The following is a 72,089-nucleotide window of genomic DNA, read 5'->3' on the forward strand; positions in this document are numbered from 1 at the left end:
TCAAAAGAATTTTTTTTTTTTTTTTTTAAGGTAAAACTGTACAATAATAATTTTTAATGAACTTTGAGCCAGTGCTCAGGGCAGAGCAGTTTGTTTTGAAGAGCTGAAAGAGGCTCTCGCTCTTCTTTCCCGAGGCGCCTCCTGCCCATCGCGCTCCGGGGAAAACCCTTCCTCCTGCGCGGGGCTCCGCGCCGGCTCCGCGCCCCGCGCAGCGCTCCCGCGGGCGGGCAGCGCCCCCTGCCGGCCTCAGGCCCCGGCCCCTTTGAGGAAAAAAACGTTTTCCAGCTATTTTTTTCTCTTTTTCTTTTTTTTTTTTTTTTTTCCTGGCTGGGCTGAGTCAGGCTTGCAAACTTTTTTTCATCATCACCAAAACATGAGGATGAAATGAAACAAAACCTAAACAAAGATGAAATTGTAATGAATTAAACATTCTATTTCTCAAATGTTCCACTAAACCTGTAATCCCATCCTGCCTTTACGCCTGAAAGCATGGCTTGTATTTAACGTGCTTTCCAGGGCACGGAGTTCTGTAACACAACAATTAATACAGGGCGCAATTTTGAAATATTCAAGCAAGTCCAGCAGGGCGAGGGGGGGGATTCTCCCCCTCTGCTCCGCTCTGTGAGACCCCCCTGCAGGGCTGGGTCCAGCTCTGGGGCACCAACATCAGGACACGGACCTGCTCCAGCGGGGCCAGAGGAGGCCACGAAGATGCTCAGGGGCTGGAGCCCCCCCTGTGAGGACAGGCTGGGAGAGTTGGGGGGTTCAGCTGGAGAAGAGAAGGTTAGACTCCTTTTGAGTTTGAAACTTTTCTATAACGTCAGACAAAATATGGAAACCTGAGATGAAAGGTTACATGCATTCCAGAAACATTTCCACTGAAATCAAAAGGAATTCTTACAGTATTCCCAAGAAAAGTGCAAACTCTTCATTTACGCAATTTTAATATGGTGGAAATGAAGAAGTACAAGATATTAAATTTGTTTTAAAGCTTAAGAAGCAGTTTAAAATGAAATAACGTACATGTTGCTAGTGAATAACTACAGTGAAAAGTGTGTAGTTACATGTTAATTAAATTCTCTCCTTATTATATCTGCAGTGCCTCAAAATAATGTTTTCTCTCTATGTATTCTCCTTCTAGCAAAATTTCCTGGGGGGGGGAAAAAAAAAGGTGTAAAGCAGAAACTGTTAAATATTTCACAACTGGAAAAAGGAAAGAGAATGAAACTACAGCGACTCTTTTTCTTCCTTTTTTTTTTTTTTTTTTTTAAACTGGGATTTCTATTCAGAAATAAACTGTACTTCAACATGTTTTAATTACACATCCTTCTGTTTATAATTTAGTCCTAACTAAATAACAACACTGGCAGAGCACAGTAAATTTGAGGAACTGGGATGAACTATTTCCAGGTAAATGTTAACAGAACCATTTTCCTTTATACAAAAATAATTACGTTCAGGCAGGGAGCCAGTCTTCTGTGCGTGCCATCCCCTACCGTCCAATTTCTGTAAAGTTCAACATCACCTTTCTTATCTGGCTATTTTGGACTTTTAAATTTTTCTGTTCTCAAAGTATAAGCTTCTTCTTGCATTTGCAGCTTTTCATTTATCTCCGCCTGTAAAGAAAATCAGAAGGAAAAAAGTGGTTATGACGGAGCTATCTTAGGCTGCACATTGTCTTTGTGGTTTTGACACACTGTAGTGCAGTAAGACAGACATTATCCTACACACCTTCCTGTTTTGCAGACATAACCGTGTTTCAGCCTGTACTTACGTGATAACACTTTATCATATTACTGTGCACAATTCCGAGGTATGGTACGACTGCCGTGAACGGGAAGTGATCTGGGACAGCCATTCCTCATGTAAACTTGTCTTGGGAGATAGGCTAATTTGCCTGTATTCTCAGACAGCCTTTACCAATAAACACCAAATCAGAAAAATTGCTTTGGGATTTGGTCATTGCCACTGTTTTCCTTTGCTGCAGATGTTTGTTCTCTAGTGTAATCCATTTTATTGAAACATTGCTGGAATTAGAAAGCATTACTGAAAATGAACAATAAAAAACCATATTTCTGTGATGTTGCTTGTCTGTCTTAATTACAAACACAATTATGAATGTGTATCTCATTCTGGAAATCCAGACTGCAGTAGGCACTGAGTGTTTAATTTGCAGCGTAACATTCGTGGGGAAGGCACGGAGGTTGTGACGTAGCGAAATCTTTGACAGTGATAACGTGTAGCTACCTTTAATTCTATGGCATTTGGAAATGTGGGATCACTGAAAAAAGGCCACAAATGCTGGGGGTTTACGGGGAATTTACGTCTATTTCTCAGTATCAGCATTTATGGGGAATTTACGTGTATTTTTCAACATCATCAAAAATACATGAGAAATGGAAGGGGTACAATGACAGACTTTCCAAGAGATGCAGAGTTTTGTTCAAAGAGCTGGAACAGGCTCAAAGGTGCTTTACAGACGCCACATAAACAGTTCCAAAACTTAGAGTTACGTTCTTAATGGACTTCATGTAACTTTGACAAAGGGAATGGATTTGACCCAGGAGGACTTGCAGTAACTTGCCATTTTAGGGACTTTTTGTTTTGCCAGTCCTAGAAATCCCTGTTAGTGCCATACTGCAACCTCTCGATGGATAACCACAGCTAAAATGTTTCCAAAGTTCTCAGTAGCTCAGATTAGCATCAAAACGCTGGAATTTCTATCTTTGGAGGTGGCCTTCGCCATATTCAATCCATCCTCAAGTATCCACAAATCTCTCCCTACCCCTTCACACTATATGTATAATTAGTTGCTTTATAATTATACACTGATCCTCCACGCTAATCCTCTCCCAGCTGCCTTTTCTTCTCCAGTTTTTACATCCCTCTGCCTCCAATTCTAACTTCAGTGAAAATCAGCTGCCACCATACTTCACTATGCCTGCTGCTGTGATCACTGAGTGTCAGCACTGTGATTTCAGGCTAAAAAATATTTTCTAGACTCATCTACAGCAACAGCTGCCCTATGTTCCCTGGAGACATAATGTATATCGTGAAATCTCAGCTCACACTTAACAACAAAATGGTATGAGTCTGACCGTGTATCAGGTAAAAAATCTAATGATAAAATTACCTCAGAGGTCAAGAAACTGAGAAATCGGGTGAAAAAGATACATTGGTGGAAGACTTTTAAAAACTAAAAGGAAATTATTTTCTTTGTATATAACCGAAGTTGCAAAAGAAGGGGAAAAAATAATTTTAGTCATCTCTGCAGTTTTTGTAAAGAAAAAAAAGTTCTTAGCCCTGATCCTAAAGAAATTAAGGTCAAGTGAAAACCAGGAATTTCACTTTTTCTCAAGGTAGGGACACGAATAAGAGAACATAGGCCTGGTTCCCTCCTGTTCCTAAAGACATGTCGAAATGGAATATGAAATCAAATAGGTAGATCTAATGATAGCATCATTATTCTAATTTATTATTCATACATAATTCATATAAAGCAATTTATCAATATCACACTAATTTCGGATAATATTAGATATTTAATAAACTGCTGCTCGGTCAGCAGTGTCCATCGTGCTGTATCTAAAGTGCCTAATGTCACCTGGTTGTCACAAATAAGTCCAAATTACACCAGCTCCTTGGTGGAGCTGAGTTCTAGCTGGTTTGCTTTCAATAATTTCATATGCTTGAGGGAGCAGTTTACAAAATAACAATGATCTACTCTGCTGGCTTTCCACATGTTTCAATTTACAGACCTCCCTGTGGAGAAGCAGATCGCCCTACAACAAAATTTAAGTCAACTGACAACAGCTTCCTTCCCTTTCAAGAACGCTGTAGAAAGAACTCGTGTATTCTAAGCTCAGAGTCTGCAGATCACACACTGAAACCTGATCTGTTCCATTAAGGCAGCTCTCGTATACTTATGCACCTACCAAATGAAGCCTAGAATTGGCATAAACGTGTTATTTCTTACACAGATTGAAGGATGTGTAACATAGATGCATCTAACAATCTATATTAAGCACGCGTTGCATATGCTCCATCACAGCAGCTGATCCTGAACCCCTGAAAAGGGATTTTATCACTGACATCACCGAGAGCAGGATTTGGCCCATGTTTCTTAACACGTAGTAATGCTGAAAATATATGTTGTTATATTGCTGAATATTTTTTATCTTATCACATGTAAGCTGACTAAACTAGGAGTTATTTATAGAGGCTAATTCACATTTTTACAGCATATGGATGTGCTTTTTGCCAGCTTTAGCATGAATACAGTTTATATTCATTAAGGCTGAGCTAGCTAATTAACCATAGACAGAATTAGTGAATAGCTTTCTAGTAATAGTACCTCAAGGTTGCCAATAATTTCATTTGGGATTTCACCCACTGCGGGCTTCTGATCTTCAGCAGTGACACCAGGCACAGCATCTGCCTGGAAGGACTCTGCTTCTGGATGGGAGTCCTCCAGGTAACCCTCTTGATCAGACCCCTAGCAGCAACCAACCACAGGAAAGGTATGAGTTAGAACATCCTCCTGCTCTCTACAAGATCAAACAGCATCAGTCCACGGACACGCGACAAGACACGAAGCCTGCTCTTGAGAACTTCTGCTCTGACAGAGACCACCAGCATCTGCCTTTCACTGCCCAGGCCTGGCAGATCCTGAGGTTATGAAGTTGCATGGGGTGAGAGCCCAGAGGTGCTGACTCAAATAAATGTCCTCTGCTGACTGATTAATGCGTTAAAAGTAATTTAATTCAACCTTAGAAGAGAATGCAGGCTAGATTCTGGAGAACAAATGTCATTAGTGGCTGGGCTCCAGTGGGAATAAATGAGGTAGAGGGCTCATAGAAAAATAGCCTTTTTTTTTTAAAAAAAAAAAAAGGTACAAAATTCTTTACCTTCGATTCTGTCTCTGCAGCTGTTAGTGATGCTATGAATGGCGAATCGGTATCCAAAGGTATGCCTTCCTCCAGCAGAGCAGGGAAGGGGGGAACTGCAGGTTGGGCAAGTTCAATCACATTCTGGCAGTATTAGGAAAAAAAAAAAAAAGAAGAAAATAAAAAATAAGAAAAAAAAAAGTAATTCAGGTTTAATTATTGCTCAGAGGTTTACTGCAGATTTTTTAAAATTGAAATGAAATGGCTGGCAAACAACAAAAACCAATACCTTTTTTGTTACTATCCAGGTGCTCAGAACTGGAAAGCACGCTGAAAATGATTATAGATCAGCTTTAATTTCTAGCTGTATCTCCAGAGGCCCTCTTTATAATACTTGGAAAGAACAGATGATTTTCATAATTTCGTAACACTACAACTTTTTACTCATGCGGATAATTAAGTTTAGAAAACACAGTGCAGTCTTCCCAATGCACATTTGTCACTCCTGAACAGAAATCTTGTTGTATTTTGGAATGAAAGGGCCCAGCTGACCACTAAGGTATCCTATCAAAGGAGTCAGCTAGTGACACTGCATCAAATAAGGTCCTAAGAAAACCACTTCTATATGTGACTATAATTTAAGAGTTGCAACGGTCCAAGTCTGGCTGCTTCATCAGCTTGCTCCTATTTCTCTTTCCTGTGAAAATGGGAACGTCACTGGTTTTGTGAACTGCAGCTCCAGGGATGCTCTGACAAGGAAATGGCTTTTCCCCCCAGGAGCAGCTGGTTGCAGCATTTAGCCCATGCTCAGGCTCTTCCCATCAATGCAGAAGGTGGCCCTGCGTCCTCTAAAGGGACAAGGTTTGTGTAATTTTTTTTTTTAAAAATGGATGATGGAAAACATACATGCCAAATGGGGTGACATAAGGCGTTTTTGAACAAGCAGGGAACAGGGTATAATACTAAAGTGGTATGTCTGGGGCCTCTACAAGGGGAAGTGCCCACTGAGAATACCAGGCAGATGTTCCAGTTCTGAGTCAGCTATTACAAGCATGATTTTGCTTGGATGGTGTAAGTCAACGACATTAATTTACATCAGGGTAATTGCAGCTCCCATAAATTAATTTCCTCATACTTTTGAAATCATAGCGAGGTTGATATTTGATTTATTTAGTTACTTGCTACAGTTAAACATGCTGAAAATATTAAAGGTTCTATACCTTTGCAAAAGTGATAGAAAAAATTGAAAATAAACAGTGAGACCTAGCCATTGTACTTTATTGCATTAAAAATCTCTTTCATAGTCCTAAAAGCTTTTCAGAAGTTATGTTTGGACTCTGCCATTATCTTCAAAGATTCCATGTCATGTGTAAGCTCACTAAAAAAGGTAGACAGTATTAGCCCACGTTTATAAGAACCCAAAAGGCTGACAGAAAGATTTCCGGAATTTAAGTGAGGAGAAAACCAGATTTTATAGAAGCATTTTCCTGTATCACTTGTGACTCAAATTTTACAGCACTGTGCTAGTGCCTACAGACTCACAAAAGGAATAGTCCGAAAGTTTAGCTTCACATCAAAATGAAAAAGCCTTGAGCTGAGCTAAATGTTATTCTTTCTAAAATAAAAAGAAGCTTTGTTCTCAATTTTTTTTTTTTTTTTTAAATAGAGCTCTTTTGATTTAGCAAATAGTTCCATGTTCTCTGATTTCTTACCTTATGCTTTCTTCTTAAAAAATATTAGCTGAATTGGATGAGAATTTACAATTACTTTCTGCTTCCTTAAAATAACATTTTTTGGTTAGTTAGTTAACTATTCACTCAAAATATTTCCTTTATTTAGATTAAATCATTATTTCATTTATTCCCTCCAGTCTAAATTTCAGAAAATGAAATAATGTAAAAAACCAGCCTGGGTTTTTAAAATCAATTCCTGATTGATCAAATAAATTTCTGTAGCACGGATAAGATTTTCAGAGGTTCTGTTTTAGAATAATATTTTTACTTCGCTGCGTCCTTTTAAAGACAGCCATTCTTTACTCATCTGTTCCGTGTCTAATAATAACACTTGGATCATTAAGAAATAACTAAATTATAGCAGAACTAGTCTCTTTAATGAGCCATAATAGTCTCAACATTCAGCCAAAAGGTTTTTTTTTTAAAAGACTGTGAAACTTCAACGTAGAATATGAAGTATTTTGTTTAGTAATAATAAGTTTATGAGTAGTACTACAGTTTACAGCCAAAATATAGTGACCTAAAAATGCCATTCTGCATCGCTCCTGCCTATACATTGTGTCCTTAACAAGTCCAGGGGAAAATTAGAACGAATGAATTGTGGTGAGAGCCTGAAGCCAACAAACGTATTTAAATTAATCCTTCTGATGCAATACTTTCCTTTAAAAAATACAATTAAGTCTTTGTATTTCCTTTGAACAAAACCTCATGTTTAATAGCACCAATGGCTCTGTAGTAAAATCTATTTAAAAACAGAGGAGACACAGTAAGTTTTATACAGTCACAGCGGCTTTAAAAATGTTGCTAGTTTCTGAAGTCTGAGCAAATTTATGGTGAATTACTTCCACTGACCTACATTAAAAAATTCATCCTCCTTTTTTTTAATTCCTGAAGATTTGTCATTATGTGAGCATTATTCACTATGACAAAGATGTATTACTCAAAGTGTCCTCTTGAATCAATGTAACTATTGAAATGTGAGAAAGTTTGGCAAGATGATAATGCCTTAAAATTAATTGGCAATATTTTCCTGCACACTGCGGTCCAATGGGTCCATGAGAATTCAAACATAAAGAAATCACAAGGCAGTTGCACAAATGTAGATGGCATATCAGTGTCAGCTGCGGATAAAAGGATGTGCCGAAAGAGACTGGAGGGAGCAGAAGTTAAATGCAATATTCTTATTAATTCCTAGGTGTGGTGGGGTGCCAAAAGGCCACTTAAATCTGGACAAGTTAGAACAGGCTAGAAGCTGCTCTAACATTCAGCAGAAGTTCATGTGGGAAATATCATTCAGCGTCACCTTTACTTTCCCACCCCAGTTGCATCAAGCCTCTGTAGTCACAGCTGAGGGCTGGAGCTGGTGTTCAAACATCGCTCTCAACGTACAGCCCCATGCCACAGTTTTTCTCTGGAATTCTGTCCAGTAAAAGTGTGCGTAAAGAGAGGTAAGAATAAAAAGTGTCATGTAACATGTACCTAAACCTACACACTCTTCTTGTTGTTGAGAGCTAGCAAATTACCTTTTTTACAAATGGAGGCAGAGCAAAGACAATAAAATAGTACACCGGAAAATTTCTAAAACAGAATAATGGCAGGGAAGAAGATTGGTAAAGTGTTCTAATAAATGAGTTCCACAGATGTGGTAGTTATTATAAAATTAGCTTTGCATAACTTACCAATATACCATTACATTTTCCCCCAGATGTTATCTGTTACTTAAATTAATTTTGCTTAAGTTACTATTATTGCAGATTTTATCCACACTGTATTTTATTATTTAAGTTTCTGTGGCATAAAACAAGCCCTGGCTGATAGCATTACTTTTAATAATATATGTAAGAGGTTTTAGTATTATACAAATGGCTGTTGGGTATATCTTAATAGTCATAGCACAGAACGTCTGCTCTCAAAATATTATGTAGATTAAAACCAGCTATTTACTTACACTCTAATTCAAGTCATTGGAAAGGTTTGCAGTATTTATGTATGTGGTATGAAGGGAAACAATCTACTCTGGGAATAAATATCAGAGTTTGGAAATTAGCAAAGCTAAGGTCAAGGTCAGTTTGGATTTACTAACATACTTGGTGAAAATTAGAATTTATAGTTTATGCTTGCTTATTTCATAAATGAGAAAAGAGACTGAGGGAGTGGTGTATTTGCCTCTTTGATACAAGGCTCTTGCACCACAGAAATATTTTAAAGCCACCTTTTTAGCTCAATAGTAACTGAAATTCAGTACTCCTCTCCACAGAGTCTTAACATAAATTCTTTGTAGCTCATCTTACCAAACAGAGGAAATAATTATTTATAAGAATTGAAAAAAAAATATCCCACGTTCAGCATGGACCATTTCTAAAGCCTCGTAACATCATGGATATGGATTTGATTTTCTATGAATGACATGCATTTAAAAAGGGTGCTCTTTGTGTGCTACTCCCTGTATTTATATCATCCGTGTGGTTTCCAATTGTATGCCATAGGACCTTATGCTACCAGAGACTTGCACAGACTTCTCTCATATATACGTGAGATTTGCTGTGAAACAAAATATTTAATACAGGATTTACATTAGTTTGCCATTCATGCTGAGCATGCCCAGCTGCACACCTACAAATGTGTTGAATTTGAGCTGCTGGAATAACAGGCATTTGCAAGATATGGTTTGTGAGTTGCCTGTATTTCATGTGGTTGAATTTGAATTAATAACTAATGGATGGAGATACACAGTCTCACACTGATTTTTTCCCCCCCCCCACCTCCTTAACCTGCCAGCATAGGCAGACACAAGAAATCCACCCCACCACCTGCCTTCGGAGGCATCACCCCACCCGTGTTCCCACAGGAGTTTTCTGGGAGGCTGCTGATAGCTCTACAAAGAAGTTTGCCCTCCTATTTTGCAGCAGTGCTATCCACAAGGTCCAAAGGACCAAAGGATATTATGAAGCGCTCAAAAACTTAATCCAGATGTACGACCTGTGCAGCGTGACTAAGATGGCAGAGCGTCCTTCTGAACGCCTTCGTTGTACGCATTTGTATTCATATTTACAGTAGAATTAAGATCAATGAGGGACTAAACTTGGCCTCTGAAGTATGTTCCCCAGTTGCTAATGATGCACATGGAAATTCTGTGTGCATGTTCCTGGGCAGGAGTTTTCAAACCACTATTCCTTGAGACAAAAGTTCAGTAAGTCTGTAAAGTACACTTTATGCTCTTTTTCCTGCATTTCAGAATTCAAGTTAATACATTTTAAAGAGAATTTTCCATGTTTCTGAACTGAGATGTGAATCAACTTTGTTGACAATACATCAGCAATTAATCTAGTCCAAAATAGCTATCTGAAGCAATTCGGTGCCTACACTGACAAAACAGGATCTACTCCTCCCCCCCCAGGAAGCTGTAAATCAGTCAGTGACATCTGGCCTCAAGGACATCAGAGTCATCTGAAATGTGGTAATTTATATTAATGAACATCAATATTAATTTTTAAATAACAAGAATTTGCTACTGCCATTATGTTTACATACGGAATATTATTTATAGCTTGTGTTCCTCCTTTCCTACATTTTGCCCATAAATTACTGTAAGGAAACACACTGTCACAATTATAAATATTTTTCCTTGGAGTTAAAGCTTTTACATATCCTCTTACTGTTTTCAGTAACTATATGAGGGCAACAACCAGGATTTTCTTGCTACTTCAGGAACTGCTGCCAATTTTAATGCTTGACTGAGTAGAAAAGGGTGCTTCTACAAAAACAACCAAAGCCTTCGTCTCTAGAGATATCTTAATGCAGAATGCCCTTAATACCTAGATTCTGTAAGAATATCCTAAGATACCAGAAAAAAAAAAAAAACTCAACTGACTTTACTGTGCTGCAAGCATCTACTTCTGCTTTCACCAAGCTTCCAATTATTACTGCCAATTCACAGATTATTTATAAAGACAAAATAAGAGACATCCAAAAAAAAAAAAATCCCCAGTTGGCTTTCATGCTGAGGACACATCACTAAATGATTCACCTTGGAATGGTCACTCTAAATTCACATTGTGTTTAGCATTGCCAAATCTCCTAGAGTTATGGATTACAAGAGAATCTCAGCTTTCATTTAAAAATAAAGTCAGTGTCTAGCTCTTATGGTTGCCGAGGAAAGATTGAAAACATAAATCTTGAAAGCTCAAAAACGAGGCTGCAAGCAAAAGGAACCGAACAACAATTATTTTTAAGCAACTCTCGTGTTTTTTTGTGGTCTTTCTCACCACTTTAAATGCTTAAGGTTAACAAAACCCATTTAAAAACAATGCATACAGATTTTGAGGAAGGGTGAAGGACTTTTTTTTAGTACCTGAAAGTGCAACTCTTACATGTCAGGAGTCTTCAAAGTACCAATCCCCCCTTTCCATTTCAAGGGCACCCGTCAAACAAGCAAGGAGCAGGCAGCTCCTATTCTGGCTGTACAGTTATACTCAACGGGGATCTATAGCCATTATAAAAAGAAAAAACAAAACACAAGAACTTTCCCCACAGTAATCCCCTAGCTGGACCTACAAATATTTTAAAAAAGGTAAGGCTGGTTTTATTAGTCATGTGATCACATTAAAAACCCATAAAAGGAGGTTCTGTTGAACTCAACGCACCACAGGCAGTCTAGTATTTCGGTGGCACACACCTTATCAGGCCAGAGCTTTACATTTCCTTCTTGTACATCTCTTTTTCCAAACCACTTAATCAGGAAAGATCTGATATGAATGCTGAAAACATTATGATAAAAATATGGAAGCATACTTGGCCAGGTGCATTTTGGTACCTCGTTCTGCGAGGCGGCGTCATACATTTTATAAAGACTTACTGCAGTTTCATACTCTAAGAAAAATCAATTTGCATGAGAGCCTGTGCCTTTGGCAACAAAATGGCCCATAAGAATTAAATTGCTTAGAGGGATGGTATTCATCACACCTGCTTTAGGGGCTCTGTCAACCCCCTAAATCCCTCCTTGTAGTAAGCGCAAGGAAGACCACATCTCCTAAGAGACAGCCAGAGAAACTAAGATAAATTAAGAACCTAACAATTGCTTAATATACTTGCCCTGGATCACAGCAAGACAGCCCGTTACCTCTCCCACTGACTGTACAGGGAGCCTAGGAAAGCCAAGGTCCTCACTCAGGCTTCCCGCTTTGCCTGGTGCTGGGAAATAGGAAATATTCCCTTTTTTAACTCAATGGACCACTATACAAACTCAGCACGGATTAACGGCACCACACACTCCTCCTGCAGCCCTGAGCATGTACAGGGAGAGTTGGCACTATCCTCGGCTGTTTTTTCCAGGTGTTACATTCGAGAGGCTGCAATGTTTCACCAACTACTACTGTTCCACAGGGCTATAGGTCAGCCCTGAGACTGTCAAAAAAATGCTAATGTAGACGTGCCTACCTGCAGCATCAGTGTCTGGTCTGATGCTGTGTACACACCAGTTAGAGCAGGCCTGTGCCTAGGGAGCTGTGTGTTACCCCACCAGATTGCTCTTACTTCAATAATTAGTGTCTTCAGGCTTTATCCACGCAGGAGTATGATGTACGTGAAAGAAAGGCACCAAGAAGTTTCCCCAAAACCTCGAAAAATTTTAATATAGAAACTTTTGAAACAAAAAGGATTCAAGAAGTGATTAGGAGCTCCTGCTGAGAAAGTCCAACAGCAGAAAAATAATCTTTTGCTGTTGATATAGTAATGTGTAATCACTGCCTTAGGTTGGACAGAGGTCCCACCTCCTGCCGTTCTCTGCCACCACTCTTGAACAGCTTTCCCTTCCTATTCATTTTCTCTGCAACCAGCATTTTCTCCATGCAAATCTGGTCATGGACAAGCCCCTCGCACAACTGCCCTCTGTACATTCCCACACCACCGAGTGACAGAGGAACAAGATCTCTCTGAAGCCCTCTCAGCCATCAGGTGCATTAGATGTGAATAGGCTTCTCTGTATCGATTCACCCCTAGCTGATGCTACGGAACAAAAGCTGCTCTAACATTTAAAAGGTTGCATTAAAAAAAACCCAAAAACCAACACAAACAACCTAAAGAATATTGATTCTGATCTAAGAGGAAAAAAAAAAAATTGCTCACACAATTTAAAAACTACAATATAGATTTTTTTTTTTTTAAATATGCTACATTAGAAAACTTTTCAGGATATACGGTCACATAAAAATGGGGAGCTTGTGTTCTTTGTTATTAGACCTAAAACATAAAGTCTTTGCCTGAGTGTGTAAGTTTCTGTTAAAACAACAATTTGTCCTGTGGACTGTAAATTCAATTACTGTTTTTATTGGAATCACATTTTGCTTTGGAAACAATCATGCAGAAAAACAACCAGTAACTTAGACATCTTAAAAACATCTCAAAACAGGCATGGCTCTGAGAACAAATCAGTTATGGTAATTCTTCCACTGTGAACTGCAATGTTCTTTAAATCCATTTCCATATTTTTAATTAACACCTAGTTCAAAAAAAAAAAAAAAATCTTACTGTAGGTCATTTTAATCACAAATAGGAAAACAAATTTATTTTATCAGAAAATTGACTCGACGCTATTTTAGGGACTTATTTTTCATGTTTTTATCATCAAAATTAAGTTATTAACATACATTTCCCAATTTGGGAATGCAAAAGTAAGCCAATATTTCTCTCAAATTTCAGAGTTATAGTTTTCAGTCACCTCTCTATGTGAAACTGGTCTATTTTACCAGCGGAATATTTGATCAGCACACAAAAAAACCCCACATAAGATATCAGTACTTCTTTACAACTGCATTTCCATAGAATTTGAATCTGCAGTATTCTAACCGTACCCTGTTAGTCAAAAGAAACCACCACTTCCTTATATGACACTTGAATTTCATGCCCATTGTAAACAGGTTCTCCTTATTACAGTACGCGTTCATAAATCAGTTTATACTGGATCTCAGCTTGAATGCTGGGCTTAGTTTTTAACTCTATCTTATAATACCGTCATTCACGTTCCACAAAACGCAGTCGTGAATAGGGGCAGGGTTAGTCTGGTGAATGCAAGAGTTAAACAAAGCTTTGTTTCAGCAGAGCTTGGCTTGGTGGGTGATTTGAAATCTAGTAGGTTTCCTCTTGGTAAACTGCCAAAGCCAACCACACCTTGGATGATGTGAGGTTGTTTTTGAGAAGGTAACATCTCCTTACAGATTATCTCCTCCCACTTTGACTTGGAAGGTTTCTGAGAAGAGTCATTTCCATTTCTGTTGGGACATGAAATGGTTTCTGGTGAAAAAGCACATAAATCTCATTCTGCTTTAACTTGTTAAGAAGCTCATGACAAATCGTATAATTCAATGTGGATTATTTCAAATATTTGTTTAAATAAAGCATGAGAAGAAACAAGCATTTCTACTGAATCATTTCTCCCCAAATAATAAAAAAAAAGAACCAACCCAACAACAAACCAACACTCACTTAAACTCCTTATTGCTTATAAACTCTTAACTTCATTTTTTAGAAATTCACCACACACACAAGTAACAAAACCAACAAAAATCTGACATTTGTTCAAAGAAGGTTTCCACAATCATACAGAATTTTAATGGAAGTCAGGGTTAAGAGCAAATGCTTCAAACTTTGAAGTGAAAATCCTGAGCTGGCTACAGAATAGGTGAGTATTGGGTGGAATTGCATACTACAGGCTTTCCTCTCCTCCCCATTTTTTGTCTTTTTGAGAAACTCAGTTCTACAAGAATAGGCAGACAATGTGATCATAAAATTTGCATACTGTTTGCCTGATGAGATAAAGACAACGTGTCAGATTTTGATGGAACAAAATGAAGCAATGATGTCAAAGGAATTTATCTGCTTATTCCTTTTAGCAGCACCTTTTCCCAGGCAGCTTTCCTAAATAGTATCATAAGTACCTAGAGGGAGCAAACACCTTCTCTTAAGAATGCACAGCTATACCCAGAAACATGATATACTCTGAAGTTGCTGTCTTTCGATCTAACCCTCAGAAGAAAACACCTATGAGGAACATCAAACGTGTCTGGATTGCCAAGCAGAGAAGTTGAGGAGAGGGTAGAAAAATCTCTAAAGCATAGCTGGCGATAGAGAGAAAGGCAGGGTGGATGGGGACACCGGAATTAAATTGGTCCTGAGGAAGGGAAGACTTATTCAGCAGCTCAGGGAAAGCCACGGGTCAACACGCAGAGGAAGAGAGTGGGAGGGATGGGAGGTAGATAACAACGGAGGCAAACTGTCTCACACACGGAGGGGAGGCAGCGAGGCTCGACAGATCCATCTTCACCACTGGTAGCAATGCGCAGTGCTGAACTGTACACTTATTATTCCAGTCTCAAACTCCCCTTTGGCCCCAAGTGCCATGCACGCCAGGCTGCATGAAGCAGCTGAATGTCTAGGGTGGCTCCAACAGTGTCTCTTGTCACCAAACCGAGATTTTAACGTCCTTTTCCAATAGATTCATAACCTGAAGATCATATCGAAGATGGCACTCTAAAGACTTCTGGAGTGGGCCCTATTCACTTATCTACGTCAAGCTATTTCCCTCCAATAATCCCCTGCTCCATCTAGAGCAATTGTCACACATCCTAAGTCCTCCTGTCATAAAACTCTTTATTTCGATTTTAGCATTTGGCAGAATGTGAAGCAACTCCCACGACTACCACTGGGTTTGTGTTTTAACGTTGGCCAGAAATACTCACCTATGCACCAAAACACGTTCTTTCTCCAGCTGACACAATCCAGATACATGCACACACACGCATATATATATATATATATATGTGTAACTTCTAATTGTTGTTTAAACCTAGAAGGATTAAAAAATCCAAACCAAAAAATGTCTTTTAAAGAAGGAATTGATACCAAGAGCTGCAAAGAGAAAAGACAGTACTGGAGACCGTAAAGACAAAAGACCTCACCAAATATAACAGACAAATTTTCAGTATAGTCCCTCCGCACACACTGTCTTCACATTTATGGACTGACTGGTTTAAGTGTTCTTTGCAGGTGTTCATGATATCATGTGTACACCCTAATAAATCATACGGAATGCACAGCTCCGCGTGGAAGAAATAAAACCTTTGAAAGACTTGGCCCCCAAACCAAAGTCAGGTTGTTTCTCCATGACAACAAGTAACTTAACAGATATATTTGTCTCTCAATGGTAAATTAGTCTCAAAGCAACATCCTCCATCAGAGCAAGATCTTACGGTGTTCTTATAACACAAGCAATAGCCCATTTGAGCACTTCAACTGGATTTTTTTACGGCCCTACAATTATTACTATTGTGAACTTTAAATAATTATATTTCAACCAGTGTTTTACTAGTTCTCTTCCTACCTTCTCTGATTTTAATTTTCTCACTTGTCATCATGTCTTGGCAATGAGAACAAGAAAGACCTCAAAACCTTTGCTGATTGCTTTCCATGCAATCTGATTTCTATAAATTAGAAGTTGCTGATGGGGAAGCAGACAGCAGTACCCTTTGATCAAGATACACATCTTGATCTCTTTTTATCATTTTTTTAAAAAAACAATAATATTACAACAAAAAAAAAATCATCATACAAGCTTTTCGATCAAAGTGTGTCACTGTCTGCTTCCCAGTCAACATACTGCCAGTAAATTGGCAAGGTGCCTGGAAAGAGCAGGCAGCAGCTGGTGGGTTTGATTACCATCTGTATATCCACTAATGTATAAAATATTTTGTCTCCATCTAGTGGGCAACTGCATTTAACAGGAAATTTGAAAATGGGTTGGAGCCTACTTCCGTGGATGGCACAAGGAGCTTCGCTACATTCCCCTCATGAGCAGAACTGGGCTCTAAAGCTGTGATACATCCCGTTGTACATAGATACATCACAAAGCTTTTTTAAACAAGAAATGATTTGAGGCCCCACTGATGGTTCCATCCCTGTGCTGGCACTTGCCCTTGAAATCATGTTTTCTCCAGAAGCATTCATTGAATATCTATTTCTGTGCTTTCCCAACAAAGCAGCTCTTTCTAACACTCTGCAGCACCCTGGAAGGCTTAATGGCCAAAATTTGAAGATTTAGAAGAGGTAACAGGAAAAGGAAGGTGAGAGCAAGGATGCCATTAATGCCCAGAGCTCCTGAGATAAATAAGGAATGAGGTGAATATACCAAGATAATGTCTTCCTTTACGAAGAATTAAAGTGCAACATATGAAAGCATTAACCCACTGACTACGTCAGGACATGCAAAATACTACATTAACTTTCTCGTGTGGTTTCAGCTAACATCCTTGACTGATTAGTTAACAGGGGTCACATGAGATACACAAATCTATTTTTCAGGAAAGTGCCACAGAAACGGTTCCCTGGGCACAGAGTTTAGAATCCACGTGACCACCCAAAAGAGAAACTGAGGCACAGGCCAGTGCTGTAACAGCTCTCTCACGACAGACACGGGACTAGAACAAATAATTAATAAGTTAATAAAAGATGAATTCTACCACATTCATTACACCGCCCTCCCTTTCATCGATTACCATCCTTTTTGACAACAACTCCGCTAGCAATGTACTGACTGGACATATTCCATGCACAGCCATCCCGTGTGAAAACTGCATCCTAATGAAGAACTATCAGTACAGCAAAATGAAATAAAAAACAACAACAAGATCATACTATTGATTTTTTCCATCCACATACGGACTAGACCTAAATTCCCTTAGCTTGAGAAATCTGTTGAGATAACTCTCCAACATAGCATGATTACATTTAATTTAATCACTTCTCTGGATGCATGATAGGTCCTAAAATAGCTCTTTTTTTTTTTTTTTTTTCTCAATATCTTTTAATATAGTTGTTTGATATGCATTTTGATTTGACACACCTAAACTGGTTACAGTAAAGCATTTTCTACTTTTATCATATACTCCATTGCTTTAGAAGTGAGTTTATTACTCTATAAATAATTCATTCAAAGGAACTTCAGTTTAACAGCACCTAATAGACACAATCACTTAAGGTAGCATGCTGGCAAATTTCAGCTTTAAATCAGAAGCTGATCTGTCTTCATAGAAAAAAAATCAACTTATCAGAAGAAAGCATCATTTTTAAGAAACTCAGACATGAGCACTTAAAAATGAAGTCAATACATGCCAACAACTTTCATGCTAATTTATTATATTGCTTGTTTGTGCAGGAAGGGGATGAGATTTGTTTCAATCTAATCTAATTCCCTTTATTTCAACAGAAACTACAAGAACTAGAAATGAATGTTGTTCCCTCAACAATTTGCTGCGATAGAAGCTTTATTTTTCAGGTCAGCACTCTCTCTGTTTTTGATTGCTCAATGGGAGCGCCACAACGGCTAAAAAAAGAAGGCTCTGAAACGTTAAGAAATAGAAACTGCTGACTACCTGGTAAAGGAATAATGATTTATAATATATGAATAGGGGCAATAATTGGATAGCAGGCTGTACTCAAAAAAGCCTTAATTCACAGATCTGACATCAGAAAGTCATAATCCATCGATCTAGCATCAGGATGATGGATTATGACTTTTTAAGAACATGTAGACATGTCAGCTTCATGAGCATTCCGGGAATCGTAGTCCAAATTGTTTTACTGAGGTCATTTGAACAATTTCAGCTTTTTCCAATAAAGCTGATGCACTAATATTTTGAAATGTAAAAGTTCTGTCGGATCTATTTTTTTTTTTCTTTCAAACCCTAAAAATCCTCCTACCAAATATCACAAGTTGCCATAACATGTGATTGAAGGATTTGGGGTTTTTTTAAATTACTTCAAGTCTGTGTCATTTTCTTACAGAGATGTCAACAATTTTAAATCCTAATTGTTTTTTTTAAGTCAAAAAAGTTTCATATTCAAATTTGGAGGCAAAAAACCCCAAGGTGCAAAGTGAGGGATTAATCCTAATTTTTTTCTTTCAGGAAGAGTATTGACATATACTATGCACACTTCCCACTGGACTACTGCAAAAATACCTTATTTCTGAACTCTGACTCCTTCCTTTTTCAACCCTGATTAGGTTTAAAACTGTCATGGCCAAAAATAAAGCTATGATGTGAATTTAGATGGAATCTTTTATGGAAAGAAATAATACTCTTGCGATGTGCGAATACCTAGAGGTTAAAATGTATTTCTTGTAAAGAAGCTTTTGACATATTAACTCAAAAAGACATCTAGCTTCTTCAGTGAAATACTTGGAACTTCACTTTCCTCATAAAAACAAACATGGGTTAAGGTTATTGAGTGAAAATTTCAGGAAAGTTCCAGCGAGACGTTCATTGAGCATCACATACTTATTTACTACTAAACCCACAATTTCATTCATAAAATTATATTACAAAATCTTCCGGCAGCCTTTCCCCATTACAATTAAGTGAAACCACCTATAAATTAACACCTATAAATCAAGCTATATTAGACTAATTCAATGGCTCAGACGAGTAAGAGTTCAAAAAAACCTTTCTGCCCCAGACAAGTGTTGAGAATAAAAAGAAAATCCCACACTGAATATAAAAAATGACTAAATATTTTCAATGTATACACATATTAAAACCATAAAACCCCTGTGACTAAAACATCTTCCAAAGGTATAAAAACTTTAAGTATACAAGTAACAAGGGCTAAAGGGCAAAAAGAAACAAAGCAAACCAAGCCAGGGTTGCATATCTATTTTCCCTGCAAACTCTTTTGTATCTCCCCTTGTCTGGAAGGCTGAGTTTCTTCTCTTACCTTTCTCACCTTATTTCTCTTCTTATTTGTAAAATGTTTTCAAGAGATCTTATTAATAAAGTAACTACTTATGTGACGCTTTTTTAAATTTTTAACTTTTGTATATGTTCATAGCTAAAGCCACTGCGGAAAGAAGAAGTTATAGGGTTCTTTTACAATGGTTGAAATAATTTATTTTGCTAAATCCATGTACATTGATCAAAGGCATGATGGGTCCAGTCTCAGCCCAGATTTCAAAACAATCAACGACAACACCACCACCAAAGGAAGAGAAAAGGCAGCTGCAGAACAGTACCCTTTAAAATCTCAGTGGTTTATAGAACAAAAGGGAAAAATAATGCACTTTTTACAACAGTAGACAGAAGCAATTTACTTCATTTTGACAACTAAATATAAAATGCCTAATAAAAATCACTGCCATGCTATACACACTCCTTCCTCTAAACACACCTAATTTTAGAGGTTTCACATAAAGGGATCACATCACTGAAAAGCAGCTACTTTAACAAAGCCTTAAACAACAACAACATTGCGCAACTGATCAAAAGAGAGAGAGTACCCCATTTGATTAACTTTACTGGATAATTAACATTGGCAGGCTGTAATTGCTCACTTGGAAGGCAGTCATGAGGACACCATGGCCCACAGTTTTCTCCTCGTGATTTATATGCTTGAGGTAACGACAAGTGGTCAGGATATCAGTTCTGCTGCTTCCTTCAAAGAGCCTGTTGTGCGGTGCCCTAGCATCAACCAGGTTCACTATTACTTCACCATCAAACGTCCCCTACCTGATTTTTCCTTGGATCCTTTCCGACCTAGTATTTACCCAGCTCAACTCAATTAAGCTTACGACATCAAACGAGACCAAGTAGGGTGGCTACAACCTTTCTAACCTTTCCAGACTGAAGAATGAATACAGCCCTTAGGACTGCACACAGGGGAAGACAGGAGCCTGGTAAATTGGGTATCTTCTGATTCCTCCTCTTTTTTTTTGGACCTGTGCATTAGTCCTACCTCTTGTTATTAAACTGGTTGTATCCTTTCCTTGTCTCCACTGACACCACTAACTCATTTCGTGTATATTATGAAGCAGCAGTCAGATGTTAACTTTCTGTCTTTAATGATGTGTGCTTGAACCAATGACCTTGAAGTGAAAGGCTCTGTAGATCTTTTAGCATTCCCTCGATACTCCGGGCCCCTTTATTCATCTAGTTTATAAGCAAAACCTGTGTGCAAAAGGAACGCTTACTCACAATTACTATTATGATCGTTCTGCTGTGGCAGTACATTGCACTGAAGAAAATATGAATTATAAAGTGCATGGGTTAGTAAAATTTAAATCAAGCAAATGTTTAATATTAAGCCATTTCATCTTTTTCCAAAGTTCGGCAAATTTATTACAAAGCACTGAAATTGCACTTCAAGCCCTTAGGCTTGTAGTGTTGGAGCCTGCCTGATTACTGTAATTAAAAGAATAGCATAACTCAAAATTTATTAAAAATTAAATATATGTGGCCTTATTGTTTATTTCCAACTGATAGCATGATTTCTAGCTGAAAATTCGCACTGCTTAATACCTGACAAGTTGTTAAAGCACATCCCCTTTCTCCTGCTGTGCATATGATTAAAAGAGCAGAGGTTAAACACGGCAATAAAAAAAATTGGGGAATTCTATTTTTGGTCACAGTGATGCTTAGTTCTCCCTTCTCACTTTTACACTAAACAGGTGCTGCTGAAGAGGTGGAAAGTCTCGTGGCAGGAGGGCATCAAACTGGATAAGGGGAGGAAAAATGCTTCCTTGGACAGAACCTTCCTCCCTTCTGCAGTTACTAAGTGTCTTGTATTGCATTGTTCTCTCAGCCAAAATCCATCTTGCAGGAGGAGCCAAGCTATATGAATTAGATTACTAGGCATACATAGCTTGCAAGGCCTGATCCAGAGTAACGTTCAGTGAGTGCCAAGCTGGCAAGTTTACGTGGCATAAAAACACTCTCTTACACAGTGCTTGTGAGACACTTGCAAGTGCATGGCCAGCAAATGCTGGCTAGCAGACTGAGGGATCCCAGAGGTCTAAGAGGCAGGATCTATAGGATGGAAACCTAATTTTCATCACTCTGAAACCACAGTAAAAAAAAAAAGCTTACTTTTTCTTCAAACGTTGCCTGCATATCTCCTTTTTCTCCTGCAACAATTCTGCATTTTCCTTCAGCCAGTGTACTGATCAGCAGCCCCTCCCAGTACGTGAGGTGGAAAGCGAACGAAAAAAATTAAAACAAGTTGGCAAATGTACCTATATATACATATTTCATGTTAGCACAGTTATGCTTTAGAAATTATGGCAACAGCAATAGAATTCTGCTGCTGTGATCATGGATAATCAAAGCAAGTGAAAAAAAAAAAAAAAAAAGCCAGCGCTGAAATATTTTCAAAGGTATGAAAGTCTTTACTGTTGTGTAATTTAAATTTACTTGCCATTACTTGAAATTTCCTTTCGTCTGCGTGATTAGAATTTAAATGCTTCCAAAGTGTATTAACAAATATAATTCCTGTTATATTAGAGAAATACTGCAGCAACCTTCTCTTAATGTTGAAAACTAACAAGGCTCCTTAATTTACTACAGAAAATACAAAGCAAAATTAGTTAAAATGTTTTGAATAGAGTCTTATTTGGGAATGAGCCACAAAATGAACTGATACAGCACTTCCTACTCATACATACACACACATCACAAAGCAGTATTTTATACACCTGTAAATACGGGATGTCTACATTTTCGCAAGTATAGCTTTGAATTTAAAATTTTTCAGTTTGAGGCCAAATTTTGCTGCCATTACACACCATGGTAACGTAGTGGCTATTTTACATACAATCCTAGCAGATCTCCTGAAATTACTTGGGGTATCAGGGATTGAGGATACCTGAATTGGATTGTTAATCCTAACCACACACTCAAAATTTACACCTCACAGCAGTAGAAGAAGCACAGACTGAAAGCTTTCTCGTGGCTTATCCCATGATGAATTTGCCCAAAAGCCTCCGTCTCAACAACTTGTTTAATTCTGAAATTCAAGAGGTGATGGATTACTAGAAATTACTGTTCCCTGAAGAGAGATTTCAATAGAATCTTAGTGTCACACTGAAGATTTTAAGCAGTCCAAGTAAATCAGATCTTAACAGGGAACTAGACAGAGCCTAACTGACCCCCAGGTAAAAATGAAGCTGCAATACCCTGCTGCACCACCACTGGTTATTGTAGTATTGAGCAAGTTTAGTGTATTCTTAACGAGGACCTTTATCTATTCCCCCTGCCATACTGATTTTACCGGACTTGACACACAGAATTGTGTTAAAGTGGCACAAATCTATAAAAACGGCCTTTTATAGAACTGAATTCCACAGAGCAGGGTTTAGTTTTTAACAGTCATTCTATCTTTTCTTTACTCTTTATCCATTCTCCAACTGATTTGGCGGAAAAAGGGAAAATAAAAATAAATTCTATGTTTACGTATAGGTTGGCGTTATGGACACCTATCTGATTAAGCAATTAATTTTACTTCTAAAATTGGTAGTACATTAACAGGTAAGGGCTAGGGAAGATAGCAGCTTGTCTTTTTAACTGTATTTGTTCACTACAAAGTGGAACAAGAATATTTCATGTTATAGTCTGCAAAGTGGTAAATGTATTAAAACGGCAATCGAGCACTGAAAACCTTTAGTATCTAGTTCCTAATTCCCAGAGGAACCCACAGTCCCCTGTTTAATATACCACGTCCTGTTGGCCCTTTAATGCAGAGTCTTGAAACTCTCCTGTTTCCTAAATAAGCTCCCTTACTGCAGATTTCTACATTTTATTCTAATGCATATGGTTTGCTGCTTATTAGTTTGTGTAATTTTCCTGCTACTATGAAAGAAAAAAAAAAAATCCACAAGACATGTTCTTATTTTATCTTGCACTTGTCAAATATTAAGATTCTCCTAGTCTGTCAGACTTCTAAGCTTGTCTAATGTCTGTCATTTGTATCCAAAATTAATAAAGTCTATCCATGCTCTATGATTTTTCAGTTGCTCTGATTCTGATTATACACAATAATTTGTAATTTAAATTCACAAAAAAAATGTGCCAATGTAGCAATGTGTTTGCATTGTCAGTTTTAAAAGCTTGGCCTTTATGACTCTGATACCAAAGCCCTGTTCTTTCCGCTCATTAAAAGGTTCCAGTAATGCTTGGACTGACCAATTACTTCTGGTAATTTGATTATGTACCCTCTTTCTTTCTTTATTTACCCATTTAACTGAGGATTGATCAGAACAAAGAGAGACAATTAAATACACTGCAATAAAACCAGTAAGAATAACAAGAGTAGGAACTGAAGTCAAACCAGCAGTAGTAAGGAAACACAGAGATAAGACTGAAATCCTGTCTTTAACTTCTATTGTGTTTTGCTGTGCCAGGGTTGCAGAGAAAAGGATATTATTTTATATTCAGTAATTCAGGGAGCTATATTTGCAAGTGCAGCAAGGAGGGAGAGACAGAAGATAAAATCTCTGTCATGGCAAAATGAGTAACGTTTGGCTCCTTATTTCCATCTTGACAGTTTCTAGATTTCTCAAACAAAATGTGATTATTAAACAGAAATGAATGGTTCAGTATCGAGTTATATACCAGCACGCACGCACATATCAATAGACTCAAGGTGTCATTCTCAAAATGGACAAAAATGTAACGACAGTTTTAGAAACCCCACTGGGGGACAACACAATGCACTACTCATAGGGTTTTAAAGGAAAAAAAAAAAAAGGTCAGCAATGTAGCCCTCGCTTTCTTTTAATCTGCGTCTGTGGGGACAACAGTAATGCTAAAAATTGAAAACAGTTTCCTGCAACAAGCCTAAGTGAGGGTAAAACCTTTAAATACTTCATTTGAAATAGGATCATTATAGGTAATTTAACATTTGTCCAAATGTAAATCTTCAACTACATCCTAATTCCTGAAGAATACAAAAAGCTGGCAAAGTCTCCTCCTTAGAACTAAGGAAAATCATTAAGAGTCCTAAATGTGTAACAGACAGAGATGAAAATGATAAATGGGTGTCATGAATACAAAATGAATGCTAAGAAAAACTCTGAGAGACTGTTAGGTAGATATTCAAAGTAGAGTGAGTTCTAAGGAACACCCTTATCACTCCTCCATTTTATTAGAGTACTACCCACATTGTCAGTGGCTGCAATGTATTGCACAACACACAACGCCCAGTGATTCGAAAGATACAGATCTGAATTCCAGCCTGCTAGTGCCTGCAACTTGCCCACAGCCTTGATCAATCCAAAATTCAAGACTTCTCAAGCACGGGATGTTTTCACAACTCTGAGACCATATTTGGATGGCCTTGCTATAAATGAAGCACGCAACGTTCATCTTTATCACTCGGAATCTATGCCATTTCCTTAGACTCTGTTCACAAGCCAAATTTGATATGCACAGTCAAAATAAACCAAAGAGCAACTGCACAGAAGATATTGTTCCTTGTTCAGCGTTATTTGAACAGAGTCAACAAAACTTTTACCAAGCACACGAATTCCAACACTAAAAAAATAGAGCATTACATGTATTAGCATGCAGTTCATGCAAAACATTCTGTGTTGTGAGAGCAGTAATGATATTTTTTACAATATTGTTGGATTCTTGTAGAACCAACCAAAAAGATCAGAAGGATCACTCATCTTAAAAAGTAGAGAGCAAATGTTAATGTATTTCAGCTGAAAACACCCATGTTTGTTTGGGTTTTATCATGGACACAGCACCATCTGCAGTGTAACTCTGCAGAATTTATGCGGCCTCTGGCATAAACTTTGCAATCTGAGATGAAGACAAAATTTGAAGGTGAAATCAGTCTGGGAAGAAAAAAAAAAAAAAGGCAAATAAAGTTCGGACAAATACTCACCACCTTAGCATCTTAGGGTCAGCCAAAGATTCTGCCCACTCTTACAAGTAAAAAAAAGCAAACATTAAGTATAAACAATTAAGTATTCCTCCTCAGCTGTTTTAAGCTGGTCGAGAGGAGACTCAGGATGACTTCACTACCAAATTTTCAACAGTGCAATGGCAAGCCAAACCATAAAATACTTCAGATAATAGTCTTAATCATGAAGCACTCTAAAAGGCTCCAGCTGCTGTCTTCTCAAGCCCACCCTGAGGAGATACAATAGAGCCCACCTATTCAGTGTTGGTTTGCTGAGTTCAATAGCTGGAAATACATAACGAAGTCTTGGCTTCTATAAGCCGTGCAGTGGATTTGAGGGAGACTCACAAAGTGTGGTTAGTTAAAACTGATGAAAGCTACAGATAGGAACCTATTTCCCAAGACAGAACTACAAGAGATAGTGAAGCTCAGAGGGCTTGAGGTGGTGGGAAGTGGCAATCAGACCACACTGAGAAAAGGGATTGGAAGTACAAAATTTGCCCCTCTGCTCTGTCGCTAACAATCTGTAAATGAGTCTTGCTTCAGCATCAAATGGTGAAAGAAACGGTAGAGTAACCTGGTCATGGTCCCTTTTTCTCTTATCTGCTTAGCTGCACATGGGCTACCTCGGCTTGTTCTCTTTAGGGGTTCACTAAGTACAGGGAAAGAAAGACAAAGAGCGCACTAAGCCCAAGTATACGGCTCTCCTTCCAGTACCATGTGGCAACTCCTTCCCATACTTCTGGTGCCTCATAATATTGTTGCAGTGTATTCGGACTCTCACGAACAACTCAAGCATTATGTTTTGGATAAAGTCCACCCCTTTGCCAAATGTTTTCCCCATTTAAGCCCTAATAAAAACATTTCGAAGGATTACACTGAACGTAAACAGCGTTCAACTCTTCCAAAAGTCTAGCAAGCTACAAAGAACAAATAATACAAACGCTGAAGAAAACAGTTGTTTTGTTAATATTCTATTTACACAGCTGGGATCTTAGGAATTTTATCCATCTGTATATGTAGTAAGCAAAGCAAATTAATGCAAAAAATCGCCTTTTCCTAAGTGAAAAAAAAACCCTCAAAAAAATATAAAATTGAACAAAAGCTCTCCCCAATCTGTCTTTCTCTGCTCCATTCCAGATAGACACGCACACCTCCCCCGTAGCCATGAACCACCAAGTAACTGGAGAGGATTCTTCACAGACAGATGTAATTTATAACAAAGACAGGAAAAGGCAACTCTAACTCAGAGCTTGCTGCCCTTCCTATAAAGTTCACCTCCTCACCAAGAAAAAGCAGAGAATAATTTGTTTGCTTTCTGTACTCAACTCCTTTTTCTTTTATTGTGAAAAGTTTCCATTGTCCTTTTATGTTTTGATTATTGAGTAAGTTTAAAGACTTGCCAAATAGCCCTAGATTGTTAACAGACCACCACTATTTAACTTTGAATGCTTTAACAAAATAAAGGCACAGTTCACATTAATATTCTATGCCCTCATTTTATTTATTATCTTTTCTTTGAAATTTAAACAATTTTCCTAGCTAAGGTTTATTAAATGTAAGCCTAAGTAGCAATATAAGTTACCTCACATACCAGCCAGACATCCTATAAACCTCAGCTTTCTAATTAGTAACACTGCATTTTGCTGAGCTAGCGTATTTATAGGAAATCAAAATAATGTTTTATGAATTAAATATTCAAATACATCAGATTCAATGTTCAGTAAAAATACTTTATGTTGTATCTTATGACAAGCTGTAAAATTCAAGGTGAAATTAGAAAACATACAAACTTTCTGGTGCATTTTAAAAAGGGACTTTAAAGGATTGCAAAACTTGTGTATTATTTGGGCTTTGAAGACACTTGTCCTCATAACACCAACTAAAAGGATAAAAATTTTAAAAAATGTATATTGATTATAAATCATCACAGTAAAGAAATGTCACGCTGTTTATTGATATGAATAAGGTCAACATGTTATTCATAAGGTCACAAGATGTATGAATTTGATACATAAATATTCACCCATGGGAATACCTTCCCATGCAGTATCACATCACTTGTCCATTCCTCAGATACTTTTATGAATACAATTTAATCTTCGAGATGATGAAAAGCTGCAGATCAAGGTAGAGAGTACAAAACCAGTTGCCCACTGTAGTATGAGTTCATGTCTGCCAATTAACAAAAATGATGCTGGAAATTTTAGAAATACAGCAATTGCTCTGGCAAACCAGTCTCCTGTAAGTCACACTGGACCAGAAAGTACCAAAATGGTGACTGCTGGCAAACATTTTAAAGGAAAAAAAAAAATAAAAATAGCGCAGCTAAATTTGAACCAGCAAAATATAAATGAAACACAGCACCTTCTTGAATAACTCATTGATTCACGCTGTGTTACACGGAAGAGTTTAACACTGAAAGTAGTATCATTCTGCAGTGGACATAATGCATTGGGTTAATTCAAATTTTTTTTTGGCAGATTCTTTACAAACGTTGTTCTTTGAACTATCTAAAAAATTAGGATGGACTTTGCATAAATTCCTTTCCACTAATGTGCCAGCAGCAGCCTACCTGGCTCTCACCAGCTTACGTACAGAGCTCGCTCAGCACAGTTTGCCTGACCTAGCAACCTGCCTTCTGGATTCCTGGCTCCCCAACAATACACCTTACGGACAGCTGAGGGCACATCGTAGACCCCAGAATCAGGTGGGCTTGCTCCAGCAGAGCCAACTACTCTGGAAGGTGCCAGGACAGAACCTGGGCTCTGAAATGGTCTTCAAGAGCACTGCTTTGGTGTGAAGGAGTTTAAACAGAGACATGTAAGAATAGCAATTCTGTTAAAAAGTGTTTGTTTTTTTTTTTTTTTTAAAAATGGAATTAAATCAAACTGCAAAACTCTCAGAATTTTCCGTGAAAGGAAACTACTGATCTTTGCTAAGGTCTAATTATTTTGTTTTATGCTGGTCAAATAAAACAAGAACTCCCAAAGGGCATCAACAGAGTAAGCTATTCAGGAATACTAGAAAAGTAAACCAAAACTCATATCTTAATAGTCTACCTTCAGGTCCTTTGCTTAACCACTTAAAAATTTCCCCAAGTCAATACATTTCTGCCAATCTCATTGTCTTCCATTAAAATTTACATATTGATTGATAAATATTTTTAAACGTGTGCTATAGCTTTCTGATATAGCACTTAGTCATTTGGATCTTACAACATTGTGATGAACAGCAGAAACATGCTGTCATTAATTCACAGTCTGTCCTTCCAGTCAAAGCCTACAATTCCTAGCTGACCCGCATTCCAACAAATAAGTAAGCCATTACTGCTGTTATCAGAACTATGTATGTTTACACACACACGCAGAAATCAAGCCACTTTCTAAATAAATAAACTCACAAGAGCACATCTGTGTATATATTAATTCCTGCACAGTTCCAGAAATGTTTTACTGCCAATTCGAGTTGGTTTTTTTTTTTCCCTCTCTCTCTCTTATTTAACATCATACAGTCAAAAAATGTGGTGCTTTGTGAACTGTACAACTGAAATAAAAAGTTATGATGAGCTTCAAAACTTTTTTTTTTGCTCGAGTGTCTTTAGCTTTTCATCCTCCAGGGTGCTAAGCAATATGACCCGAGTCACTTCTCAGTTTAACTCTGTGTATGTGAATAGGTCCATTGAAATAAAAGTTCCCAAGTTCTGAAAAAGAGGCACTTGTTTAAACGCTGGCCTGGTCAGAACCATAGTGCTCAGCATACTGAAGGCAGTATGAAGGCCTATGTCAGCTATTTGGCATTTTTTTCTGACTGAATTTTTACTTTCACGACTTCACACATGTTACTGTATTAAAAAGCAGGTTCGGTTTGTATTTGATGTTTCCTAAGAAAATAATTTTTTTAAAAAAATGTTGTCAGTGATTCTCTAAAGCAATATTTGTAAAAGTACTCAGCACCAGCTTATGAATTCCACGAACTCTGGAGCTTTCAGGGCAGCACAGTTCAGCTACCAAAACTCAGGAATGTTAAAATTGCTGTAGAAGGCCACCAGCGTGTGACCTACACAGAAACGTAACTGTTAAAGGTCAATATATCTTCACTACTGGCAACTGAATATACCAAAGACAATCTTTGAAAAACAAGGGCCGTTTCTACTGCACAAGATGCGCTTGAAATATTTCATGTAATTCTGTATACAGTTCCAGAAGGCTCCGTTTTTCATTCAGACTAATCGCAAGACCCTCGAGATGTCTCTGGTTATAGCCATAGCAAGCTGTGGCTGAGAATCTGTGATTTTTGTCACAAAACCCACCGGCCCTCCAGCCGCTTTCTTCAGTAATCCTGTCTTGAGTACGACACACTTTTCTAATGGACATCAAAAATTGCCCCTCAGACATCAAAAGACCAAGTACCAGTTTGCTAGTTTTAAACACTCATAATTGTAAAATAATGAACCTACTCCTGAAGCTGTAGTTTTGATCTTCATAGCAGTAAAGGCTTGAGGAACAGGTTTTGAAGAAAAAAAATAAATAAGGAGACGGAAATTAAAGAAAAATGGGATGAAACACATCAGTTTATCAAAGATAAATGATGCCAGACTAATTTCATAGTTTATTTAATAAGATAACTAATTTTCTAGACAAAAGAAATGTGAGAGATGATCAGTTCATGAGAGGGTAGGAATAACATAGAGATGGGAAATGACCTTGAAAACTATTCACTCTTGTATTCAATGACAAATGGTGAGGTGACATTGTAGGGACATAATTTTTTTAAAACCTACTGTGCACTGGGAGTACCTCAGCTGGAAAATACAGTAATAAAGGAGAACCAGAATAGCAGAGCTACGACGAGACAGCCACATGATACAGGTATAAAATGTGATTCTAGAACCTATCATGTAGGCTATTCCCAATAGATAAAAAGAAGGCACTATTGATATTGTAGAAGGCCTTGCTTTTATCTCAGCAAGAATATTATGTCAGTTTGGTCACTTATGTTCAAACAAAACTGATCTGAAGTGGAATAACTATAGAAGGCGGCCAACAGGATGACTAGAGGCTGGTACATATGCAAGAATGCGTGTATCAAAAGCCAACCTTAAAAGCAAATATTAGAGAAGGCTGGCTTTTCTAGTTTAGCTAAATGAAGGCTGACAGTAAGATTGCTGTCTCTTTATACACTAGAAAAATAAACACTGGGGATGGAACAAGAACTAAAGGTCAATACTGGCACAACTGGCACAAGGACAAATGCACATAAGCTCGTCATGAACACACTTAGACTGGAAATTAGTTTTATATTATTACTGAAACCATTTTTATAAAAAAGTTTTATAACCATTACTGAAACCAGGCACCAGGGCAGTTTTCTATCTGGAAGAGCAAAGAGAAAAAAAGCTAACTTTTTAAAATGGAGTTTGACAAGTTTCTGAAGAGGATTATATATGTTTTCCTACGACAAAGTGGCACTAGGTCTGACAACTGAAGAGATCCCTTCCAGCCCTATGCTCTTATTTCCTTCAAAGTAGTCCTGATGTCTTTGCCATGGTGATATTTACAAAACAAAGCTAGAAAAAAAAAATCAACTCAGTGGTTTTTAAGCATTACAAATATCTGAAACCTCCAAGCTTTGAAAAGCATGCACTCTATTAGCCGGGGAATGAGTCTCTCCAGTGTGAACTGATATGCTTATGGAAATGTTCTGGTTTCATACATCTTTAAAAAGCAGTTCTCAAGAAATCATTGAGCAAATTTGTTTAAACAATGATTGATTAACCAATCTAAACATGCAACACCTAATGAGGATTGCATATCAAAGTCAAATCCCAGACTTTGGGTCTTTTGCCATCAGAAAAAAAAAAAAAAGCTTTATTAGCTTTCAAATAGTATATTCTTCCTATCCACCCACTTAAATTCAAACACAGAAGGGATTTTGTTCAAACTTTAAAAAAAAAAAAAAAAAAAAAAAAAAGCCCAACCCACAATTGGATAAAGACCAGGCATAGTCCGAAAGCTTAATGTTTCAGAAAGTAAGGAGTACATGGAAAGAAGGCATTAATGGAAACTGTTTTGGAACTCTAAGTACAGAGGATGATATCTAGTGACTGCTATAATACTGAATCTGCACTGCCATTAAACTTAATCTTCGATATTTTTATTGCAACCTGACCCACTATGACATCTCTAAAGAAAATTACATTGTACACTACTATTTCAAGAAGTCAAACTTAGCTAGTCATCTGGGCCATAAAATAGCAGATTACTCCATCAGGCTGGCTAAAGCAACTAGGAATAAAACTAGATTTACCAACCACATTATTTTTATTAGGAAATGTTTCAAAGCAGACATAATCCCAAAAGACCTTAGCCTCGCTCCATCCAAAAATACACAACGGAGAGCAGCAAAAACATGAACCGCAGTATAAAGTACGATTTGTAAATGTGAGAAAAAAAATACAAGATGTGCTGTAATATATCATCCTATCAAAGCAAAATAAATTAACTGAACATAGAAATAGAAAAGAATAAAAACTTCTACAAAATTCATGTATTAAGAATTTAAACCTTTCTTATAAGATCTGACACGTGGTAATAGGAATTGCTCCACTGAATCCCTGCACATCAAGATTTAGTCTGTACTCCTTTTGCTTTCTTTGAAATTTGAAGGCTAATACAGGTGTACTAAATCACAACTAGAGAGTAAAACCTCCAGAACAAGCAAAAAAAAAAAACCCAGTATCTTTAACAACAATATTCCTGAAGAACATGCATTTTATTTTGGATCATAGCCACAGAACAGCTAAAGCACTGCTTCTTCTGCAATCATCCTAAATGTGGGGAACTGCTCATAATAGTAACAGAAAAAAAAAAAGCAACGACTTTACTTGGCAATCTTAACACTTCTCAGTAATTCCTTGTACCGTCATGTTTTCTAACAGGTATTCATGCATACATAATATATAGGTCTTTGTAGATCTGGAATGAAGGAGAAGGGATTTGAAAGCTGGAAAGGCAAGTTTTAAATTTTAAATACTGCCAAAGTAGGTTAGATGTATGATGTGTGTTTTATCATCTAACCAAGCATTCGTGTCTTTCAGTTTCAACCTTTTTTTTTTTTTTTTTTTTTTTTTTTTTCCTAGGCAATATGATCACCTCAGGCAGTTTGGTTTAAAGGCTTTAGACAATGTAAAAATATATTTAAATTAGCCAGGCATTTGGGGTTTTTTTGGGGGTGTGGGTGGGGGTGTTTGTTTTTTTTTTTTAAAAAAAAAGACTTAAATACTGTCTGTGTTTTACAAAGGTGGTTCTATTATGATAGCTGCATCAAACACAGAATATTAATCAGACTGTGAAGCTCCACTAATTATGTGCCACATTTCAGTAACTTAAATTTTGTTAAGTGGCAGGGCCACAGTTACCCTGTGCATAATCTAACTCAGTTTTAAGTCTTTTCCTTTTTCTTGTCTGATTTTATTCTGCAGAGGAAATGACAGGGTCATTTGGAAATAACTGCAGTGAAAGATCAAAAAGGAAATCTGATTTAGAACACCGTATAATTGCCCGTGCTAGAGAAAAAAAAATAAAATCCAATGAGTTTACAATCCATTGATATCAGATTTCTCTGGAAAACACATACTGCAGTTTCTCTAAAAGGATATTCATTACAACACTAAGTACTTCTTTTATTTGTTGTAGCTGCATCTCTTTTAAAGAAGCAGGTCTTCTCATTAGGCTATTGGACTTTCATTCAGTAGGTAATACTTTCAGCACACGTGGAGCACAAATACACTCACTGAGATAAAAGATGGCATTTCGGTTGAAGCAAATCATTTCAGTTGAAGCAAGTCATTCACCGACTCGTCTCCGAGTCTTCATTTGAGAAAGGAGATAATACTGTAATTAAGCTAAGCTCCTGGAAGACCACGGTTCTTGTTATTTGGGCACATCTGGCCATTACAGTTTACAGTCCCCCGTTCCAAAAGAACAGACTTTTATTGCTGGAGCTAGAAGAAACATTTTGAGACATTAGCAGCACTCAGTTTAGAGTATGGATCACATCCAGCTGTGGGCCGTGGTATGTCTACACGGGCTGTTTGCTTGGGGGTTTTTTTTTGGTAAGACGTTGATCTACAGAGCAAGACAGCAGTCAGCCTTTCGGCACAGACTCACCGTGTACTTTCAGCACTGAGATTCCCAGTTGACCTCCCGCCCCTTTCTGCTCCCTGAGCAGATGCGCTGCAGAGCACACAACTCCAGGTGTGCTTCTGCCACGGCTATACACACCAAACCACATCAGCCCCACTAATCTGTCAGGGGTTGAGCTGTCCATCTGAGAGCCCACAAACATAGAAGGTAATGCTCTCCTTTATGGATAAGCTTTTCTAAAATATAACAAATTTGTAGCAAAAGAACTCTACGTGGCGTTCACCTCGCATCACATTTTAACACGTAAAGCAAGGGTAAATAATGTCATGAATTTGTATGTGTAGCTTCAATGCCTTAAACTGTTACTTATTGAAAAACAATTTTATCACCCTATCAAAATAAACTCTACAGGAATATAAGTATTGATTTGCTTTGGGAATTGCAGGGTGGTTGGACAAATTAAAGATTCTCTGCCATGGAACTCAGAATACAAACCAGATGGATTAAACCCAACTGGTGCATAGGTAAGAAATAGCCCTAAAAGACTTATGGCTAAAAATTGTCATTGAGGTTTTTGTGACAGTTATAACCGTAGATTGCACTTCTTCCTTGGATGCATCATCACCAAAGTAATTCACAGACACTGGTTTCTGCCCTTCCCTGGTGGAGGTGGTACCTTCAGCAGAGGTGATGCTCCCCAGCAGACAGACCGTGCAGAGCAACCACTCTCCCAAGGCTGGGACCATGTACAGTGATCTCAGCCACCCAGAAACGGGTTTTAAGAAAACACAAAGACATTTCTTTTAAGCTAGTCTACAACTGATGAGATACATTACCCGAATTTACACAAGAAATTACTTAATCAAAGCCTCATTAAAAATAATTTTACCTATTAGAAAGTGCCAACCAGCCATTGATCTGATTAGCTAACATAAAAAAAGCCAACCCTAACACAGTAATGCTGAAGTCCTGCTCTACTTATGTAATGACAGTTTTGTCACTGATTTCATCATAGTTGGAATTTTAAACCACCTTACAAATGGTGAGAAAAATTCCCAAATATTTGCATCCATGTCAGGAAAAGTCCTTCTTTTTTAGCTATTTAAAAGCGACATGGAAAGAAATAGAGTCAAACCACCAGCTTAAAGTGTAAAGAAAATTTTCCAGCGTGTTAGTTTTAACTTCACTGTGTACTGATAAGCTAAAATATAAGTTCCATCAAAAAATTCCACTACTGTGTCTCTCTGAACAACCAGTTGTTTCCTAATATAAATTAAAATGTAAATCCTTTTCAATGTACGGTAACATATATTCTCAAAATGCAGAGTCAGGCTAAAAGAAGGTTTGTTTGATGAATTGGATCTGTCCATTTGATTAAAGGCCACATCCTCCATCAATGCATTTTCCTATGTATTTTTTCACATATAAGTTAGAATACATGACAAAGTTTACAGTCAAGCCAATTCACTATAATTAACCGAAAGCTTTCAGAAGTCTGAATTTCTAGCTAGCTTTTTTTCTTTACAGTCAGTATAATTAGCTGTTGGTGGCTACAGTAGAAACAAAACTCTGTACACACACATGCATACATAAATATTAGGACTGTGGTCAAACCAGGCTTGGTACACAACCTCTTCTGATTTTGATTGCTGATTTTAAAATAGTCAGACTCATGCATTTCTAATTCAAATTACATGCATCAACTTAAAAATACATACACAAAAGTATTCCCGATTTAGCACAACTAACATCTTAACCAAGCAATGCAGTTAGACTTTTTTGAAATCCAAAATTAATTTTGAATATGAGGATCAAACCATCTAACTCGTATTCTTTAATCAGCCATTTTACGTTAGTAAGGCAGTAATGTTGACATGAAGTTGCTTTGAGCAACACAAAACATATGCCACAGTGCACTCGTTAAATAACTCTGCATAATGAGTTCCATCTATATAAATGACTTACCTCATTACTTATCACAAGTTCTTCTCCATGACTGTGGAAGAGGTATTCATACAGTTTATAGTGTTTAAATAAGCTGGAAAACAAGAGAATTTAGTACTATTACAGCTGTAAATCTTTGGAGAGGTAACTGTATTAAAAATTCTGTTAAACTAAGAGTTACTCTCCAGCACGGTAATACTCCAAATTCTAAAAAGAAAGGCTGTTTAACTTCAGGTACAATATGCAAAATATTTAATTTACAGGATTTATTATCAGACGCCTGTAGAAAATACAGTGTGATACTTAAAGATACAACCATTTTGTCCTTATGAAATTGAACCCCGAGAAGACAAAGTTCTACTCTGAAAAAAGTAATTCCTGAAACACTTATCACCAGGATACTTATGACTTTAATATCAGCAGCAGTGGACTAGAAGGAAACAAAGCCAAATCAGCTTTCAGATTCTAGGATGGGCTGCCAGTCCAGGGAGCAAGTTTGATCTTGGAACACTAAAACAATAAAGAATGGAATATTCTCTCAAGGTCATGTTTTAAAATCAGTGTAGTATTTCCTCAAGAGAAAAACTAAAAAAGGAGATTGACACACTGGATTTTTGTTTATTACAACAAAAATAACTTTAAGTAGAGTTTCTCAATGGCCCAAAATATTTATCTTCCTTAAAACATATATGGCTTTCCTTTTCACATGTTTTAAATAATGTTTCTTGTTCCCTTTCCTAATGATCAATGATATGGCATTTGTTTAATCAAAGGTTTGGTTTGTCACAGGCCATCTGTTACAATTACTTGTTCTCTTAAAATCACGGTACAGGACTTCTGGCTTCTGTCACGTAATTTTGACATATGATTCAAAACACTGCTCTGTGATTTCATAGCAAGTCCAGGTTGAAGGATGATTCCAAGAGTTTAATTGCACTCCTGCCTGATGTACCCATGAAAGATACAGCAATATTTGCAGGGGACATCTGTAACTGGTTCCTGTGCTTTCTGGCTAAGGACGGGACACAGCTCCTTTTCTTAAGACAGCCGTCAACTGGGACAGCAATGCCTCTTGGATTAGCACTTGCGAGGCCACATCTGGAATAGTGAGGCTTGCTGTGAGGAGAGCTTTGGACAAGGTGGCCTCCAGAAGTCCCTTATAACCTCAATTTTTCTATGGGTCGATGAAAGTAACTACTACACCCAACATGCACAACCATCTAGCTAACGGTAAAGACCCTGCTGCTAGCTGCGGGATATCATGCTGACGCTACGAAAGCGTGTTTACAATGCCAGTGCCTGGTTGCTCTTCGACACGTGGTGTTCCCCACAGCTCTCTGGGGCTATTCTGGCTGGCTGCCCCCCAGCACTGAGGCTTTTCCCCCTCACACCAGCCTCCCATCCCAGCACGGCCAGCAGAAGGGCTTGACCAGCCCCCTGCATGCAAACCAGAGGCTGCTGCCGTGAGACACCGGTGTCCAAAACACAACCCTGGCTCTGGGAAGCAACAGGGAAGCCAGCTGTGGGACTCGATGCTCTGTACACATTATTTTAGCTGACTGTCCTCCCCCGCATCACCACTGGTACTTACACACTGCGCAGGGCACTGCCACGGTACCAGAGGTTCCACGAAATACCACAGACCAGAGATGGTTTGCTCTAATTTCAGCAGTGCTGAAGTGCCAACTAATGTACAGCAGTGGTTCTTCCAAACCATAAAAGCAGCTCGGAATTAGGAGAATAAAATGGTGACAGGGCCTGCTTCTCTCACAAGACAACACTACAACTTCCAGCAGTTTAGTCAAGTGTATCTGTGAAACTTTCAAACACATTTTCACCCGGATGGGTGCAGACGTTTTTGCACATATGTACAGATGCATTTCCTAATTTGGTGAGAAGTATTATGGCAGCCTCACTGAACATTTGGCTCTTTAAGTGTCATATAAAAGTTTTATTCTACAGTTATATTTAATTCAGTCATTCAATTACCATCAGTTAAAAAAACCAAATTTATTTACCAACTTGCATGAGAAATTTGGCTACCATAAAATACAGGTTCCCTCCCCCCCAACCCAAAGCACATAGGCAATTAATTAAATTGTTAGAATATTTGCCATTTCAGTTGCAGTACATTTTTATTGCAGTACTTCACCAAAAAAGTCCTGCTGTTTTTCAGTGGAGATGCAGGAATTATGTTTAAGCAGACTTCAGGATTTACCTGGAAACGACTCACGCCAATTTATGAAAATACACGTGTCCCCTCACATACACACCTATTGCTTGGCAAAAAGTTTTTTGTCTTTGAAAAAGACAAAAATGTTTTATGAACAACACACACACACAGAAGAAATAATATATATATTTTTCAAACTGCATTGGCAGGACTTAACATTTCAAACTCTTTTCTTATATTTATTCCAGTGCCTTGGAAAGGAGCTAGATTTACAGCACCTGAAAATCAGTTCTTCCCCTTCCCCTCTAGAATGTGCTATGATATTCTTTATGGACTATGTTACAGATACAGATAATTTATAATATTCAAAAAAAAGGTCATTTCTTTTGGCATTTCTAAATATTAATTAATTTATTTATTTTTAAATAGAACTCTGTTCAACCTGGCATCGCTAATCCTATATTAGAAAAATAATTCCTCCATTAATGCTCTCAAATCATGTAATTTATACATCAGTATTTATTTTGAAACAACAGTGTAGGTTTTTGTTTTCTATCAGGCATTATATAAAATGTTTTTTTGTTTGCATCTGTCATGAACAATTATAAAATTCCATACTACTGTTTTTAGCAATTACACAAAAATACTTTTACCCATACAAGTAAGATTGTTAAGAATAGACCTTCTTATGATGTCATATGAAAATCTGAAGGTGATTAACAATGACATATTTCCCTAGCTCCACTGGTTCCTGAAACAAAACGTCAAGAGCGATGTTGATGTGTGTTTGCCCAAGGAGACAAGATAGAATGATGATAACTGTCACCTTCCACCAAACCTGAAGGTGTCATGATAGTTGCTGCACAGTTTGTGCCAATATGGTTAAGCATTTGTCCCCATTTCCATTATAAATCCCACGGGTTTATAGCTCATCTGTAAAGATGTGATCTGAACTAAAACATGTCATACTACCTCGCGTCGGGAAAAAAAAAAAAAAAAAAAGCTATAGGCCTATCATTTAAAATGAAACAAAAAAAGTGAAGAACAAGAAAAAATGTTGAAGTAATACATTAAATTGAATTGTAATAAAACTCAGTCAACCTATTTCTGAGTTCATAAAGTTCAAAATGCACCCACACAAGTGTGCTGATCTAGTTCTTATTTAGAAAAAAATATTCAAATGACTGAAATAATGGACTGTATAAACTGAACACATATGACATATTTCAGTGTCCATGTATATCTCCATGACCTTGCAACTGCAAGTACTTGTAATAAATTGAGCAGTATGAACATACAACCACATATTTGGTGGCCAAAATACCATTCTGCTGCAAAAGTCCTGTGGCTTGATTGTATTCCTGCCCAGTTCATATTTCGGCGTGGTGGGATGGAGCACCTAATCTCTTGGATAAAATTCTTGTGTCTGTGGAGGAATTACTTCATGGACAAGATATCTTTCAACGGGTAATTTACACAAGAGCTATAGACATGGTATTTGGAAAGAATATTTGTTCCAAACAATTATACAAAAGACAGAGAGACAGGAAAGGAGAAGTAAAAGAAGTTGAGTGAGACATCTTAAATGCCAAGTTTCCTTTTAGTTTAAGGCTAGTACTTGGCAGGACATTGGTTTGCCCTGACTACAGAAATTCATGATTTAAAGAGATGCTCTCATTTCTTATGGGAAGAACCTGAAGTTTTTTTAGATTTTCCATGAATAAGAAGCAAAAGAAAAAAAAAAAAATCAGAGAGCAGGAGAAAGAGACAAACTTTATAGCCCAATTGTAAGAGAAATTGATGGGTTTAAATCCCCAGTCTGAATCCAAGAACCCTAAACTGGAAGGCTATCAGCTATCCTAGTATTTTTGTCTGCCTTCAAGAGGAAATACTTTTCTGCATCCAGGAAAACACTTTAAAATGTGTTAAACTTTTCCTAGCAAAAGAAGAGTCAGAAAAGTCCCAACTATTCAATGTATGGATCAGTCATGACCTCACTCACTTTTTATGCCCATCTGCTACGAAATCTCTCCCTCTAACCACCATTCAGGTCAGAAAATGGGCTGAAGGGCCACAGATGTAGCTCAGTGTATAAGCACATATTAGAGTAGAACCTTCTCTGTTTTCCATCTCCTTGTCCCTGACATTCAGAGGTGATACAACAGCTTGAGAACCGTTCTTTCCATCATGCACTGGCAACGGCAGTATATGAGTGTAGCCACTTAACTATGGCATTTCAGTGGAGAAACGTCTGTACACGATAATGTAGAGTTAAGACTTTACACGGAGAGGTGTGATTGGCTGCTATCGAACCCTTATTTTTTTTCTCAGATAAATAACTGAATTACTGCTTTTTGTACCTCTTTCTGGGTCTCTATTTAAAAGCTGAGACCTGCCACAAATCCTTTTCATGTAGATAATGAACTGTTGCTAACTTTGAAATGAGGCATTTTTTAAAAGTCATATATGACCGTAGCCTTAATTCTGTGAAGTACATAACTTCAAACCACTTAAGAAGTCCACTACAGCTGTCAAGGCCAGACAGATACTTAAGGCTAGAGACAAGACCCAGGATTTTCTTCAGCTGGAATCTAAAAGCAGAATGTTTTAAAAGCAAACCAAGAATATTTTCTATACACTCTCCTCTTTTCCTTTTAACACCCAAAACAAAACCCACAGGGAAGCTTTGTCAGCATAATCTCACATTTTGATAAACTTTCAGTCTAAATTCATTTCCTGGGCTTTGACACCAGAGGCCAGATCTTTGCTATCTGCATATTCTCTCTTCTTCTTAATGTTTTAATGTTTGAAAGTTTGGTGCGTGCAGTATATTGGCACAGTATGAACATGTCCAATTAAATACTTTCAACTTATTTTATCAGCTGATTTCCCACCATGTTCAATTATTGAAATAAGAAATAACAGATCTTGTAGAAATAAATACCTGATATTCAAGTAATCAATGACTGCTTTGGCTTGCTCAATGCTGAAGAAATTCAAGTCACCACTTCTTTCTGAATCAGTTTCTCCTATTCCAGCCAGTGCTCTTCCAAGTTCTTTTAAATTATCTACTAAGGTCATATGTTTGTCTGCAAAGTAAGCCCAAAGAACAAAAACTAAGTATAAACATGATAGGGTGGAGTTTTTTGGTCTATTTTAATTATAAGATTTCTTGAAGTTTAGGAAGTCATAAGTCATGCAGAAACTTAAAAAGCAACTGTTGCCATTGTTATTATCAATAAAATGTGCATTAAAATTCCATCACAAAATCACCAATCCACCTACATAATGTAAGGATCCCAGTAATGGGTGTTTAAGATACTACAGCTTGGCCTCTAACTTATGCAGAGATAACCACAGGCAGAAGAGTATGTAAATTTAAGCTGCATAGTATGTTTATATTTAAAATAAATTTACTACTGTTTATGTATTGTAAAAGATTGTTCTTCTAACCATGACCCTTGTAACATAAACCATTAATACAGGAACATATATTAAAAAGGGTAACCAATTTTTTTTAAAGTGCTTCCAGTTATAATCGATTAAACATGAATATCCATAACACTCTGTGTGTATCATCAAACTTGAAGACACTTTTGCACCCCCCCAAAATAGACAATTACTTTACATTTTTACCCTGGAAATCAAAACCAAATGCCAAAACAGTTCTGAATTAAAATTTACATTCTTTTAAGTGTCTTGATGAACAGGAAAATCTGAAACATATCAGTGTTTGTTGAACCTTTAAAAAGAAAGGATTCATCTTTCTGATTTACCTACAGTGTGTGCCACTACTTGAACCACCGCGGAGTTTAAAAAAAAGTTTTGAACACAATTTACTTGTTCCTCCTAAGTCTAAAAAATCTAGAGTAGAAAATGGGGAAACATCCACCAGTGGTGAAATAGATTTATTTTCCTTATTGTTTTAATTCTCTACTGATCCAGTCCTTGGTTCTTTGTACGGAAAACAAATTAAAAAAAACCCCAAAACTTACAAGACTCTGGTCTTTATAGTTTTGCCCTTTAGTGGTACAGCAATCAAAACCCTGAAAATTTCACCTCAGTTTTCAGTAACAGAGGCAGCACAATATAAATAACCATAATGGAAGAAACAAGAAAGAAATACAGAGAATGCGGAGGAAATAGAAGCCATGGGAAATAAGAAAGAGTAATAGAACCAGAAATATCATAGGTAGCAGGGAAGTGAAGCAACATAACAAGATCATGAGAAGTCACAATGCCCAGGTCCAGCTCTCTTGTCAGCTACTCCAAATTTTCTCTTGCCTCTGCACACCTGATTTTCAGCCCCAGCTACGTCTTTTCGGGAAGGCTCTCACAGTACATCTGTGAGGTAAGGAGCTCTTAACCCTTCATGTAATGAGGATGAATCAAATCATATAATTAATACATTCTGGCTCCCAAACAACCAAAGCCTCCAGTTTCCAAACCTCAGTTTTTCTCTCTCCTTTACCAACCTTACATGAGTTTCCACTACCCTCCTGCTCTAAATCCATCCTTCCTGCTCCATGCTATTCTTGCTATTATGGTCAAAACAGCTTAATTCTCCAGGCTGCTTGGGTCCAGTGTAGGGAAAGGAAAGCAAATGGTCATTAATATAGAAGACATTAGCATTTTGCTCTTAGTTGAAATGTTTGGTCTTGGAACTTGCACCAGCTGAGAACAGTAATTACAAGGAAATTCATCTCAGCCCTGGGCTACAGCATACTTTATTATAAGATGGACTATTCAGGGAACTTAGCTGTGAAGAAAATACAAGAAGGCTTCCGTAAGCATTCACAGACTGCATTCTCTTTCCCTAAAACCCATGTATTTTAGCCAAATCTGAATGGATTTTCACAAGACAGCAAAAAAGCAAGGTCACAACACTTGCTTGCCAAACCTTATGTCTTTACTTCAAAGCACAGGGGTATTAGAGCTGTTAAAAAAAAAAAAAAAGACACAAAAATAATTATTTTTGTTTTTTTCCACAGCCTCTGTCTGCAAGCCCACTGAACTGTTTTAGTTGTAATTTTATATAAAAAAAAAATTAATCAGAGGCAGGCACTGCCACGGAAAATTTCAGCTTAAAGAGTTAAAGTTTGGCAAGGCTTTATGAAACTAAGATCACATTCCTGAAAAACGTCAGACAGCTTTAATAATTGGTTGTGCTACCAGCCTGTCTAGTACACATGCATTACATACAGTCTCATAAAACTAATTTCTGACATGTTTCCATTCTTCTCCATTGTTATATTAATACAGTTAGCATATGTTAAGATACTTTCTCATTGGAGACAGGAAGGACAACTGGAATTCCAATGATCATAAAGCACGTACATATTCTGTCAAAATTCCAAGTCAGAAAGGTCCTTGAATTAAATTAGAAAGAAAGAGTATAATAACTATTATGAGCTTGATTTTAAATATTCATCTTCTCTTTGAATGGAACTGCCGTGTCCTTTCACTCTTCCTCTGGGATGGACTTTTCTCGACATAATCACCTTCAAAGTGAATGTTAAGCAAGCATTGTGATCTCTGAAAAACGGGTTTTAGAGGATGCTGCTACCATTTTTTCTAGCTATTTTGTTCCCACTAGACCCAAGCTACATGCTTTGTTGCTAATTTCCTCATAGCCACAGGAGCTACAGACCTTTCATGGTGATTTTTCATCTTTGGCAGTGATGCCAGTTTACTTCCCTCACCAGTCCTTAGTTAACTGATATATTTTGTGCCAAAAGTGGAGCACTTGCCATATAGAAAGCTGCCTGAGATTTGACCTCCAAGGACAAAATAAATGTAATTCACCTGCTGTAATGCTACAGGATGTACTGAATATCTCAAACAGCAGAGAAATGTGCCCAAGGCTACAGTGAGTGAGTCACTGCGACAGCTGGAATTGGAATTTAGGAGCTCCTTGCTCTCACTCTACTGTAATTATTATTTATTTTACCATAGCAAAGATGAGGTCTCTTCAGGACCTGGTCCTTTTGTACCATATACTGTACATACAAAGAACAAGGGATATTCTGCTAAAAAGACTACAGTTCTCTCTAGCAAAAGTTTAATGTCTGCCAATAAGAATTATTTTCAGGTACAAGGTATAACATGCCAACATTCAAGAGGAAAATAAATCATTTTACAATTACTTGTAATTAAATATCACTTTATTAAAATGACTGGAAAACATTCTTGCCTTCCACTTCGGATATTTATTTTACAATTTTTAATTATACTCACCACTGAGGTTCTCCAACAGGAAATTTAATAGATCCATGAATCCTGAGAGCTGTATAAGACTGAAGTTCATTTCTTTAGCCCACCAAAATCCTGCAGTGTAATAATCTAACAAAATAGCTTCTTTCAAAGATGTCTTTAATTGTTTAAAATCCAGAAATTCTTCCAGCTTTCTAGAATAAATTAGAGTAACATAATAAAATTTAAAAATAAATTACAGATTCCAAAGTTTAACCTAGTCTGCTTGCAATTATATCTAAAATATTTACTATTATTATATTTTATATTTTATATATGTGTATATATCTTCCTGGAACTTAGCTAATTTCTATATATGAATGGTTACGATCAGAGCACATATCAACTGAAAAAATAAACAAACACCTGCAGGTTTTAACAGACACTGTTTAAACGTTAAGGTATGATTAATGAAATAACAAAAATATGAGCACACAAAAAACTAAGAGAAATACACTGAAAATCCCTGAGAAAAATCAGTGTTTGTTCAGGAAGGGTTTGTAGGAAGAACTGGAACAAATAGTCTCCACTTTCTGCTACACTCTTTCACCCAGATTGAGACAGTTTCACAGTACTAAGAAGATCTTTCTTCCCTTTCAAGATTATTTTTCATGTAGCCTCTGAAGGAAAGTTACATTTGAAAATTAATGCCAATAATATAATGTAAAATTACTGAAAGTACCTAAAATATTTAGAAGTTCAAATTCCACTTTCATAATGGTCAAGACATTTGAGAAGAGCTTCATCCTACTTTATTGGCACACTGTGGAATTTTTTCCACTTACTTTTACTTGAAAAATTAATGAAAAAATACACTCCCTTGAAGGAGACCACGCTGTTACTGACACATTTATGTCTACTCTATCCAAACACAGAATTAGTTATGTCTTTTACAATAACTGCGCACATTTTTCCACATGAAGGGGGGGGATCAGGGCTAGGACTTCGGTTTGCAGTTCTTCTGATATAATTTCAGCCGTGTCTCAAGTAGTTAAGTTTTACATTTAAGCAATCCTTGTCTTTTTAACTATACTGGGTGATACAGGTGCCAATTCTGACCACAGTTTCTTGTCCCTCCTAAAAGAGCAGTCTTTTTTTCACCCCCCCTGCTTCTCATTCCTTCCTAAGAAGGGCATTAATCTCAGACCTACTCATAGGCAACCATTAGTTTTTCAAGGTTTTCACCCAACCAGTGGAGATACACTGTCAAGTAAGATGAGTTTCATTTTTGTTTTTGTTTTTTTTTTTTTTTAATTAAAGCCTCAATAGCTAACAAAGTAAAGCATATAATCCGATCAGTTTTGTTGAAAACATGTATTCCTTTGTTCTGCATAACAAATTTGTACGGCTGCACACATGCAAGTCGGTTAAAAACACTTAACTGTGTACTGAAATAGAAGTGGAACATGGCCAGCTGAACTTTCCAAGGTTTGAAACAGTCCATATCCTCTCTTTCTGAAGCTTCTGCCAACTCTGTGTTTTCATAATCAGAGCTTCTCAGGGATTTAGATTTTCTCTGATGCTGCTAACAATGCCAGTACTCATCTTTTCAATATTCTGTAAGGCATGTCACTGACAACAGTATCTATAAATGATAGGGAAATGATGGAGCATTTAGATTTCCTAGTTACCCTGATTGCTATTTCTTCCTTCACAGAAGGTACTTAAGTCTTACAGAGACGGACAGCAGTATAAAACTCCACCCGCAGGACATCAAAAATCTCCTACTGAATCAGATCTATCCTGATTTTCTAACCTTAGCTGTGGCCTTCAAAGTGCTCTTGTGTATAAACACGATGCACTATGGTAAATTAAAAAAATTTCAATGCTGCTGCTAAACCGCTTAGAGTGCATAAAATATTCTGTAACTATCCCCTTTTCAGTAAGATGCAGTATAGACTTTACGATCTGCTTGTATAATGTATATATAAAAATACATATGTGATCAGCTGAGACTAAAAGGAAACGTACGATCTTTCAGTGCTTTTCTTATTAATCTTAATGAGAAAGTTTCACAATAAATTGCGTCATTAAGCACATTTTAGTCTCCAGTGAGCTGTATGCTTCAGTTCTCTCTAAAATAAGAGGCCTATTGTGCAAGAGAAAACAGTCAATGATTTTTTTTAATCATTATTCAATGGGAACAAATTTTCTTTCCAGTTTTCTTAAAAAAAAAAAATAATCCCAGAGAACCTTTTTTTTTTTTCCTTGGAACAGTAACAAATAGGTGGAAGAGAATATATTTCAGGAATAATATTTTAATCTCTATTAAATGGTTTATCTATTCAGAGGGACAAAATTGGATTTTCTATTCCTCTTCCCTCATATACCTCCCTCCCCACTAGTCCAGTGGACCAGCCCTTTGGCTTTCAATTCACTAAGAATTTCCTAGTGGACACAAGTGCTCATAAATAAGTCCGGTACTTCTGAAAAGTCCCATCCTTAAAATACAAGTCTAGAGTCTCAGGTTGAAGTCCTGGTCTCCTAAATTTACATGCTATGAAACACGAATAACAAGGGAGAGTGTTCCTACAGGACAGACAGTATGGGCTTACATCAGAAGTCTTTGGCTGCCTCCCCAGTGCACCGTAACAGCTACCTACTAATACCTCTTTAAGCTTTCCATCCTTTTCTGAACTTTTAAAACCTTTCCAATAACTCATGTTATAGTACAGAATCTTAAATGTTTTAGCAAAAAAGTTAGCAAGCGAGTCTTGCAAAAAAAGCTCAGTATTGGCCTGTTCTTATTTATGACTTACTATTTCATTTACAGCATATTTAATGCTATTGCAAACTCAGAAATCATATCATTGTGAGATATCAGTGGGAAAAAAAAAAAAAAAGGAGTCAAAGAAAAAGCAAGATACAGGAAGTACAGTCAAAGTGGGTCTGAGATCAACAGTATTTCCTCCTGATTTTCATGAATCGTATTAACTATCAATGATTTAACTGAACAATTAAAGACTAGTGACGTAACCAACACAAAAGAAATGTAACGTTGTCTATAACTTTTATTTCATTATTATATTGGTTCTAGCATTGTTATCACTGCCACTTACCTTTGAACTCCTTCTACATTTTGTTCTGACAAAGCAGTAATTTGGGAAAGAGAAAGAAACGTCCGATTAATAGTCTTCTTTCCACCTATGGCATCCTGATCTTGGTCTTCTTCCTACAGACACATATGTATATAGGAATATAATTCTTAAAGGTTTATTTTAGTATGCCAATGACTTATCTAAATAACATTTTTATTTTGAGGAAGTAGGCAAGGGATTAGTTTAACAAATGCCAAAAATGTAACGCAGCTATAATGATATGGCAGCCACACAATAGCCTAACACATTTTCACTAGAGAAAAGCTAGGCGGATACATGGAAAATAGTAATTTTTATCATAAATTCATGTGGAACCATAGTGACATATTATATGCAGCACAAGATTAAATTAACTTCCCAGTAAAAACAATGGAAATATAAAGGTGAAAAAAAATCCATGAATCTAGATTTGATACTAGATTGCACATGAATTAAATTTTAAAAACAGTTTCTGCTTAAGATATTATGAGTATGCATACACATTACCATAATATTTGGCCTCCACACTCTACTTGATTGCATTTTCAAATTTACTGTCTACACTGACTCCTTCCCTAACCAGAAAAAAAATAGTCCAAGATGTTTGCTGCCACACAATGGTACACATCCAAGGATCTGACAGTACTGTTCAGGGAAGGTCAGTATATTTGTAACACAGAAGGCAGTTCCTTACAGGAAACAGAAGGATGTATGTGTTATAGGGGATAACAAACCGAGCACGATCCAACAACACAATGATCTTAGGAAAAATAGGAACATTTGAGGATATTTTATTTAGCGTGTGTCCCTGAACAAAAACATTTGACCAGAGACTTCAAGAAGAAATCTTTGAATAAAACAGTAAGAAAAAAAATTAGTTTACAATAGAATATGTAGGCAAAGCAAGGTAACAAAGCAAATTATCAAATGTGAGATGAGGCAGACTCTTTACAGAGGTGCATGGCAGGGGAACAAGGGACAATGGGAATGGAATGGAATGGAATGGAATGGAATGGAATGGAATGGAATAGAATGGAGTGGAGTGGAGTGGAGTGGAATGGAATGAAATAGAATGGAGCGGAGTAGAACAGAATAGAATAGAATGGAATAGAATAGAATAGAATAGAATAGAATAGAATAGAATAGAATAGAATAGAATAGAATAGAATAGAATAGAATAGAATATTCAGTTGGAAGGCACCTACAGTACATTAGCAGAGGACAGCATAAAGAAAAATATTTCACTATGACGATAATTAAGCATTAGAATAGGTTACCCAGAAAGGTGTAAGGATCTCTATCCTTGCAGGTTTTCCAGACTGAACTGGACAAAGCCCCGGTCTGGGTTCAGTGCTGGCCCAGCTCTGAGCCCGCGCGCAGCTGAACCAGCCCATGTCCCAGAGGTCCTTCAGCCTCACAACCTGCTGCTGCACCAGGCCACAAAAACCTGACCACAGCGTAATCGCAGCACGAACACTTCTACATCTGTGGGACACGGGCTTTACAGACGTGCAGCAAGGCAAACCTTGCCGAATAACCTCTAGCTCACCTAGAGAGAGAGAAGTGGAAGATTTCCTAACATGAGCTGATTTTTGAGCCTGAACAGCATTGTTCTGAGCTAATAATTAACGAACTCTAGCACTGGTCAAGGAGAGCCCCCAAATAAAGGTACACTACTCCCCCTGCTGCTGCCAAACTGCAAGATATACTTAAAACTCGGACCAGCTGAATTAGACAAGACTGATGAAACAAGACTTGAGAACAACAAAGAACATTTAGTGGACAGACTAGTTTTTTCCCTCGAAGTACTAGAGTAGTTTCACATCTACTTTAGTAAGAAAAATTATTGTTCCCAACTGTAAAGAAGTTAGTCTCAGATACAATGTCTCATCAGAACAGGAATTAAGTAAATAGAGGCTTCCTTCACATCATTAACAGCATGATATTAATATGCCTTTGCTTTATTAGCAATAAAAGAAGTACTCCTACAATCAGTACAGTTGATATAACTGAGGATGAATGCCCTAGCTAGGGGAAAAAAAAAAAAAAAAGCAAGCTAAAAAGTTCAACATGCTAGTATTATACAATTATTGAAAGATATTTTTGAATAATTAGGAAAAACATGAATGCTTTCCTGAAGTGACCAGTGGTGTTAGAAACCTGTTGAACAAGAGATTCTTTAGAAGTAGCAAGAGCTGAAATAAAATAACTAATACCAATGTTGTGGAAACTGAACTAATACTACTTGTTCATCTCTTTCTCTCAGGATGTTCAATACATACAATACTTTACTATGTTTTTGTTGTTTTTTTTTTTCCTGTTATATAAGTGGTATATTACCAGTCAGTCAACACCTTACTGACCATACTTCTTAATAAGGCAAAATGATAACAATTTACAGTCCCCGGATGGACATTATCAGTATAGCAGGAGTAATTTAGCACTGTATCAGGGGGGGAAAATAATAAAGAAAAAAGAAAGAAAGTTCAAGGCATAATGTTTTAATATTTTTTTCTCATCAAGCTGTCTTCCAGCTTCTCCTCTGTGGTTACAGGCCAGGTGTGAGTAAAAACAAAGACCCTCCCATAACACTCTCAACTACCTGCACGACACTCCTCCAAGATCACAGCAGTAGTCCTGTAAATAGTGGTACATCAACAGGTTTGTTGTTTTTTGTTGTTTGTTTTTTTTTTTCCTCTGACTGCTTTCATCTCATGCTGTAAGAAGCAGGTTATTAGGCAAAAAGTTGAACATTCTAGCAAGCAAATTTTTACCTGAATTCCCAAGAACCTTATCCAAATTAATTCCTCACTGCTTCTTAAAAGGTATCAGGCAACATCCATCATTTCAGAAAAAACTTGTCCAAAAAGGAATTCTCTCCTGCCTCCAGTATGTACCTGGCTTACTACAGTATAAAGCTTTCTATCCTACATCGTATCGACAGGTACAGCACATTTAACATGCTGATGCTAAGGCTCATCTCATTCTCTGAATTACAAACACAGCAAGAAGGACCTCCGGGAACATTTGCTGAAGTCTTAGTATGTAGCATGGCATTACAGCAATATATAAGCTATGTAAGATTACAAAAATTAATTTAAAAATAACACCAGGTGCCTTGCACTCAGTCACCTATAATCTCTTTCAGCACATTTAAAGGTCCTCTAGCATTACAAATGTATTCTTTAACCAACTAAAGTTTGCAGTTTAAACTTAAGAGATATTCAAGCTGTTGTGAGTCAGTACTGCAGATGCGGCTCTGTAATCTGAGCATCAAAACCTGGGCAAGGTGTTCACTTCCCACTTCACCATCTCATCACCTAGCACCTGGCATGACAGTCCCAGCAGCAACACCCCTCACCAGTGCATTACTCCCTTTCTTACTGCTCATGATAAGGATGGATTTGTGGCCCCACTGTCCACTACAACAAGCACAGGTATCAGATAATAAGAAATACCGTTCCAAATGATTGATGAAAAACTATGGGAGAGAAAGTACATAATTTAGAAAATTTGTTTTTTTTTAATTATCGATTTTTATTTTATTTTAAAACATATTGAGAGTCCATGAATCATTTGAACAGTCCCACATTTGTTTTCTGTTTGGGCAGAACCTCTGCACACACATGACTAAAAGCTTATAATACTTTTGATTGAATACTGCTTTGTCTTCTGATTGCTGTCGTGACATGTTCACTGATGTCAAATAATATTCATTTTACCATTAACTGTAGAGACCAACTGAGTTAATATAAGGTGAGTTAATTCTGGTAACACTATCCTTATGTGTTTGGAGAAAAACAACCCAAACCAATCCTACCAATACACACTCCCAGCAGTAGACTTAACCTAATTAAATACAGACTACTACTAGAGAATTATTTGTTACTGATTTATTTTCCTTCAAAGAATTTTTAGCTATTCTGAACGTATAGTATGTTTCTGGCTGTTCAATATGTTACTCCAAATGCTTTGGGCACCCCTTGTCAACAGCATCAAATCAAAATACCAAATCAGATATTCTAAAACAAAAGAGTAAGATCCTCCTTGATCCTCTCTGCCAATGTTCACAAACCACCATGAAGCAGAAAATACTAGCGGAAAAGTGATACAGTTTAATAGCAAAATGCACAAAAACTTCTGTATTTGGGGGGGTGGGGAAGAAATCTCTCAAAAACCCAAACCCCAAGTGAGTCATCTCTGGCTAGAAGAAAATCTGCCCCACTACCTGCAGTTTTGGTGAGGGCCCTTCTGGAGTGGCAAAACTTAGAAACACGGCAATGGAAATGAGCACCAGTGTTCCTGAAGGAAAATAAACTTGTCTTCACAAGGGAGAGGAATGAGCCCTCTGCAGTGTCTGAAGATATTATTTGCATTTGTTTGACAATACAACACCATGTTTTGCAAAAATACATTCACAAAGGAATAGTTTAGCAGCTCTCATAAATATATAGCAAATACCCTAAGGGTAAGGAACCCAAGATCCTCCTGTCCTCACACCATCAGGGAAATTAGACTGGACAAAACTCTGCTGCCACAGCTAGATAGTTTCCAGAATCTGAGCTAGTTCATCTAAAGCTAGCTCAGCTACCTCTGAGTGATACTGCTGACAGCAGTACAGATGTACCCTGAAAGAGTGTTGCATATCAGTTACAACTTTAATCAAAATGGGAAAGAAAAAGCCCACAACACCCCACACCAGCAACACAGGCTGTTATTTGTATTATTATACGCATTTTGTTATCAAGCTGTCAAATACTTCAGCAGAAGCAGAAAATCTTGAAGCTGTCTGCATAAATAGTTAAGGCAGAAGCAGAAATGCATCCACTGTTCCTGTTTGTTTTAAAAAGGCCTCACTTGTCCGCTCCCACAATGGGAAGTTAAAATCAATAGTTGCTATTTTTGGTCATAATATTTCTTTTGTTGTCAAACAAATGAGAAAACAAAAATAGTAACGCTGATTTGAACCAAATTCAAAAGAGAAATGTGCAGATATGTCATGCAAAAGATAAAACCCACAGAGAAGTAAAGCTTTCAGAGGACCATTGTAAACAACAGATAACGATAGTGCCCTTTTAATAACAAAATATGTTTCAAATACATCACACAATCCAAATGCCAAGATTTATGGTTGACCAAATGTATTATGACATTAAACTTTACTGATGTTTTCACAGCTGCAGACTACTTATTGGAAAAAACGTTGTTAAAAATAAAGTAGTGGCAAGACTTGCTAAGATCAGAATTCAGATTTTCTAACATGCTTTCTGCTGAAAGTAATTACAAGTCGGAACAATTACAAAAGTATTCAATTTAAATCAAATGGAACTGTCTCAAGACCTATGAAAAAATTTTACAAAACCAGCGGCAGAATACGGTGTTCCCTACAGCTTACAGTCCACGCAAAGCTAGCTTCAGCCAAAACTAGAGACTATATAATTTATAAAAATGCACAATTATGCAGAGTTTACAGTAAAAATAATTCATAAAAGACAGTAGGAAATACCACAAAGGTAAGCTATTGTGTGTAGAGCAAACTTGAATATATGTAAGGAACAAAAACCACATGAAAAAAAAAAAAAAGGTTCACTGAATTTCTCTAAAAATTCCTTTTGTAAAGCCATAAAGCGACAAAAATCTCACTAGCACTTTTCAAAGGATTGTACAATATATTTTTGACAGCCTGTTGTTTCTGATATAGTACACCTTGTATCCTTCCGCTGCGATCTCACTGCATTACCCCAGTGTTACGCTGTTCCTACTGCCAAAATATTTACAGAGAACACTAGCAGAATACTGTGAAAGATACATATATTTTTTATAAAGCATTTAGAATACACAGCAATACATCTCACATGGAAGAGGATTGATTTATTTAAGGAAATGTAGATGTTAAGTTTTTGTACTGACAATCACTAGGGCAGCTTTGTGCCAACAGATGCAACCATTACCCTGGCTGGAAGCGGTTAATCACTTCCACAACAGCCAGAGTCACTTCTCGGCCATCTGAGACAACAAAGCAGTTCAAGCAGAAGAGAATTATCTCGTAGTAGCTACAACTATATGGACAGGCTTGAGGGAGAAATTCTGAGCTGATGCAACACTTCATACGTTCTTGGGAGGAATAACTTGTATTCTTCTATTTCTTTCGACACGCAGCACAAGATGAGTTGCCTGACTGTCAGAAATCACATCTCTGTCAACCAAGTCAAAAAATGCAATTAAAAAAAAAGGAAAAAAAAAGGAGGAGGCCAAAGACAAGGAAAAAAGCAAAAATTAAAGAGAATGATGGGGATTTGTGGAATCCTCTAGAGCACTCTGGGTACCTAAAGCAACGGAAGGTGAGAAACACAACCCTGACGCTGCTGAAGCAAGGTGTGAGCCTGCTGCTACCCCCTCGGTGCTCTCGAAGGGAAACCGTAAACCTTCCCCTCAACAATCAAAAATTCGGATTAGCCCAGAAATAATTACACGCTTAAAAATGAGAGTCCGCAAGCGACTCAAAACTGGCGAGCGCGGTGGGGAGGGTGGGTGAGGCGCTCCCGGCCGCCGTTCGGGGCCTCCGCCGGGGCGGGCGGGTGTCTGTCCCTCGGGGACGGAGGTCACACAGGTCCGCGGACCCACGCCGCGTTTGCGACACCCCACCCTCTCTACACCAGCTTAGCGAAGACATTTAAAACAGAACGTTACAAGAGGGGCGCGAAGGCGGCGGGCGAGCGGCAGCCCGGGCGCGGGGGGCGGTACCTGTCCCGGCGCCGCCATGTTGCCCGCGGCTCGGCGTCGCCGTCGCCCAGGGAACGGGGGCGGGGCCCGGGCAGGGGGCGGGGCCCGGGCAGGGGGCGGGGCTCCCCGCGGCGGGGCCTGGGCGCCTGCTCTGGCGCTGGCCGGGCGCCATTTTGGGTGCCGGACGCCGTCGCCGCAGCGTTGCGGGGTGAAGGGCTGCGGGTGCCCTTTCCCCTCCGCAGGCTGCCCTTTCCCCTCTGCAGGCTGCCCCTGTGCAGCACCAGCACAGCGGCGGTGGCTGGGGAGCAGGGGCACGGTGGGCTGCCATGGCGGATGCCTTGAGAGTAGCCCAGCGTCCCCGTGGGGCTCGGGGCAGGCCGCCACCACAGCCCCTGCCCGGGGTGCAGGTTACGGGCCCTCGCGCGCCCAGTGGCACACCCCGCGCAGGAAGGAGCCTGCCTGAGGGGGGATTCGTCAGCCGAACGGCTCCACCAGATCTTCTCGGTTCTTTGCAGCGCGCCCAGTCAGCCACTGTCACACCGGCATTGGTGAAGCGCACGGTTCACACAACGAACATCCCGGGTGGCGGTGGTAAGGAGGGCGCAGGAGCGCACTTAAAACCAGTGCCAGGGAGACTGTGAGGAGAGCAGATGGGCGAGAGGGTGGCAGAGGAGGGCTGTGCCGCCTCAGGGCGATGCCTGTGTCTGCCTTCCCCATCATCTGACCGTCGCCTCAAGGCCTGTGCGGAGAGACCTTATGAGGCAACATCTTAGGAGCATCACACACCATCAAGCAATGTTTCCATGCCTGTTTTAATTTAGGTCTTACCATTTTCCTAATCCAAATAGCGCCAGTAACTACTGTAAGCGTTGTTTAAATAACAATTATAAGGATAGCGTCATGCCGTTATCCCCGCAGTTACCCTAACAACATCTCAGTGCTTTCAGCTTCTTGAAAACAACGTTCAAACTAAATACCTAAACTTAAGTTCGCTCCAATGCACCAATGGCTGTACCTCAGATGCCAGCAGGTGTAAATCAGCACATCTGTTGGGACTGATGGAGGGATACAGAGTTACTCCAGCTAAGGAACTGGACTTAAATGTTCATATTTTATGTTCAATTTAGGAATAATTTACAAACTATAGTAAGTGGAAGAAGACTTAGAGACTGAACTGCATTTTCATTACGATATACATCAGTATTTCTTGTTTCTCCTCTTTGTCCTATATCTTTTTTTTTAAAATTGAAAGGCTAATAAACTAAGCTACGCTGAAACATTTTCTTTGTCAGCTTTGTGTTGCATGCAGACTCACAGCAACAATTCAGAGTAATTGCACTTACCTGCGAGATCAAATAAAATGCAAGCATTTGGTGGGTGAACAATAATGAGAACAAAGAAGCAGCTAACTTACTTTGCTAAGTTTATTGATGTGCTGAGGGAGCCGGTATGACAAAACAGTTTCTTTCCAGTGCCCCACATAAAGCAAGGACATCCTGGGATTTCTGCAGCTGTTTCAAGGTCTGCTACTGTTTCTGAGCAGTTTGCCACTTTCTGAAGGTTGTTATCATCAGTTTCTTAAAATGTGCAAACCACTGAGTGCAATACCTGTGTCTTAGCTGGGTCACAAGAGATGAGAACCTGCCCGTTACCCACTAAGATTCTGATTTATCGCGTGAGATTCAACATGTACGTAAGTCCTCTTCCTGCACAAACACCCTGACCCTCACTGACACGCGAACACCAATTGCGCTACCAAAAGGAGTCAGAAATCTGAATGAGGTTCAGAGAGCTGGATCCTGCAGTGTTTTGTGGAATTATTCATAGTATTTCAAAGAATTGCTTAGCTCCATGTAGAGCCCACACTGTGAATACCTACAATTTGTGCCATGCTCTGTAGCTGACAGCAGTACAGCTGCAGTTACTTCCCCTTTTACTGTGTATATAAATCTAACCAAATAAGAACATTATTCAGGGCTGCGAGCACTGCATGCAGTAAGGTGTAAAAAACAGGGAATTAAATGTAGATTTGGATGCAATATAACATTGTGTACATTCACTCTGATGTTACCTAGTCAGTAACAGGTAGATTTTGGACTTAACCCTGCATTCCTGTGGTACTGAAAATGCCCACTGACATCCATGAACATTATCAGTGTAAAAGACATGGAGGCTCAAAGCCCTTCGAAGGAGCTAATTCCATTTATCTTACTCAATATTAAAGACCTGTATTCTTTCTTACACAAAACCTGCACTGAGCAGGGTGACTGAAGCTGAGCACTGATTGAAGCTCAGCCCACATTTCCAGTAATGAGCTCCTAAACTTCCTACTTTTCAATTTAAATTTTTAGATAGTCAGTGTCACAAAGGTTAGATATAAAAAAAGACACCAACAAAAGAAGATTCAACAGTGCTATTAAGCCATTCCTTCTTATTTCGTGTGGATCTTTCATGTTTACATTTATATGCATGTGTATTTAAGGCAGCTTTTTAGTTTCCTTCAAATGTAGGACTTCTGAGTGGAACACAAAAGTAGTGATTTTAAAACTCTGATCTAGTCCTTTCCTATTACAGGTAACCACAGTAGATTTTCTATGATTGGTCATGGTCACAGACACTCAAGGTCAGAGGAGAAGAGCAGCTCCTGCTATAGAGTTCCTCCTTCCCCACTGGTGTAGCTGCATTAGATGCAAAGGTTCCCGGAAAGTGTCTGTTCCAGAATAATTTAAACAGACCACATTTGAAAATCTGGATTGACACAGTGTTACACAATAAGTGCTCTTCTTCTACTTACCTGAGAAGCAACCAGAGTTCAGGTTTCTGAGGTGGTTTTGCCAAGGCTGGTATCACCCAGCACATGAGCATCCCAGAGGGAACACTTTCCTCCTCTTCTTTCCATCTTTGATTAAAGCTGTTCAGCTCATGGTGCCTGGGCAACCTCTTGCCTACTAAAGATAACCCCTTACACTCAGCCCTGGCAGGGGCTGGGTGAAGAGCTGGTTCCTCTCCTCAATTTTCATCAAGTCCTCCGATTTTCATTTTACTGGTGATGCAGTGAATCATGACTATAGCAATTCCAAGCTGCTCCCTGCACAATGGACTACACTGCTGTCTTCCTAGACGTACCTTCTTCTTCCTCATGATATCACATCTTCTGGGGAGGGAGCAGGCTCATCTGCATCACACAAGTCCGTGTCAGAAGGGGAAGAAAGGTCTCAGCTGTAACCCACAGGTTACAGGGGTTTGATGGTGCAGGCCACCTGCAACTGGAACAGAAACAGCAGCTGCAAGAAGCCTCCAAAATATTTCACTGAGCCCTCTGAGTTTTAATAACCAAGGTGATTCAGTCTGATTTTGTTATTCATTTGCAGAGGTCCTTGCCTTGCAGCAGCAGATGAAGTTTATGAATTCAAGAAAAGGAATTAATTTTCAGAAGCCTTCTTTTAGAAAGCAAAGTTTTTGCAAACTCCAAGCCTCTTGCCACCACATCCTCCTATTGATGGAGATGCTCTGAAAATGTTCAGTTGCAAACACGTTTCCATTCACCTTTAGTTAAGCATCACCAAGCACAATAATTATACATAGGCAAATTGAGGACGAAAAGCAGATGGAAATTCCTAGCGGAGCCTCGCTTGTTGCAACAACATCAGATGGACATACAGCTCCCCTGGCTGCCAGCTCCCCTGACAACAAACTGCTTATATTCTTGCCCTGGGGGACAAGGATCAAGAAAACACCGGCACGTATGGAGATCCTGCACAGAATATTTGCATTTGACCCTCTTAGTAACAAATGGGTAATTTGTGAAAACAACAGTACGTTAGTGCTATATGGCTCTTAATAAGGAGTCATGCATTATTGTATGTAGGTGCATTAACGTAGTAATTAATCATCTTCTGGCTCCTTTATAACATTCATTGCAGATACTCTATCCAGGGGACAGTATTCCCCCTAGGTAAGGTTCTTCTGGTTTACATATCATATATCTTAAGAAAAAAAAAATCAGGGCATGATTACATACTAGAAAAAGAAAGCCATAAATCCCAGGTCGTCAGAGAAACTTGTTATTAAAACAAAAAGATAATTCTGTTGTTTCGCAGGCAATACCCAATTAAAATAAGATACAAGAGGGTAACTGCTTCAGTGTATCAGCAGAGGGATGTACAGAGTCCTGAGTTATTTAGGGAGAGGTGCTGCTTCAAGCTCACCGTTCTTCAATACAATCTAGCTCAGAATCTCTCTGTGCCTGTTTAATTAATAGGTGGGCAAAATTTCCATATGATTTGATAATGATTTTGAGAGACTTGTAACATTAGTACTTGGCCTAGCAATAAGAAAGTACAAGTTAAATTTAGTAAATCATAAATCTTCAATTATTCAAAACAATACGCATACAGAGAAATGAAAGAAGTAAAACATGTACTCTATCAATGATTCCATTATCCTCTCCCCATAAAGAGAAGTGGCTCAATGGAGGATGAAAGCAAATATTAGATTGATTCTATTCTTAATCTTAGCCAAAAGACTGCTGTATCTAGTGCCAAGAAATTGAATTGAGGTTCATAGAAATCCTAAAAATTAGATAGAAAAGACTCAAAAGGACATGTAGTCCATCTCCAAGGGACCTATACTTTTTCTTGCCGGCAAGAACTTCACGATGAAATACAAATTTATTTAACCCCTTAGTTCAAGACGGTCCCTTACTATGTCTTACATTGTAGAAGCGATGTAAATGTGCATATAACATTGCAGTATGCTATCAATGTGAAGTAAGAAAGCTTAGTGTTTTCTCCCCTCTAAATACCTTTTAGTTCAAGAATCTAAACTGTGAGACCAGATGCACAAGATAAAGCAATATTAATAGAGTGCAGGTATTTCAAACTGCCGACCCCCCCAAGGCCAGCAACTGCTAAAACAAAACCAAAACCTCTGCAGATCTAAAGGACACCTCACAGTCAGCATTCAGACCAGTACAGTCCACTAAGAATTCCCAAATTCAGGAGAAGAGACAAAAAGAACAGCACTGACCACTGAGTTACTCCAAGCCCCTCGGGACAGGAATTGTCTTTGTAAGTCTTATACAGCCATGAGTACACTGGTGACAATGAACAAACAGATCATTTAATGTAAGGTTGATGCAGGTCTTTGGGTTTATTGAGAGCGTGTGGGGAAGCACCGTTTCACTGACTGAGAGCTGTATTCTTCAGGGAGACAAGCTGTTCAGTACAGAACGTGCCAATTAACGTAGTAAGGAAAATTACCAGAAGGAATAACCCAAATTAAACAACAAAATGTATTATAATGGCAAACAGAGATAAAAGTTGTTAAACACAATTTTACATGAATTTATATTATATAAAACATATATATGTAAGTATTGTTTTTATATAATACATATGTATGCTTCCTTGAGACAGCCTTTTGGGCTCACATTCCCATCTCCTCTATGTATTTCCTAAAGATATAAACTACCATTAATCTTGACAAGTTTGCATGAACTGGAATATTCAACTCCATGGAAAAGATAAGACATTCATCTTCTGGGCAAACTATCTTCAAATTTCATTTTGATAGTCAAAACTTGACTTTTCAGTTTGAACTATTGTTTCATTCTTTTGGCAGACCAAAGAAGATAGAAAGGCACAACTGTGTAAAGTAAAAGCCTGAAACTATTATTACATCTTAATAACATAGCAAAGCCTGAGAAAAAATATAAATTCACTGATTCCATTGTCCTTGCCCTTTTGCCCCCAAATGGGAACATCATTTCTTTCAGAGATTTCATATTTTACTTCTTTCATGTCTTTGTGGTGAAGCTCTATTGATTTTTTGCCACCTTCTCCATATGATGTTAACCAGCTTTTAGAATAACGTATAACAATTTAGGGCAGTAAGTGAAAAAATACATCCAGCTGAAGTTACAGGGGATTTTCAATAGAGAGACTATAATTACCCAAGACACAAGTTGGCTTGTATACTGAAGCTTACGAAACCATCTTTTGTAAAAAAAAAAGCCCTTTGACTTTTATGCCAGCCTGGATCTGTGTGCAACTTTAAGCTTGTTACTATTTTCAGTTTAAATTGATTGTCTTTTTTTCTTTGTATATTTGTGAACAGTTTGCTTGTTGGACTACACAAACACTTTCCAAGGTGTCTCGATATTTCTTTGCTTATTTAAAATGGACTGGCAAGCCTGAATTATTGGGACATAACATAGTGTTTAAGTGATGTCTTGGAGCGGGATCGCAGCTACAGCAGCAATACCTGGAGAGCCAGTATGGCAAGCGTATCTCCACTTTACAGAGTGAGGTCTATTCAAGAGAGTGATATTTGTCCCTGTGCAGTCTAGCAAAAAATCCCAAGTGTCCCTGCCACCAGAACCAAGTAATAAAATTGGGGCAGATGGCATGTGTGTCTTCTCCTTGTGTACTTGGAATCACAGAGTACAAATCCCCATGAGTGGATGAGCACGCTCAGGAAGAATGCGTCCATGTAGTCTCCTTAAATATCTAAGCATAAAGGTTATTCTGTGATCACTAGGCAATGTGGTTAAAATTACGATGAAGCTGTTTGTTATTGCCCTTCCCCTTTTCTTCCCTGACTCATTTGAGGTTATGGACTCATCTTGGCAGAGTACATTAAAATAAAAGGGTATATAACTCAGTAATCAGTCCTGGGAGCACTTTCCTTCCTGGATTCTGAATTTGAAATATCTGCTGTGCAAGCAGATGTTTATAGAGAGCTGCAAGGAGGAGTTAATGTCCATATTCACTCCAAAAAGATTATGTAGTTGCATGTAAAAAATGAATTTGCAGAGCTCTAGAGAGCTTAAGTATATTACTCCTAGTAAAAATAAAACTCATTGAGCAGAGGACCTGAGGCCAGCACATATATCTGTGCTAAGAATATCACTTTAACTGCACACCAGCTCTGCCTGTGATGTCATAAGGAACATTCATGGATTCCTTCTAGAACTTGGGTCAAATGTTTCTGTAAGATATTTATTAATTGATTGAGTTAGTTGACGCAGAATCTAAAATTAGCCTCTTGGAGAGTGAAAGCCTGATTAGTCTAACCCATTCTTGAGTTCTTCAGTATCTTGGAACTCAAAATCCAAAGGAAGACAGAGGTGGGGCACAGCTCCCACCAACCAGTCCTTCCCTCAGCTTGAGCACCCAGACATACTCTGCTGATACGTGTGACTGTTGAGTTATGAAGAACAATGGCATATTTTGGTCCACAGGGAGCAGACTTACTCACATGCTTATCCCAGGAAATTTAGAAGCAGAATGAAAACCTCAGTGCACTGTTTGACAGTGTTCCTTGAACAGTGCTTTTCTCATTTACTTAAAGAGAAATTTGAAGCAAGATGACAGAAGTTAATCGAGTTTCGTTATGGTAAAGCAGTATAAGTGAATCATCTTCCTTGTTTTAACATCTGTAAACAGTCTTCCTCTTCCTCGCAAACGAAACGTGAGATTCTGCCCAAGTTTTAATGCTGTTTGGCATCTGTGCGTACACTGCCAGGGACATTCAGAACCATTTACACTGGAAGTAAAAATAATATTTGCTGTTAAAGAAGGGAACATATTGATATTCAGCAAGTGGTGCACTGTTGCAACCGAGATATAATTTACTCACTTGTCTGAAGGGATTACATTACTCCATGCATTTTGTAGTTTCATCTGTGAAAAATCGAACTTTGGTTCTACTGTTGTCATTTCCCATAATTCTTTAAAAACAATCTGTGGCAAAAGGAGAAAAAAATAGCTCCAATAGAAAGTGCTTCTGGGGATGGCATTTGAAAGGACATTATTTAGAGTTAATGAATTAGACTAAGAAGGTTGTCATATCCTTTACATGAGCTGTGAGTCAGACTTTGTATACGAGTATTTCTTCCATTTGTGTACTTTGTAAAGGCCACGACTCTCTTTGTTCCCTGGGAACCCTGCAGTGGAAGCATTTGTCTTCAGAAGCACACGGCTTTGTTAGGCTGCACGAGTAATATTTCCAGCTGTTCTCCTCAACCTTTTGCTTTGCTCAGAACCAGCAACACACCCACCCGTTGCCATCCCTTGCCAGGGCTCCTCTAACTCAGCACTGCAGCTGCCTGAGCAGGACAGCAGCTCATCAGTCAGCAGCAAAACCCAGAGGAGTTCAGGACACAAGGAGGGTAGGACTGAGCTATTACTTATTTATAAAATTAGCAGTTAGAACCTGAATGCAGGAAAAATGGCAAGTCCCAAAAATGGAGGATCAGGGATACTCTTTCAACTGTGATTTCTTCCTCTTTACTTCCTCTGATGTAAATTTTGAAACTCCCTTTGATGAAAAGAAGATCAAACGCCAAAACCAGATTTAGCTTCAAAAGATGATTATAGGCTTTCCTATACAAAACTGACTTAAGTTTTATCCCCTGTGTTTATCGAGCACAATCTAATTTTTCTTCTACCTCTTGCTTTTACATTATCACAGGGATGACACGTTACTATTTGGTAACTAGCTTTCCCAAGCCGAAGACATTACTCTTGATAAATGACTATTTAAATTTTAACTGCCTCTGCCACATTTTAAAGTATAAACTGTAACTGGATGTTTTATATACATATAAGAGAAATATTTTTTCCTCATGGCCACAGCAAAAAGTTATTTTGTTGAAAATATAAAGAAATTGAATGCAATCCAAATAAAGCTTTTTTTAAGTTGCACTCAGTCATGTAAAATTTTGATGCCAAATGAGAACTAAAAATCAGAGTCTGCAAGTAGGGGCTTATAATGGAAACCATTTTTCCAGTCTTACCTACACCTATGGCTGCTATTCATGAATCCCATTATCATTCATGTAATAATGGTAATCATAATTATTTCTGTATCAGTCAAGAAAAAAAAAATCTTTATATGATCTCATCTGATGTTAATAAAATGTAAATCATTACATTAAGTTGATAATATTTGTCTGGCTGTGGAAAAAAACCAGGCTCAATCTTCTTTCTCCCCACCCTACATAATTAAAAAAAAATCAGAAACGAATTTTTAGCCAAGCATTCATCAGAGTACATATTGTTAACAGGTGTGGTGTATTTCATTTCCCATGCACAGTGTTGGAATGTAAAACTGTAATACTGCTCCTAGGAACAAGCAGCATAATTAAAATTCTTTGCGAGTTTGATTTCCTGGGTATTTTCTTCCTTTAAAATAACTACATTGTAAACAAGAGCCAATTTCTTAGATTTGATCTATGGCTTGTACTGCTTATGCTTCAGGTTCAAAATAGTGATTTAGACAATAATGCATAACAGCTGAATAGTTATTTATAATAGCACAGCACCTGCAGCAGATTGTCAGCTGAAAAAGCAAATCTAAATGCTTTCAAATTCTCTTGTGTATTATAATAGGAGTAGTAGTGGCCACTACAGATACGATAGTTAGGCATGTAATGTAACTTTTGTTTCTGATTGCTTGCCATTTTCTCAGTTTTATTCCTGTAAGACTGAAAATGTTCATACTTAGTGTCAGTCCATATGCATTTTAAAAATTTCAGGCACAATATAGCTTTTTGTTAATTATGGGGGTGTGTCAGTGAAATTAAATATTAAATAGGACATCAAACATCAAGATTTCCCACATTTCCCAGACTTTTGTACATGCATAATTAACAGAACTTTGGGGTTGTTTTCATCTTGACTAATGCTGCTGAGCTCTCTGGAAAAATTGGATTTGAAATTTTAAAACTACGAAGACATTTTTCTCACCTCAGTATGTAGCAGAATTTTCCTATAAGCCTTTTAGCAGCAACTCCCATTTAAAATTCTGAAATTGTGCATATGCACAGTTACCTTTTATATTTGGTTCCCTCTTGGATTCAGAAGAGCATTGATCATTTGTGTGATGATGTGATAATTCTGCAGATCTGAAACACATGTTAGGAAGAAATGTAACAGCTTGTTGCAGCAGATCCAGGACCATTCACAAACTGTCAGTATGCTGATGTAACCTCCACCGAGTCTGAAGTCCACCAAGCAATGTTCAGATTTCCACCAGAAGGAATAACTAGAATGTGAATGGACAAGGACCATACCCAACATGTAAGCACTCTAAACCCATCAACGTTTTCAAGTCAAGACAGAGTTTTAACTTCTCTTATCTGTTAAATATCTATAAAAGTACCTGTTTATCTTCTGAGTGTTATGAGGCATAAGATTTGGTTATGTGCTTTGAGATCTTTGGTGGCAAGGTGACAGGCAGTGTAAGTACAATTGGTACACTTCTACCAGAACAAGCAAAGTCGTCTTAGCTTCTAGCAACACAGAAAATATAAGCAGGAGTAGAATCTGTCTTCAGATGAAAGGAAAAATAGTTTTCAAGGAGCTAATTGCTTTAGAATACAATCAACAGAAAAAGAAAAGAAAGAAATGACAGCCCTTTAATAGAGATAGCTGTACCGAAGGCTAGAAGCAATCCACTTGTTCTGGGGTGATGGGATGATGTCATTGCCAATTAGTATGAGTACTTTGTTTTATAACATCCATCTATTCGACGTACGACCTATTTTAGTGTACAGCTACAAAATCATCTTTGGAGTGCTTCCACTGGAGCCAAGGGAGTTACTCTAGGAATTAGCTTGGCCAGTGAAGTAGTTCACATGTGATAGAAATACTTACAGAAACTTAGTCGGGAAAGAGTAATAGAGAGGGATTCATTCTTGCCATAAATCTTCTTGGCTTTGTGCTAATGTTTTTTTATCCACTCAAGATAGGGAGGACGTTATATAATGTATGCGTATTGTGTAACACAGGATAGTGGCTTTGTAATGTAAACTGTCCATTAGTAATGCAAAGCAACTTATTTTCATCCACTAGATCATTACTGCAAATTTTCCTCCTGGGTTTTGACATGTTATAAATCTTGATGAAGTCAACATTTGTTCTCTTTATCCTTTACTTCCATTTGATCCACTCTACTTAAAATGCATATAAACACACTGTAAGAGCACTGAGCTTCATGTGGTTTCAGTAGGACAACATTTCCACTCCTAGGGGGTAGCTGATACCCCACATCTCAGCCCACCAGTCTCGCTGGGAGAGACTCAGAGGCTCTGCTGGGCCTCCCTCCCTCCACCGTGCCTGTACCACCACAAGACACGAAAATTTTAAATGGGTTGAAGCACAGCTTGAGAAAGCCAAGAGGAGCTGTGGCACAGTGGCCCTCCAGCCACCCACCAGCAGGGTTCCAGGGAGCAGGGTGTAACGGCTCCTCGGGCATCCCCCTCCCCAGCAGCATCCCGTGTCCCTCGGGTGGCGTGTGCTTCTCAAGTGCCTTGGCAGCAGTACATGGTAGAGCCGCTTCTGGCTGTTTGGAGGAGAGCTGACTCAGGGTCTGACTCACATCCCATTCAGCCTCCCGTCCTCCAGTTGCGTGAGCGCTCCTTGGCATCGCTTTGGTAAATATAACAGTCACCGATTGCTAGCAGTACCTTTGGCCCCCTGCCATCTGATGACACCAAACCAAACGCGACCGCTTCTACCGACTCGCAGAACCGACATCTCAAACGAGTTGCCATGTGGTAAGTTTGTAGATACAGGTTCACCTGGATTCATTTCATAGGGTCACAATATTTATTTCACGTACTCTCCATTTGCCAGTAAAGAAGAGGTGGAATGAAGGAAGTGGTAGGCTGCTGTTCACTCTGGAATGACTTCAGGTTTGCTGAGAATACTTGGACTTATCATTTTGCTTATAACGCCTATAGAGTACAGAAAGAGGTATTTATCTGGGCTCTTGCTTTGGCCAGCTGCTTCTCATCAGTAAACCTGTCCCTCCTTAGTGCAGCAGCCTCTACATGATCGCACCCAAATCGCTCCCTAGAAGAGGAATTCTGTGCCAAGGGAGTAGCTTTGCATCCCAATGCCAGGGTTATTTGGATGCTCTATATTATTCCAACTACCTTATAAGATAAAAACGCTAAAAAAAATTAAATGGGCTTGTAGGGCACCTGTCCTATTCTGCTTCCCACTGAAGATCAGCTGTTACTGTAGCCTCTAGCACCAAAGCAGGTGCCTGAGAGCACAGGATAACTCGGTGGCATATAATCACAAGGTCCAGTGATTGTACCTGGTGTCTCACTGTCATCCACAGACCTTACAGCATAATTTCACTGAATATTCAAAGCTGAATCCACTGGCACCTCACGACAGTTAGATGGGCAATATTTGTATATCTCTGGAGTCAAGAAAGCTGGAACAAAACCAGTCCAACACACACAGCTTGGTTACAGCAGAATGATCTTAAAAAAAAAAAAAAAAAAAAAAGCACTTTCATTTCCAGCTCAACCTTGTCTCCCACTCGCTTTTGTGGTTTTGGTTAAGTCACTGACAGAATTAAAAGGTGGTTTCAATATAAAATTAGACACCTAAGGTTTTCAAAAGCATCGAGGCATTAATGTAACTTAGACCTCAGAGTGTTTTCACTGAAGGTGTATATATGAACCTTTCATGCAAACTTAAATTTTCTTTCAAGATTTGTCTCCACTTCCTTCAGTTCTTGATTGCATTATGTAATAATTACATACACTTTCTAGATTTCTTCTAAGTTCACAAGGATCTACTAAAAATTGTTTCATTAATATTTATAAACCACAAGTAAAGCCGTAAAGCTTTTTTTCCTACAATAAGAATTACTCTTTGAGCATTGCATATATATATTTCTAAGAGGTATTTATTGGATTTAATAATCGCTACTCTGTGGGAAGCCCACAAAAATTAAGATTTAGCTGACATTCATTTATCCAGGAAATCCTGATTAGTAGAACCTTACATAAGAAATATAGAAAAGTAATGCAGTTTTGTATTCTCTTTAGGAGTAGGCTCTGGGGATCTGGATTTTTCCTTTTTGAAGAAGCACCTCCAGGGAATTTTAGCCCAGGAATTGGACACTTTTGCTTTTCTCTTTCATGCCCATAAGCCATCTCTGCTCTTCGAAGGCTACCAAATAGCGGGCAAGGGGAAGTCCTTTATTTTTAAATAGTACTTAGCTCTTTAAACAGTTCACGGACTAATAGTTACAGGTTAATAAGATGTAAGCACACTTTCCACATGCTTTTCACCTGAGATGAAGTCCCAAACACTTCATACCATACGTGAATACTGAAATTTTCCAGATCCCCAAATCAAGAGTCACTGGTAACTCAGCTGACTTTCCCTTGTGGCAGTTTGCAAGGATTACAAAAGCCTGTGTATGTGTGTCACTAATGTTTGTGTGCTACGACATATTTTAAAATCAATGTTAGTGTTCAGTCTGGTCCAGTTCTGTTCACACTAACTTCTGGCCAGGCACAGCAGAGCTGCCTTGGGTACATGAGTATCGCTGCCTTAAACAGTGACTTCCCTCTCCTGTGGCAAGGATGCTGCCTTGCACCTTATTGCAAACACATGGACGTGGAGCAGTCACTTTTTTTTATGCTTTTCTAGTTATCAGCACCACTTCTTTTTGGCAGGAACAAACAATAGACCACAGCAGAACAGCCAGCAGCCATAACCAGTTGCCAAGCCTTCCACGTAGCTAACAAGAACGTAATCTTTGGCTTCAGGCTACAGAAGATGTTAAACCCACCCCTTTGCATCTTCCTTCTCACCCTGGTAGGCAGGAAATGCCTTTCCTCTGCCACATCTGTTAGGGAAGGTTTGATGAATGATGACCCTGTACTATCTTGGATTTCCATCAAAGTGGCAGAATCATATTGACTTGTTATCCCATACCATTTGATGGTAGCACTGCGCACTGAATCCCCTATCTTATGCAACTATTTTGAGCTTGACAAGCTGCCTGACAGCAAACTGACACCAGATAATTTGAAAGCCTTAGTCACTTTATATAGATTAAAGCGATATAACCACATAGGTTATATCTGACTATTGGAGATTGTTAGCAATAACCCTCGTATCTCAAATTATTTGGCAACAGGCAGAGAAACCCTTAAAAGATGATATAATTATAAGGCTGAGTAACTTCTTTATATTTATTTTAATAGTATGTATTTTAAAGTGCCCTCTGGGAGCAAAGAGATGTTTGTAGAGATAAAGCTGTAGGGAGTAATACATTCATGCCAACACGTGTAGCTGAACCACCAATTTTGTTTTATTAATTTCGTTGCTGGATTTGTTCCTGATATCTACAGCTGTATTATCCCCTCATAGAGGTGGATGAGTGGGTGGAATGAGGTTGATTACAATTGATTTAGTAACCAAAGAGTAATTCTTTCCATTGTTTGTTCAGCACATTACTAAACATGTGGCTTAATTACAGTTGCCTTGTGTTCTCTTCAGTCTGGTATCACTTATTTTACTGAGACATTGATTTATGCAAAATATTAATTGAAATAGAAAACAGACTTACTATGAGAGCTGACATCCATGAAAACATTAGGTACTCCTATTTTGCACCGAGCCTATCGGACTTCTCAGGGGAATTGGTATTTACGGTTTAATCTGGAACAACACGGGCTCCCTCCTCCCAGAAACAGCGGTAGTGCATGTGCTGCATTCTGGAGAATGGGTCAGAACTTTACTTTTTCCAGCAGCTGCAAAGGGAAATCCTCAAAGTTCTTCATTCGAAGTCTCAAAAATGTGCTGAGGTAGCTGTTCCATTTCAGCGTGATTGCAATAATTGTATGCAAATGTCTCATTAAAAGTAAGTCAAGTTTATATAGCTATAAATAAGCTACTATGCTGTTGTAATGTGTTTCCAGACCATTAAGTAGTATAATAAAGATTCATGGATTCTCTCGATAGGTTAGGTAATCAAAAAGCCCACCAACACCCTCTTTACCCCCCCCAAATCAAGCAACTATATGTTGAGAGATCTTGTTTTGTTTTCAGTCATCTTTGTAATTAATCTGCCGAAATAAATAATTCACTAAATATAAATAGAAAATCATGTTCAGTCACAGAACTCATGACAGTATATCCAGGAGGAATTTTTTAATATCTCATTTCCTATTCATTATTTGAATTCAATCCATTGAATCTCACTGTCTCTCTTTCATAAACCAAATCTAATATACAATCAACTTTATAACCAGATATTCAGAATGCAGAATTGAGAGGTTTTGCAGAGAGACACATAAAATCCTTTTAAATATTTTTAGGAGAGAGTATGAGAATTTTGCAACCTTCACTACCCACTAATAGGATTCGGATATCCACTGTGAAATGATCCAAATATTTCCTGGGTAACAGCCTTTACAGTTATAACATCAATGTTTTTTAAAAAATACATGGCTAATGCACATATCTTTGCACTGCAGTAGAGAGATAGTCATAGAAACCAAGACTAGACAATGAGGGCAAAGCAAAAGTGAGCCACAATGTCAAAGTCAGCAGAAATAGTAGAGAGAAGGATTTGGATATCACCACCAAGACCACATCCAAGACCTTGGCAAGAATGAGAAACAAAGCAAATCCAAAAGTGAATTTAAAGTTTGGCCTATGAGGAGGTAGGGTCTAGATATAGAGTTTGTCAGTAGCATGAATGGGCAACTAAAATGTGTGTACTCACACTGCAGGCACCTGCATTCCCCTCCGCCTAGCCTAGGCTTCAGTGACAAGGTTTTCTTTTGCTTAGTACATAAAACTAAGAGAAAGATCAACAGGTTTCCTAATGAGAATGGGAATACTAGACATCATTGCTGGGCCATAAAGGGATGTTAAAATGGATGCATGGTATATTTTTGTCTCAGTTTAACCTCCAAAGATTTTCAAGGCTTCAGAAACAGGAGGTAATACAGCTAGACTGAAAGAAGAAAAAGGAGAAGGAAAGCAGGAGGAAGGAAAAGAGTTGAAGTTTTGGCGAGTTTTTAATTTTAGTAACAAAGGACAAGATGATATCACAATGTTGTGGGGGCATCAAGAAAAAAAAAAGGGAAGAGAGGCAAGATAGGCATGGAAGATATGGTTAATGTGCATACTGTCTGGGTTGCTTCTGCCTCCTTTCACTCCCAAGCTGTCATGGCAACAAAGCAAATCCCGGATGCTTCCAGTGGCAATCTCAGGAGGCAAAACGTGCTTGATCCCTGCGCTAGTGCCTGTGGGTGGGCACAGTGCAGGTTGTAAAGTGAGGAGGCATCCTGGTGGCAGGAAAATCAGCTGGCACAGCCCCCAGCTCACCCATTGCCACTCCGGGTCAGCCCCTACAGATTCCCAAGCTCTTCCCTTCTAGGTCCAGCCAAGAAGTAGAGCTACATTTTCCCAAATTCCTCCGAAATCTTGAGCCTCTGTTGGAGCGTGTCAGTGTTTCCTTTCTCTGTGAAGGACTGAGTGCAGCTGCAGTGTTTTCACAGCTCAGAATTCACTGTGGTACTCTGGAAAGGGAGGAGAAGAAGGGCATAGAGTTGGAGAATGACACAAGTGTAGTCAGCTCCGGACAGATGCCAGGCACAGGGGGACAAACCACCAGCTCCCCAAACGAGGCATCTTCTCCTAAGGAAATTCTAAGATAAAGAGGTAAACCCGAGCAATTCCCAATCTGGGCAGCTCCCAGTGAAGTTCATGGGCAACAGGCAGCACTAACAAGCAGGGTCTTGTTTTGTAAACCATTGAATACAGTTTTCAAAAACTCTTCAGCTATTGGAGACTCCCCCATGTCAGCGTCTTGCATCCTCCTAAGGTTTGTAGCAGCCTATTAAACATAGTCTTAGTATGATACACCCCTAAACCTTTCCTCCTCTTGGAATGGAATCACAGCATGAGGCAAGATGTGATTCAGTGATACAACATGCATAGTGACAATTTTCCAGAATGCAATTATAGAAGAAAAAAAAAAAAAAATCCTAACCCATCACAGTCACTCTCATATAGTAGCTTAGAAACCTGAACCAACAAGAAAAATAAACCAACAGAGAAAGAAGAAATAAACAACTCCAAAATGAATTGTTAATTCAAGATTGCAATATAATCTGTATAAAATATTTAAGATGTTTTTCTATTTATTCCTGAATGTATAGTGATTAAAATGCAGCCATAATACACTGTGTTGCTCTTTTTTTAATCACAAATGCAATTTTAAGCAAGTAGACAAACTCTAGGAAATTAAAGTGAATATTTATGTCCATATAAACTTCTTAATGGCAACATTCTTGCTGTGAGCACAGCAGCTGAAGAGGGTGGATTAAATTATTTTGGCCAGATCCTGTTACTATTGTTTTCATTGGCAAAATTCCCATTGACTTAATGGGAGCTGGATTAGATCCTGACTTGAATAAAGTACAATTCTCAGATGCATATATAACATAATCACTGATATTTCATGCATACGCTCTAGTTTTCATGTCTGTTTTCCCTCTGTGAGTTTTACTAATGCTCTGAAAACACTAATCAGGTAAACTATATACCAGTGATTAAAGGTGTGCAGTCTTGTGTTTCCAGGATTTTGGAAAATTTGCGTTTGACTCGTATTTGGTCTTGGAAACCACAGTCTGAATGATATCCAGGCTCTTGAGTACAGAGCTTCAAATCTTGGTATGTTTAGTTCATCCTCTTGCAGGCTTTGCAATGCATATGAATAGCATTTATTTAAAAGGCTAGGGAATTACAACACATTTGGCAGTCAGCAGATGCTGTTGGTATTTTCTCTCTCCTTCCCACTTCCATCATTCAGGAATAGTCAGAGCATCCTGGATAAACTAGGAAGCTCTTGGGCTTAATTACTTCTGTCTTGAAGGATGATCTCATAGAGAAGAGAACAAGAGACTACTCTCCAAGCCTCCAGAAACGTTAAGAGGACACATTAATGTACAAAGGACAGTGTTTCATCAAAGGTCTTGTATTAGAAGTAGGAATTCCATCTCCCTAGACGGGAGGTTTCTATGACCATAGCTCTCCAGGCAGATACTGCTCAGCTTCCTGATGAATCTGGGCCAGGCACTGGCTGTCACACCAGCAGTTCCATTTCAGGGGGACCTTGTCATGGCACATACACCTGACTTGGCTGTTCTTAGCAACCCACTTTAAAGATTGTTAAGTGTGCGCCTCTGTAACAGCTTGCATGTACCAGACGTGAAGTCTGACGCCTAGCTACCTGACTCCAGATGTACACAAAGCTCCAAGAAAGAGGAACAGCCCTGGGAGGAGGCTCAGTCAGGACACCAAAATTCAAGCTGTCCTTTAAGATGATTTGTTCCTAGAAAAAACACAAGCTGAAGGGGTGAGCCTGAGGGGGTCCCAGGACCACCAGAGCTAAGGGGAACGAGTAACCGTGTACTCTGTATGGTCTGAGTTGCACACACAGACGGGGGTAGGGTTTCTAAACAAGTACTCCAACTCTGTGAAGATTTATCCGTGATTACTAGTTGCCCATCTTTGTTTCAGTTTGGGAAGGCAGCGTTACTCTAAAATGACAGTGTAATTTCCTATGCAGAGGCTGTTTCTCTGTATGACTCA

The 72,089-nt window shown here is 38.3% G+C and overlaps 1 protein-coding gene across 1 annotated transcript; it reads right to left on the bottom strand.

Moving 5' to 3' along the window:
- Positions 1 to 4,306: 4,306 nt before the first annotated feature.
- Positions 4,307 to 53,697, bottom strand: CABCOCO1 (ciliary associated calcium binding coiled-coil 1). The gene is made up of 7 exons (XM_074924187.1): positions 53,680 to 53,697; positions 46,918 to 47,030; positions 43,844 to 44,013; positions 40,551 to 40,695; positions 35,455 to 35,527; positions 4,908 to 5,030; positions 4,307 to 4,495 (listed from the first exon to the last, which is right to left on the bottom strand). The coding sequence occupies exons 1-7, from the start codon at positions 53,695 to 53,697 to the stop codon at positions 4,307 to 4,309; spliced, it is 831 nt and encodes a 276-aa protein (XP_074780288.1).
- Between the last annotated feature and the right edge of the window lie 18,392 nt (positions 53,698 to 72,089).

Source organism: Athene noctua, chromosome 21, assembly GCF_965140245.1.
Source record: "Athene noctua chromosome 21, bAthNoc1.hap1.1, whole genome shotgun sequence".
NCBI classification, from domain to species: domain Eukaryota; kingdom Metazoa; phylum Chordata; class Aves; order Strigiformes; family Strigidae; genus Athene; species Athene noctua.

Excerpts from the sequence above, each read along its gene's own strand:
- CABCOCO1 (XM_074924187.1), bottom strand. Across the intron at positions 40,696-43,843 it reads CCTGTTGGAGAACCTCAGTG|ACAAACATATGACCTTAGTA; the intron begins GTGAGTATAATT and ends CTTACTTTGCAG. Across the intron at positions 4,496-4,907 it reads CTGCAGAGACAGAATCGAAG|GGGTCTGATCAAGAGGGTTA; the intron begins GTAAAGAATTTT and ends GGTTGCTGCTAG.